Source organism: Pan paniscus, chromosome 16 (assembly GCF_029289425.2).
Source record: "Pan paniscus chromosome 16, NHGRI_mPanPan1-v2.0_pri, whole genome shotgun sequence".
Taxonomy (NCBI): Eukaryota; Metazoa; Chordata; class Mammalia; order Primates; family Hominidae; genus Pan; species Pan paniscus.
In genome coordinates this window covers 36,176,023-36,248,111 of record NC_073265.2, presented here as the reverse complement: position 1 = coordinate 36,248,111, position 72,089 = coordinate 36,176,023, and positions in this window count along the sequence as shown.

Below are 72,089 nucleotides of genomic sequence, written 5' to 3'. Positions count from 1 at the left end.
ATACCACTTTGCAGCAAAAAGGAACAAACTAGACACATGCAACAACCTGGATGCATCGCCAGAGAATTAAAAGGGGGAAAGAAAGCCAATCCTGAAGAGTTCCATATTGTGTAATTCTATTTATAATAACATTTTTTAAATGGCAACATTATAGAAATAAAGAACACATTAATGATTTTGCCTGGGGTTGAAGAAAAGGTGGATGTGGATGAAAGTGGGTGTGGTTACAAAATGCAAGGGGGTCATGCCTGTAATCCCAGCTACTTGGGAAGCTGAAGTGTGAAGATTGCTTGAGGCTGACAGTTCAAAACCAGCCTGAACAACATAGCCAGACCTCGTCTCTAAAAAAATAAAATTAGCCAGGGTAGTGGTGCACTCCTGTAGTCCCAGTTACTTGGGAAGCTGAGGTAGAGGATCACTTGAGCCCAGGAGTTTGAGGCTGCAGTGAGCTATGATTGTGCCACTGCATTCCAGCTTGGGTAACAGAAACCTCATCTCTTAAAAAAAAAAAAAAATGAGGAAAGATTGTGGTGATAGAAGTGTTCTGTATCTTGATTGTATCAATGCGAGGATCCGGGTTGTGATAGTGTAGTATTCTCTATCTTGAGTGTATCAATGCCAGGATCCGGGATGTGATAGTGTAGTATTCTCTATCTTGAGTGTATCAGTGCCAGGATCTGGGTTGTGATAGTGTAGTATTCTCTATCTTGATTGTATCAATGCCAGGATCCGGGTTGTGATAGTGTAGTATTCTCTATCTTGAGTGTACCAATGCCAGGATCCGGGTTGTGATAGTGTAGTATTCTCTATCTTGAGTGTATCAGTGCCAGGATCTGGGTTGTGAAAGTATACTATGGTTTTGCAAGATTCTTTTTTGGGGAAACGGTAAAGTGTACATGGGATTTCTCTGTATTATTTTTTTACAATAGCATGTGCAGCTATGAGTATCTTAAAATAAAAGGTTTAATTTGAAAAAAAGCATGTCCTACTTACATCTGTTGGATTTTTTTAATTAAAGAAAACCTCAAAGTATCCCTAATTTCATCTTCTCAACAGAATAAAATACAGAGCCAAGAGATTACCAAGGATATACTGTGATTGGGTATTGATTATATGAATGAATGCCATAATTATTTACAACTACAAGAGATACATTTGGATATGCAGGATTTCCTATGTTTAAAGATGTTAAAAACATTTATATACTTACAGATATTAAATGTTATAAAAGTTTTTTTTTTGTTTCTGTAGACCCCTTAAGTATCTGGCATTGATATTAGCAGAAGTCTGTTTTTCTTTCAGTTGACATCTTATTAGGAAGCTCTATAGCAGGAACGTGTGGTGATGCCCATATTTGTATAACAAAATAAGTGTAAAAATCTGCATAGGCTGGGCACAGTGGTTCACGCCTGTAATCCCAGCACTTTGGGAGGCCAAGGCGGGTGGATCACCTGAGGTCAGGAGTTTGAGACCAGCCTGATCAATATGGTGAAACCCTGTCTCTACTAAAGATACAAAAATTAGCTGGGCGAGGTGGTGGGTTCCTGTAATCCCAGCTACTCAGGAGGCTGAGGCAGGAGGATTGCTTGAACCCAGGAGGTGGAGGTTGCAGTGAGCCGACGTCATGCTACTGCACTCCAGGTGCAGAGCAAGGTGACAGAGTAAGACTCTGTAAAAAAAAAATGCATAAAACAAGAATGTAGATAATCATGATTAAGACAATATTTACAAATAAGAATGTTTTTTATAAGTTGGGACAAAGAAAAAATAAGTAGGTTTTTAAAAGAATATATTTATTTGATCCTTTTATAAGAATAGCCCTTTTTCTTTTCAACATCTGACTGTACTTTTAAATTAAAAATAGTGCCCATCTGTGTTTCGGCCTTGCAAAATGCTAAGGGACATTTTTTGTGAAAGCCTGGAATGGATTTACTACATCATTTGCTACTGGCAGCACTGAGAGGAAGAGGTAATAAAAATATATCTGTGCAGCAGTTCTGGTGGATATAATTCTGGGAATCTCCCAGCTGGAAAAAACTGGTACTTTGTATCTTGGACTACATGTGAAAAGAAACATTGTGAAAATCATGTAATTAGACTGAAGGCTATGGCAGAGTCATAGATATGTGTGCATATGTGTGCGTGCTGAAAATGTAGCTTGTGTTGTTCCATACATTTCCAAAGAAAAGCAAAGATCTCAGTTCTTATATCTGTTCTCAGGCTCTTCATGCACTTTCTTGCAGTCTCTGTGTATGCTTAGCACAAGAGAGGGATGGAGTCAAAATGTCACCAGAAGCAAAAGAACCGTGTCAATGTTTTCATCATCCACTAGGGGAAAAGGGAAGTTTTGCATTCATTCTACTGAAGGAAAATACTCCACTCCCCAATCACACATATATTTCTATATGTCAATGCACTGAAATACTGCAAAAAGGGGGACAGGGCCAAGATGGCTGGCTAGAAGCAGTGGTAAACAGAGGCTTTCATTAAAAAGAACCATAATACCCTGTGAATCCTGCACCAGCTACCAAGGTATCCAGGTTCTCTCATCAGAACTGACTACTTGGCTGGCATGATCCACAGAGAGGAAGGAAGAGCAGTGTGGTGTGGCGGCCCACCTGAGAACCACATGGGGCAGGGGATCCCCAAACCCCCACCCAAGGGAGGCGGTGAGTGAGCATGCTACCCAGCACAGGAAACTGTTTTTTCCATGGAACTATGCAACCCACGGATCAGAAGATCCTACTTGCAAACCCACGCCACCAGGGCCTAGGGTCCCAACTCTGGAGCAGGGCAGATTCTCAACAGCCCCTCAGCTAGAATTACTTAAATCTGTGGAGCTCCTGGGAGGAGGGGAGACTAACACTACAGCTGTAGCTACCTGCTGTCTAAGCCTTTTGAGCTCTTGTGGGAGGGGCAGCAGCCAGCACTGGGACTCATAACTGCCTAACACACTAAGCTCCCTGGGCGAGGGAAGGGCAGCATCCATCTCTGTATCGCCAGACTGTGCTTTTTCCCTGCTGGAGCCAGGGAGGCTGGACAGCTTGGTCTCAAGAGGTGTCTCCTACAGCCCAAAACTCTGGCTGTGGCAGACTGCAGCCAGAGCTCCTCTTCAGGCCTGACCCTGACTCATCCTTCCTCACCGGGTGGGGCCTCCCTGCAGGAACTCCAACAACTCCAGTCAGAGCCTCAGGGGCAGAAAGCTGATCTCTGTGGGCCTGAGACCCTAGGGGGAGGGGTGGCCACAGTCTCTGTGAACCAGCAGACTTAGCCTTTCCTCCTGGTAGTAATGAGGAACCCGGGCAGCCCAGATGAGTGGGCCTCCCCAACTGACGCACACCTTCTCTACCAAGAGACAAAGTGCTTCGTTAAATGGGTCCTGTTCTCCACGCACCCAACCTGGTGAGACCCTCCAACAGGGGTTTTTAGACACCTTATACAGGAGCAATCCTACCTGCATCAGATTGGTGCCCCTTGAGGTCAGAGATACTGGAAGAAGGAGCAGGCACCCATCTTTGCTGTCCTCCAGCCTCCTTGAATGACACCTCCAGGCACCCAGGCATGGGAGTGAACCAGATGAATAGGGCCTGAAGTGGACCCCCAGCAAACTGCAGCAGCCCTACAGAAGAGGGACCTGACTATTGAAAGAAAAACAAACAAAACAGAAAGCAACAACAACAGCATCAACAGCAACAAAAAGCCCCCACCAAAACCCCATCCAAGGGTCAGCAGCCTCAAAGATTGCAACTAGACAAACTCATGAAGATGAGAAAGAATTGAAAAAAGCTGAAAACCCAAAAGACCAGAGTGCCTCTTCTCCAAATGGTCACAATGCCTCCCCGGCAAGGGCACAGAACTAGATGGAGGATGAGATGGATGAATTGGTAGATGTAGACTTCAGAAGATGGGTAATAAAAAACTATTGAGCTAAAGAAGCCTGTTGTAACCCAGTGCAAAGAAGCTAAGAACCTTGATAAAATGTTAGAGAAGCAGCAAACTAGAATAAGCAGTTTAGAGAGGAACATAAATGACCTGATGGAGCTGAAAAACATGGCACGAGGACTTCATGAAGCATATACAATACCAATAGCAGAATCAACCAAGCAGAAGAAAGGATATCAGAGTTTGAAGGCCACCCTGTTGAAATAAGGCATGCAGACAAGATTAGAGAAAAATGAATAAAAAGAAATGAACAAAGCCTCCAAGAAATATGGGACTATGTAAAAAGATCAAACCTACGATTCATTGGAGTACCTGAAGGAGATGGGGAGAAGGGAAACAAACTGGAAAACACACTTCAGGATATTTCCCAGGAGGACTTCCCCCAACCTAGCAAGACGGGCCAACATGCAAATTCAGAAAATACAGAGAAAACCACTAAGATACTCCACAAGATGATCAACCCCAAGACACATAATCATCAGATTCTCCAAAATTGAAATGAAGGAAAAAATGTTAAGGGCAGCCAGAGAGAAGGGCCAGGTAACCTACAAAGGGAAGCCCATCAGACTAACAGCAGACCTTTCAGCAGGAACCCTACAAGCCAGCAGAAATTGGGAACCAATATTCAACATTCTTAAAGAAAAGAATTTTCAACCCAGATTTTCATATCCAGCCAAACTAAGCTTCATAAGCAAGGAGAAATAAAACCCTCTCCAGACAAGTAAATGCTGAGATATTTTGTCACCACCGGGCTTGCCTTGCAAGAGTTCCTGAAGGAAGTGCTAAATATGGAAAGGAAAAAGCAGTACCAGCCATGGCAAAAACACACCAAAATATGAAGACCAATGATACTATGAAGAAACTGCATCAACTAGTATGCAAACTAACTAGATAGCATCATGATTGCAGGATAAAATTTACACATAACAATACTAACCTTAGATGTAAATGGGCTACCTCTATTTACATTTAAATGCCCCAATTAAAAGTGACAGAGTGGCAAATTGGATAGAGCCAAGACCCATCAGTGTGTTTTATTAAGGAGACCCATCTCACCTTCAAAGACACACATAGGCTCAAAATAAAGGGATGGAGGAAACTTTACCAAGCAAATGGAAAGCAAAAAAAAGCAGGGGTTGCAATCCTAGTCTCTGACAAATCAGACTTTAAACCAGCAAACATCAAAAAAGATAAAGAAGGGCATTACGTAATGGTAAAGGGATCAATTCAACAAGGTGAACTAACTATCCTAAATATATATGTACCCAATACAGGAGCACGCAGATTCATAAAACAAGTTCTTAGAGACCTACGAAGAGACTTAGACTCCCACACAATAATAGTGGGAGACTTTAACACCCCACTGTCAATATTAGATCAATGAGACAGAAAATTAACAAGAATATTCAGGACTTGAACTCAGCTCTGGATCAAGTGGACCTAATAGACATCTACAGAACTCTCCACCCCAAATCAAGAGAATATACATTCTTCTCAGTGCCACATGACACTTACTGTAAAATTGACCACATAATTGGATGTAAAACACTCCTCAGAATATGCAAAAGAACAGAAATCATAACAAACAATCTCTCACACCACAGTGCAATCAAATTAGAACTCAGGATTAAAACCAAACAACCACACTCACTCAAAACCAAACAACTGCATACAAGTTGAACAACCTGCTCCTGAATGACTGCTGGGTAAAAAACAAAATTAAGGCAGAAATAATGAAGTGCTTTGAAACCAATGAGAACAAAGAGACAATGTACCAGAATCTCTGGGACACAGCTAAAGCAGTGTTAAGAGGGAAATTTATAGCACTAAATTCTCATGTCAGAAAGCTAGAAAGATCTCAAATTGACACCCTAACATCACAATTAAAAGGGCTAGAGAAGCAAGAGCAAACTGATCCAAAAGCTAACAGAAGACAAGAAATAACTAAGATCAGATCAGAATTGAAGAAGATAGAGACAAAAACACAAAAAACCCCACAAAATAAACCTCCAAAAAACCAATGAATCCAGCAGCTGGCTTTTTGAAAAAATTAGCAAAATAGGTAGACCGCTAGCTATACCAATAAAGAAGAAAAGAGAGAAGAATTAAATAGATGCAATTAAAAAACAAAAAGGGATATTACCATTGACTGCACAGAAATACAAACTACCATCAGAGAATACTATAAACACCTCTATGCAAATAAACTAGAACATCTAGAAGAAATGGATACATTCCTGGACACATTAACCCTCCCAAGACTAAACCAGAAGGAAGTCAAATTTTTGAATAGAAACAGGTTTTGAAATTGAGGCAGTTATCAATAGCCTACCAACCAAAAAAAGCCCAGGACCAGACAGATTCAAGCCAAATTCTAACAGAGGTACAAGGAGGAGGTGGTAACATTCCTTCTGAAACTATTCCAAACAACTGAAAAGGAGGGACTCCGCCTTCACTCATTTTATGAAGCCAGATACCAAAACCTGACAGAGACACAATAAAAAAAAATGTTTGGCCAATATCCCTGATGAACATTTATGTGACAATCATTAATAAAATACTGGCAAACCAAATCCAGCTGCACATCAAAAAACTTATGCATCATGAACAAGTTGGCTTCATCCCTGGGATGCAAGGTTAGTTCAACATACAAAAATCAATAAACAAAATCCATCACATAAACAGAATCAAAGATAAAAACCATATGATTATTTCAATAGATGCCAAAAAGGACTTCGATAAAATTCAACATTCCTTAATGTTAAAAACTCTCAATAAACTAGGTATTGATGGAACATATCTCAAAATAATAAGAGCTATTTATGACAACCCCACAGCCAATATCATATTGAATGGGCAAAGGCTGGAAGCATTCCCTTTGAAAACAAGGATGTTCTCTCTCACCACCCCTATTCAACATAGTATTGGAAGTTCTGGCCAGGGCAATCAGACAAGAGAAAGAAATAGATGGTATTCAGATAGGAAGAGAGGAAGTCAAATTGTCTCTGTTTGCAGATGACATAACTTTTTATTTATAAAACCCCACAACCTCAGCCCCAAAACTCCTTAAACTGATAACCAACTTCAGCAAGGTCTCAGGATACAAAATCAATGTGCAAAAATCACAAGCATTTCTTTACATCAGCAATAGACAAGCAGAGAGCCAAATCACAAATGAACTTCCATTCACAATTGCTACAAAGAAAATAAAATACCTAGGAATATAACTTATAAGGGACATGAAGGACCTCTTCAAGGAGAACTACTTCAAGTGAAAGAATAGATTACTACTTCAAGGAGAACCACTGCCCAAGGAAAGAAGAGAGGACATACACAAGTGGAAAAACATTCCATCCTCTTGGATAGGAGCAATTAATATTATAAAAATGACCATACTGCCCAAAATAATTTATAGATTAAATACTATTCCCATCAAGTTACCATTGACACTCTTCACAGAATTAGAAAAAAACTACTTTAATTTCATAGGGAATCAAAGAAGACCCTGTATAGCCAAGACACTCCTAAGGAAAAAGAACAAAGCTGGAGGCATCACGGTACCTGATTTCACACTATACTACGTGGCTACAGTAACCAAAACAGCATGGTACTCATACCAAAACAGACATATAGACCAATGGAACAGAACAGAGATCTCAGACATGATGCTACACTTCTACAACCACCTGATATTTGACAAACCTGACAAAAACAAGCAATGGGGAAAGGATCTCCTATTCAATAAATGGTGCTGGGAAACTGGCTAGCCATATGCAGAAAACAGAAACTGGACCCCTTCCTTACGCCTTATACAATAATTAACTCAAGATGGATTAAAGATCTAAATGTAAAACTCAAAACCACAGAAACCCTAGAATAAAACCTAGGCAATACCATGCAGGACACAGGCATGGGCAAAGATTTCATGAGGAAAACGCCAAAAGCAATTGCAACAAAAGCCAAAATTGACAAATGAGATCTAATTAAACTAAAGAGCTTCTGCACAGCAAAAGAAACTATCATTAGAGTGAACAGGGAACCTACAGAAAGGGAGAAAATTTTTGTAATCTACCCATCTGACAAAGGTCTAATTTACAAGGAACTTGAACAAACCTACAAGAAAAAAACAACCCCATAAAAAAACGGGCAAAGGATATGAACAGACGCTTCTCAATAGAAGACATTTACAAAGCCAACAAACAAATGAAAAAAAAGTTCAACATCACTGATCATTAGAGAAATACAAATCAAAATCACAATGATATACCATCTCATGCCAGTAAGAATGGCGTTTGTTAAAAAGTCAGGAAACAACAGATGCTGGCGAGGCTGTGGAGAAATAGGAATGCTTTTACACTGTTAGTGGGAATGTAAATTAGTTCAACCATTTTGAAAGACGGTATGGTGATTCCTCAAGGATCTAGAACCAGAAATATCTTTTGACCCAGCAATCCTATTACTGAGTATATACTCAAAGGAATGTAAATCATTCTCCTCTAAATACACATGCACACATATGTTTATTGCAGCACTATTTACAATAGCAAATTCATAGAACCAACCCAAATGCCCATCAGTGATAGACTGGATAAAGAAAATGTGGTACATGTTCACCATGGAATACTACACAGCCATTAAAAGGAATGAGATCATGTCCTTTGCAGGGACATGGATGAAGCTGGAAGCCATCATCCTCAGCAAAGTAACACAGGAACAGAAAACCACACACCACATGTTCTCACTCATAAGTGGGAGGTGAACAATGAGAACACATGGACACAGTGAGAGGAACAACACACATCAGAGCCTGTTGGGGGCTGGGGGGCGAGGGTAAAGAATTTAGAGCGTCGGTCAATAGGTGCAGCAAACCACCATGACACATGTATGCCTCTGTAACAAACTTGCATGTTTTGCACATGTATCCAGAACTTAAGGTAAATGTTTTTTAAAAAAGAAAAAAAATTGTGAAAAATTATAGAACAATGACATGCAATAGAAATATATTAATTCATTTAAAATACTATAATTTTACATTAACTGTCCAGTATTATTTTATTCTCCTGTCTTTTTATGATTTCTAGCTCAATTTCTCAAAGGCCTTATGAGTTTACAGGTTTAAGTTAAGAATTACCCATTTGTCCATTAAATCTTTGAAAGCTGCATTGTTCAGGTTTCAGCTGAAATAATGTTACATAAAAAAATCCAAAACTTAATTGTTTGCCACAATGAGCATTAATTCCTTCTCATGGATGTGCAAGTAGGCTATAGTTCTTCTAGGCTTGGCTGGGATCAGCTGCAGTCATCTCCTGGATGACATTTGGGTTCAAAACTGCTTCACATGTCTACCTATAATTTTTATTACTTAATCTGCTGTACTTGCTGTTATCTCTTGTATAATATTAAATAGAAGTGGTGATAGCAAGTTATTCTTGCGTGGTTCACTGTCTCAGAGGGATTAAATTCAATTTTTTACCATTAAGTTTAACATATTTTGTGGGAACTCTTTATCAGTATAAGCAAGTTCCTTTCCTCCACAGTTTGCTAAGAGTTTGTATTACAGACGCTGAAATGGTGAAGAGTTTTATGGTATATGTTGAAATGGTTTCATGATTTGTTTTCTGCTGATAATATAGTGAATTGTATTATGTAGTATTATTTCTTGATGTTGGACCAAACTAGCACTCATGGAATAACTCAAATGTTCATATTTTATATATATTATAAAATTCAATTTACTATTATTTGAAGTAGAATTTGTGTTAATAATGGGAGATTAGTCTGAAATTTTTGCTTCTTTTCACGTTATTGTCAGCTTTTGACATCAAATTCATGCTGGCCACATAAAATGGATTGGAAAGTGTTGTCTTTTTTAATGTGTGTATAATATGTTTTTTTAAATGTGTCTATATATATATATATATATATTCTGAAGTTTTAGAAGGTTGACACTATTTAATTTTAAAAACTTCAAAAGAACTTAAAAGGCAGCCATCTGGGCCTTATGCTCTATTTGTAAAAACATTTTATGTGCGATTTTGATTTATTTAATAAAATAGGGTTAGATTTTCTTCTTAAGCCAGTTTTCTGTAGTAAAGTGAATTAGTCCAATTTATTGGCTACATTTCCTGCAAGATTACTTTTATTATTGTTTTCATGTCTTTAGAATCTGCAGGGATTTCCCTTGTGAAAAAATTCTTGATACTCATTATCTGTGATTTCTTCTTTTTATTAGCCTTGCTGTGGATTTATCAATTGTATTGGTCTTCTCAAAGACCAAGCATTTGTTACTGTTTTCCCAATTGTACATTTATCTTTTTTATTAACAGCTTCAGTCATTTTCCTATTTCAATTTATGAATTTTCTTTGAAAATTCAAAAAATTTTGCTGTTATTGAGTAACTTTTTGAGATGGATACTTATATTAATTTCCACACTTTATGTCTTTTATGCATTTTAACTTCTATATTTCTAAGCACTGATTTAGCTGTGTAGCTCAAAGTTTTTCTATTTTTTATGTAACATTTCAATTATCATTCAATTAATATATTTTCTAAGGCTTTTTTGTTATCTTCTTAAGCTATTGTGTTATTTAAAAGTATATGGCTTAAGTTTAATTAGATCCTATTTGTCAATATTTGCTTTTGTTGCTGGATTAGTCAGCGTTCTCTAGAGGGACATAACTAATAGGATAGATGTATATATAAAGGGGTGTTTATTAAGGAGTATTAACTCAAGGGATCACAAGTTGAGGTCTCACAATAGGTCACCTGCAAGCTGAGGAGCAAGAAAGCCAGTCTGAGTCTCAAAACCTCAAAAGTAGGAAAGCCAACAGTGCAGCCATCAGTCTGTGGTTGAAGATCTAAGAGTCCAAAGCTGAAGAATTTGGAGTCCAGTATTCAGGGCAGGGAGCATCCAGCACAGCAGAAAGAGGTGGGTGGAAGACTAAGCCAGTTTAGTCTTTTCATGTTCTTCTGTCTGCCTTTTATTCTGGCCACACTGGCAGCTGATTAAATGGTGCCCACCCAGATTGAGGGTGGGTCTGCCTTTCTCAGTTCACTGACTCAAATGTTAATCTCCTTTGGCAACACCCTCACAGACACACCCAGGAACAATACTTTGCATCCTTCAATCCAATCAAGTTGACGTTCAATATTAACCATCACAAGTCCACCCCTTGTTAACTTGAACCCATACACATCTCCTGAAATCATATATAAACTTCAAATAAAGACAATATTAAGGACATAATTATACCTAACACAATACAGCTATCCTTTATACAACCAGAAATGCACAAGTCCCCAACTCCAATGCTATTACATAAAGTTAACAACACTTAAATGTTGATATGAAGTCAATAAATCTTATGTCACATGATAAAGGAAAAATAAAGGGAGTAAGATGAAGATATTTTCTTAGTACAAGTGTATACATGCACAAACATGTTCTTAACAAAATGAGGAGGAAATACTCATGACAATTACAATCCTCAGTTCTTCAACTGGTCATGTGATAATAGCCACCCATTCTGTATTCCCTTTGCCTTCAGCAAACACCTCAGCAAGTCATGGGTTTTTTACCTGGTAGAGTGACCCAAACCTTCATTCCTGAAGGGTCTAGGCCGTTTGTGGATTGGGCTGTTGTAGTTTCCCATTGACCTTAGTCACAGGGCATGGTAATAATAAGATACGCCCTAAGGGAGCTCCTGTATTCCAAACATACTCTTCCTTACCTCCATTGTGGAGTAGTAGACTGATTTCATCTTGATATTCTGGGTCAGTTACCCAGTCAACACTGTAACTCCCTTCTTACCCTGTTGACTTAGAGGTAAGAGGAGCCCAAAATGGCCAGATGACAATTTTAACTTCCAGTTTATGGAACCATTGTGTCTCCTGGTGGCAGCGTTCTTCCTTCTGGAGCTAAGACCTCTAGGCAAGCAGAACATAATGTCACAGGAACAGGAAGCAAAAGTTTTGCTAGTGGGTCATTAGGGGTGATGGTGAGTGGTGCCACTTCCACTTCCACCCCTTGATTCCTGGACCCATGAATCCTGGCTATGGGAGAAACAGTACCAATATTGGACGCTGATTCAGAGCATACACAGACTTCTGGAGAACTTTTCCCCTGCCCTGCAAAGTATTGTCACCTGTTGGCATTGTAATTGAGACTTCAAAAGGCCATTCCACCATTCTATCAATCCAGCTGCTTCAGGATGATGGGCAACATGGTAAGACCAGTGAATTCCATCAACATGAGCCCATATGCTACACTTCTTTAGCCGTAAAGTGAGTGCCTTGGTCAGAGGCAATGCTATGTGGAATACCATGACAATGGATAAGGCATTCCATGAGTCCATGGCTGGTAGTCTTGGCAGAAGCATTGCATGCAGGATAGGCAAACACATATCCAGAGTAAGTGTCTATGCCAGTGAGGACAAACCACTGCCCTTTCCATGATGGAAGAGGTCCAATATAATCAATCTGTCACCAGGTAGCTGGTTGATAACCCTGAGGAATGGTGCCATATTGAGGGCTCAATGTTGGTCTCTGCTGCTGGCAAATTGGGCACTCAGCAGTGGCCTTAGCCAGGTAAGCCTTGGTGAGTGGAAGCGCATGTGTAACCTCAATCCCTGCCACCATGGACACTTTGTTCATTGGCCCATTGGGCAATGACAGGGATGGCTGGGGAAAGAGGCTCAATGGTGTCCAAGAACAGATCATCCTATCCAATTATTAAAAGTCTCTGCTGAGTACTCACGTGGGATACAAATATCTTCACAGTTTTTGACCACTCTGAGAGGTCCATCCACATATCTCTTCCCCAAATTTCTTTGTCACCAATTTTCCAATCATGCTTCTTTCAAGTCCCTGACCATTTGGCCAAACCATTGATTAGAACTCATGAATCAGCATATAATTGCACGTCTGGCAATTTCTCCTTCCAAGAAAAGTGCACAACAAGGTGCATTGCTTGAAGTTCTACCCACTGGGAAGATTATTCTTTACCACTGTCCTTCAGGGATGTCCTAGAAAGGGGCTGTAGTTCTGCAGCTGTCCAGTTTTGGGTGGTGCCTTCATATCATGCAAAGACATCTGTAAACCAGGCCCTTGTCTTCTTTTCCTCTGTCAACTGATCATAGGGAACACCTCATGAGGCCATTGGTGCAGGCTGGGGAAGAGAAGGCAGGATGGCAGGAGTGGGGACCATGGGCATTTGAGTCACTTACTCATGTAACTTACTTGTGCCCTCAGGACCTGCTAGAGCCCAATCATATATAAACCACTTCCATTTGATGATGAAATGCTGATGTGCACATCACACTTAATGCTAGATATGTCAGAAAGCACCCAGTTCACAATAGGCAATTCAGGTCACATGGTGACTTGATGACCCATAGACAAATGTTCAGTTTCCACCAGAGCCCAATAACAGGCCAAGAGTTGTTTCTTAAAAGGAGAGTAGTTGTCTGCAGAAGATGGCAGGGCCTTGATTCAAAATCCTAGAGACCTCCACTGTGATTCACCTATGGGGGCCTGTCAAAGGCTCCAAACAACATCCCTATCTGTCACTGACACCTCAAGCACCATTGGATCTGTTGGGTCATATGGCCCAAGTGGCAGAGCAGCTCGCACAGCTGGACCTGTTGCAGAGCCTTCTCCTGTTCTGGACCCCACTCAAAACTGGCAGCCTTTCAAGTCATTTGATAAATGGACCGGAGTAAAACAGTTACAGTGGCTTTTGGTGTCATCATCATGAAATTCTTGCCAGTTCCTATGTCCAGAATGGTGTTGCCTAGGTTGTCTCCCAGGGTTCTTATAGTTTTTGGGTTTTACATCTAAATCTTCAATCCACCTTGAGTTGATGTTTATATTAATATATGATTTGAGGAAAGGGGTCCAGTTTCAACTCCTGCATATGGTTAGCCAGTTGTCCCAGCACCATTTATTGAGTAGGGAGTCCTGTTTCCATTGCTTGTTTTTGTCAGCATCATCAAAGATCAGATGGTTGTAAGTGTGTCACCTTATTTCTGGGCTCTCTATTCTGTCCCATTGGTCTATATGTCTTTGTACCAGTACTATGCTGTTTTTGTTACTGTTGCCATGTAGTAGAGTTGAAGTCAGTTAACATGATACCTTAGGCTTTGTTCTTTTTGCTTAGGATTGCCTTGGTTACTCGGGCTCCTTTTTGGTTCCATATAAATTTTAAAATAGTCTTTTTCTAGTTCTGAGAAGAATGTCATTGGTAGTTTGATAGGAATATCATTGAATTTGTCAATTGCTTTGGGCAGTATGGCTGTTTTAATGATAGTGATTTTTCCTATCCATAAGCATGGAATGTTTCTATTAAAACAATTAAAAGTAACGGCAAAATCACAATTACTTTTACACAAACCTAATATATTTGTTTGCATTATCTTTGATTTATTTGAGCAGTGGTTTGTAATTCTCATTGTAGAGATCTTTTACCTCCTTGGTTAGCTGTATTACTAGGTATTTTATTCTTTTTCTGGCAGTTGTGATTGGGATTGCATTTCTAATTTGGCTCTTGGGTTGGCTGTTTTTGGTATATAGAAATGCTAGTAATTTTATACCTCGATTTTGTATCCTAAAACTTTGTTGAAGTTGTTTATCACCTAAAGGAGCTGTTGGGCCAAGACTATGGGGTTTTCTAGATATAAAATCGTATCATCTGCAAACAAAAATAGTTTGACTTCCTCTCTTCCTATTTGGATGCCCTTTATTTCTTTCTCTTGCTGGATTACTCTGGCCAGGACTTCTGATAGTATGCTGAATAGGAGTAGTAAGAGATGACATCCTTGTCTTGTGCTGGATTTCAAGGCTAATTCTTCCAGCTTTTGCTGATTCAGTATGATGTTGGCTGTGGGTTTGTCATAAAAGACTCTTATTATTTTGAGGTATGTTCCTACAGTAACTAGTTTATTGAGAGTTTTTAACATAAAGGGATGTTGTATTTTATCAAAAGCCTTTTCTGCATCTATTGAGATAATTATGTGGTTTTTGTCTTTAGTTCTGTTTATTTGATGAATTATGTTTATTGATTTTCATATGTTGAACTAACCCTGCTTAAACAATTTATAGAGTGGGAAAAAAACACAAGCTATGCATCTGACAAAGGTCTAATATCCAGCATCTATATGAAACGTAAACAAATTTACAAGAAAAAAAAAACAACCAGATTAAAAAATGGGCAAGGGACATGAACAGACACTTTTCAAAAGAAGACATACATGAGGCCAACAAGCATATTAAAAAAAGCTCAACATCACTGATCATCAGAGAAATGTAAGTCAAAACCACAATGAGATACCATCTCACACCAGTCAGAATGGCTACTATTAAACTGTCAAAAAATAACAGACATTCTTACACATTCTTGGTGGGAATGGAAATTAGTTCAACTATTATGGAAAGCAGTGTGGCAACTCCTCAAAGAGCTGAAAACAGAACTGCCATTTCACTCAGCAATCTCATTACTAGGTATATATCCAAAGGAATGTAAGTCATCTTGCTATAAAGACACATGCACATGTTGATTGCAGTACTAATCACAATAGCACAGATATGGAATCAACCTAAGTAGCCATCAATGGAAGATTGGATAAAGAAAATGTGGTACATATACACCATGGAATACTATGCAGCCATAAAAAAGAATGAGAGCATGTTCTTTGCAGGAACATGGATAGAGCTGAAAGCCATTACCCTTAGCAAACTAATGCAGAAACAGAAAACCAAATACCACATGTTCTCATTTATAAGTGGGAGCTTAATGATGAAAATACATGGACACAAAGAAGGCAAGGACAGGCAACTGTGGCCTACTTGAGGGCAGAGGGTGGAAGGAGGGAGAACATTAGGAAAGATAAATATTGTGTATTAGGCTTAGTACCTGGGTGATGAAGCAATCTGTACAAAAAACCCTCATGACCTAAGTTTACTTATATAACAAACCTGCACATGTACCCTGGACATAAAATAAAAGTTTAGAAAAAGAATAATTATCTGGCTTCTATGATCACACCACTGTACTCAAGCCTGGAAAATAGATCAAGACTTTGTCTCTAAAAAACCAACCACATGAAAAAACATCCATACATCTGAGGTTTTTCTGGTTACACACACACACACACACACACACACACACACACACACACACCCCTTGAGGTTTTTCTGGAGATATATCTAGATATCTATATCTATATCTGTCTATCTATCTATCTACATATATATGTGTGTGTGTATTTATATGTGTATATATATATACATTTTTTTAAACAAATTTTTAGTTCAATTCTACTTTGGTCAGGAAGCAACATTGAGCATTTTCTTATATTTAAGTACCTGGTTACATTTGGTAAATATTCTATGTGCAAGTGAAAAGAATATGTACTCTGCCTTTGTTGGGTGCAATATTCCATATGTGTCAATTGAATTGAGTTTCATCAACAAATTTTTTCTTTTTATTAAATACTAAAGAATACATGTGAAAATCTTTCCCTATGATTTCGGATTTCCCTATATCTCTTTTAACTACTGAAATTAGGTTATTAGGTACATAAAGACTATAATACCTTTCTGGATAAAGCAACCTCTCATTATTCACTTTTATACTTAATAATGAATATTCTTGTCATACCTAATAAAGTTTTTATGTTAAAGTGTACTGTGACTAATATTAGTACAGCAATATCAGCTTTTATTTGGTTAGTTTTTTCATCCAATATGTTTTTCATTATATTATCTTCCACTTTTCTGTGTTCTTAAATTTATGTAATATAGTTTTAAAATCTAATTTGAGAATTTAATCTACTTATGTATGATTACAGATATATTTGAATTTAAATCTGTCATCATACTATTTTTCATTGCACCATTTTTCCTTTGTTTTTTTTTCCCCTCTTGTTTTCTTTTAGGATTAATAAATTATTAATCCTATTTCTGTATTTCTACACTGTTGACTTTGTAGTTATAAATTTTTAAATTATTTTCACAATGGTTACCCAAGGTATTATAGCATGAATCCTTAACTAATTAAAGATTAAAATAAATTGAACATTTACATCTTTATTGTCAAAGCAAGAAACTTAAAACACTTAAGTCCATTTATCTGTCTACTAAAGTGCTTTGGGGCATATGTTCTAGTCATACACCAATGTTATATTATATTACATTAAATTAAATAATATCATTGTGCAATACAGTCAATATTTATGTTTAGCCACATATATACCATTTTCTTTGTTCAGCATTTATTTTTTAAACTTCCATTGGACATCATTACTCTTTTGCCAAAAGAATTTACTTTGTTCCTTTAGTAAGTCTTCTAGTTAGGAGGGTTCTGCAGGGAATAAATTCTTCCAGTGTTCCTTTTTGCTGTCAATATCTTTGTTGTACATTAATTTTTGTAGAATATTATCACTCCATATAGAATTCTAGTTTGGTAGTGTTTTTCTTCTGGCACTTAGAAGAAATGGCTTTTTATTTTTCTGGCATCCATCATTTTTGTTGGAAAGTAAGCGATGAGTTGATTATTGTTCTTTGAAGTTCATATATATGTATTTTTTCTCTCGGGCTGCTTACAAGATTTTCTTCTCTATATTTAGTTTTCAGCAGGTTGGCTCTTTGCCTAGGTTTGGTTTTCTTTGTACTTTGTTGTTGTTGTTGTTGTTAGGTTGGTGCAAATGTAATTGTGTTTTTGCCATTGGAAGTAATGGCGAAAGTTGCAATTACTTTTGCACCAACCTAATACAATTCATTGAGCTACCTAAAATTCTAAATGTCTGGTTTTTTCCATCAATTTTGGAAAATTCTTGGACAGTATATTTTCATCTGTTGTAATTTTTTTCTATCTTTTTGAAACTTCTACAAGTCTTCTCAATTTTCTGACTGTAACCCACATGTCTTTTTCTGTCTTGTCTTTATTGGTCATACTTTGCTATCTCTGTACTTCAGTCTGAATATATTCTATTGAATTATCATCAATTCACTAATGCTTTTATCTGCTGAATTTCATCTGTTTTTAATCTGATATACTACATTGTCATTTTCATTTATAATAATTTTAGGTTTTAAAATTTATATTTGCTATTCTTTATCAGTATGAGTCCTTTGATACAATTTCCCACTTGTAATTTATTCTAATATATTAATCACAATTAAAGTGCCAATTTGAAACTCTAATATTTAGATGACCTGAAGTTTGTTTCTATGTCTCAACCTCTCCTCCCCCATGATATTTTGTCACATGTTTCTAACAACTGGTATGTGGGTGACATTTTATGAATTGCCATCATTTGTTTATAGGCATTTTAGTGAGCTTTATATGTCATTTGATATATGTTTTTGATGGATACTGTCTTAGTCTGTTTTGTACTGCTACAACAGAATATCTGAAACTGGGTAATTTATAAAGAAAATAAATTTTTTCCCATACTTCTAGAGCCTGGGAAGTTCAATATCAAGGTATTGTCATCTGGAAAGGGCTATCATGCAGTGTCATACCATGGTAGAAAGTGGAGGGGCAAGAAAGCATAAAAGAGAAAGGGATTATGAAAAAGCAAGCGGGAAAGAGGGGGTCAAACTCACTTTTATAACAAATCCACTTTTGTTATAATTAACCTGCTCCAATAGCAATGACATTAGCCCATTGTATTAGAGTTCTCTAGAGGGACAGAAATAATAGGATATATATATATATATATCTTATTATTAATAAACATCTATATACATGTAAAGGAGAGTTTATTAATAATAGGATATATACATATATCCTATTTTATATATATGTAAAGGGGAGTTTATTAAGTATTAACTCACATGATCATAAGGTCCCACAATAAGCTATCTGCAAGCTGGGAAGCAAGGAGAGCAAGTCTGAGTCCCAAAACTGAAGAAATTTGGAGTCTGATGTTCGATGGCAGGATGCATCCAGCATGGGAGAAAGATGTAGGCTGGGAGGCTAGGCCAGTCTAGCCTTTTCACGTTTTTCTGCCTGCTTTATATTCTAGCTCTGCTGGTAGCTGATTAGATGATGCCCACCCAGATTAAGAGTGGATCTGTCTTTCCCAGCCCACTGACTCAAATGTTAATCTCCTTTGGCAACACCCTCACAGACACACCCAAGATCAATACTTTGCATCCTTCAATCCAATCAAGTCGACACTCAGTATTAACCATCATACCCATTTATAATGGTAGAGCCTTCATGACCTAATCACCTTTTATTAGGTATCACTTTCCAACACAAGAACTTTGGGGGACACATTCAAACTATAGCATTCTTTCCCTGGTCACCCAAATTTATGTTCTTTGTATTTATTTAAATGCAAATGACATTTAATCCATCTCAATAATTCCAAAAGTCTTATGTCATTCCAGCATCAACTCAAAAGTTCAAAGTTTAGATTTATCCAATGGGATACGTGTTAGATTGGAGGCATGATTCATCCTGAGGCAAATTCCTCTTCTGCTGTGAGCCTGTGAAATTAACAAGTTAATACTTCTCAAATACAATGGTGTGACAAGCATAGAATAGACATTCCCATTCCAAAGGGAGAAATAGGCAAAACAAAAGGAGTCACAGGTCCCAAGTAAGTCCAAATCCCAATAAGGTGCACAACACTAAAGCCTGAAAGCTGGAAAGTCATCTTTGTTGATTCCCTATCACGCATCCTGGTCACATTTTAATGAGTTTGAAAGTCCCAAGGCCTCAGGAAGTTCTACTGCCATGGCTATGCTGGGCTCAGTCCACACAATAGCTCTCATGAGTTGAAATCCCAGGCCTGCAGCTCTCCCAGGAAGATGCTGCAAGGTAGTAGCTCTACAGTTTTGGGGTCTTGAGAGTGGCCCCACTCCCACAGCTCCATGAGGCATTGCCCTAATTGGGCCTCTATGTGGTGGCTCCAGGCCCCACAGTTTTACTTGTCATTGCACTAGTCAGGGCTTTCTGCAGTGGCTCTGCCCCTGTAACAAGTCTTTACCTGGTTTCTCAAGCTGTTTGTGACATCCTTTGAAATATAGGTGGAAAAAGCCATGCCCCTGCAGCTCTTGCGTTCTGCATTCCTACAGAATTAGCACCACATGGAGACCTCTAATGTTTATAGCTTGTGCCTTCTGAAACAGTGGATTGAGCTGCACCTAGGCCCATTTGAGCCATGGCTGTGGTGGCTGAGAAGTGATGTGCTGGAATGCAGGGAACAAAGACCCAGGTTCTTCTAGGAAATGAGCCTGTGGAAGATTCTCTTGGTGTGGTCCCCTGAATCCATTCTGCTGTTTTAGTGCTCTGGACCTATGATGGGAGAGCCAGTCTTGAAGATCTCTAAAATACCTTTAAGTTTTTCTTCCACTGTGTTGATGAATAACACCTAGCACTCTTTTATTCATGGTAATCTCTTCAGCAAATAGTCGTTTGGCTCCACACGTTGTTTTCTTTCCTGAACACATTATTTTTAATTCTTTACATGGCAAGGGTTCAAAATTTCCAAATCTTTACACTCTGCTTCCCTCTTAATTATAAATTCCATCTTTAATTCATTCTTTGGCTCTCACATGTCACTTATGTGGTTAGAAGTAGCCACTCAGTAGCCTGAATGCCTTACTGTTTAGATATTTCTTCCAGAGATATTCTAGTTCATTACTCTTAATTTCTGCATTCCATAAAGCCATGGGACATGGACATAATTCCACCAAGTTCTTTGCTACTTCATAACAAAGATAGCTTTTACTTCAGTTTCCAATACCTTGTTTCTCATTCCTGCTTGAGACCTCACAGAATGGCCTTTACTGTCCTTATTTCTACCAGCATTTTGGTCATGACCACTTAAGTAATCGCTAAGAAGATTCAGACTTTCCATAGTTCTGAGGTAATCTTCTGAGCTCTCAAAAGAATTGCCCTTAATAATCTGTTCGCAGCAATCTAGGCTTTTTCTAGCTTGGTACTCTAAATTATTTCAACCTCTACCAATCACCAAGTTCCAAAACCACTTTCACATATTCACATATTTGTTAGTAACAGTCCTACTTCTCAGTACCAATTTTCTATCTTTGTGTGTTTTCTGCTGCCATTATAGAATATCTCAGACAGGTAATTTATTTATTTATTTATTATTTATGTATTATTTCAATAGATTTTTAGGGAACAGGTGGTGTTTGCTTACATGGTTTAGTTGTTTGGTGGTGATTTCTAAGATTTTGGTGCACCCATCACCAAAACAGTGTACACTGTACACAATGCACAATGTGTACTCTTTTGTTCCTCCCCTCCACCCTTCCCTTTGAGTCCCCAAAGTCCATTGTATCATTCTTATGCCTTTGCATCCTCATATCGTAGCTCCCACTTAAAAGAGTGTATATACAATGTTTGGTTTTCCACTCAAGTTACTTCACTTAGAATAATAGTTTCCAATCCATCCAGATTTCTGTAAATGCCATTTTTTCATTTCTTTTTATGGTCAAGTAGTATTTCTTTATATGTATATATATTGAAGTATATACATTATGTATATGTATACATATATACATATATATGATAATATATATCATATACATTATGTATATGTATATGCTATATGTGTATATATATATAAAATGAAATACTATTTGGCCATAAAAAGGAATGAAAAAATTGCATTATATATATGGTGTGTGTAGCCCATATATATAATGGCTTTTCAGCCCAAACGCCTATCAGTTAATCAGTGGATAAAGAAATATGGTATGTGTGTGTGTGTGTGTGTGTGTGTGTGTGTGTGTATATATATACACTCCATATTTTCTTTATATGGTGTGTATATATATATGGTGTGTGTATATATACACACACACACACACACACACACCATATTTCTTTATCCACTCATTAATTGATAGGCGTTTGGGCTGAAAAAAATCCATATTTTTGCAGTTGTGAATTGTGCTGCTATAAATATGCATGTGCAAGTGTATTTTTTTGTGTAATGACTTCCTTTCTTCTGCGTAGATACCCAGGAGTGGGATTGCCAGATCCATTGGTACATCTAGTTTCAGTTCTTTAAGGAATCTCCACACTGTTTTCCATGGTGGTTGTACTAGTTTACATTCCCACCAACAGTGTAAAAGTGTTCCCTTTTCACCACATCCATGCCAACATCTATTTTTTGTTTTATTTTTAAATTATGACCATTCTTGCTGGAGTAAGGTGGTATCACATTGTGATTTGGATTTGCATTTTCCTGATAATTAGTGATGTTGAGTATTTTTTTCATATGTTTGTTGCCATTTGTGTATCTTCTTTTGAGAATTATCTATTAGTGTCCTTAGCCCACTTTTTGATGGGATTGCTTTTTCTTACTTGCTTGAGTTCCTTGTAGATTATGTATATTAGTCCTTTGTTGGATGCATAGTTTGTGAAGATTTCCCCCCACTCCGTTTGTTGTCTGGTTGCTCTGCTGATTATTTCTTTTGCTGTGCAGAAGCTTTTTAGTTTAAGAATCATCTGTTTATCTTTGTTTTTGTTGTGTTTGCTTTTGGGTTCTTGGTGATACAGTTTTTGTCAAAGCCAATATCTAGAAGGGGTTTTTATAATGTTATCTGATAGAGTTTTAATGGTTACAGGTCTTGGATTTAAGTCTTTGATCCATCTTGAGTTAATTTTTGTATAATGTGAGAGATGAGGATCCAGTTTCATTTTTCTACATGTGGCTTGTCAATTATCCCAGCACCATTTGCTGAATAGGATATTCTTTGCCCATTTGTTTTTGATTGCTTTGCTGAAGATTGGTTGGCTGCATTTGGCTTCATTTCTGGGTTCTCCATTCTGTTCCATTGGTTTATGTGCCATTTTTATGCCAGTACCATGCTGTTTTGTGACTACAGCCTTATTATAAAGTTGGGTAGTGTGATGCCTCCAGATTTGTTCTTTTTGCTTAGTTTTGCTTTAGCTATGTGGGCTCTTTTTGGTTTCGTATGAATTTTAGGATTGCTTTTTCTAGTTCCGTGAAGAATGATGATGGTATTTTGATGGGAATTGCATTGAATTTATAGATTGCTTTTGGTAGTATGGTCATTTTCACAATATTGATTCTACCCATCCATGATCATGGGATGTGTTTCCATTTGTTTTTGTCACCTATGAATTCTTTCAGCAGCGTTTTGTAGTTTTCCTTCGTGTAGAGGTCTTTCACGTCCTTGATTAGGTATATTCTTAAGTATCTTGTTGTTTTTGCAGCTATTGTAAAAGGGATTAAGTTCTTGATTTGATTCTCAGCTTGGTCACTGTTGGTGTATAGTAGTGCTACTGATTTGGGTACGTTGATTTTGTATCCTGAAACGTTACTAAATTCATTTACCAGTTCTAGGAACTTTTTGGATGAGTTTTATTTTATTTTATTTTATTTTATTTTATTTTATTTTATTTTATTTTATTTTATTTTATTTTATTTTATTTTATTTTGAGACAGAGTTTCACTCTTGTTTTCCAGGCTGGAGTGCAATGGCATGACCTTGGCTCAATGCAACCTCTGCCTCTTGGGTTCAAGTGATTTATCCTGGCTCAGCCTCCCCAGTAGCTGGGATTACAGGTGCCTGCCACCATGCCTGGCTAATTTTTTGTATCTTTAGTAGAGATGGGGTTTCACCATGTTGGCCTGGCTGGTCTCAAACTTCAGACCTCAGGTGATCCACCCACCTTGGCCTCCCAAAGTGCTGGGACTACAAGTGTGAGCCACCGTGCCTGGCCTGGTGAGATTTTTAGGGTTTTCTAGGTATATGATTAAATCATTGGTGAACAGCGACAGTTTGACTTTCTGTTTACCAATCTGGATGCCCTTTATTTCTCTCTCTTGTCTGATTGCTCTGGTTGGACTTCCAATACTATGTTGTATAGAAGTGGTGAAAGTGGGCATCCTTTTCTTCTTCCAGTTCTCAGGGGAAATGCTTTCAACTTTTCCCCATTCAGTATAATGTTGGCTGTGGGTTTGTCATAGATGTCTTTTATGACCTTAAAGTATATTTCTTCTATGCTGATTTTGCTGAGGGTTTTAATCATAAAAGGATTCTGGATTTTGTCAAATGCTCTTTCTGCATCTATTGAGATGATCATGTGATTTTTTATTTTAATTCTTTTTATGAAGTGGATCACACTTATTGACTTGTGTATGTTAATCATCCCTGGTATGAAACCCACTTGATCATGTTGGATTATCTTTTTGATATGCTGCTAGATTTGATTAGCTAGTATTTTGTTGAGGATTTTTGCATCTCTGTTATTCAGGGATGTTGGTCTATAGTTTCTTTTTTGTTATGTCCTTTCCTAATTTTGGTATTATAGTAGGTGTGAAGTGCCATCACATTTTAGTGTGATTTTTGTGATGACCAGTGATGTTAAAAAGCCTATTCATGCGTTTATTTGCCATTAAAAATAAACCTTCTTTGGAGAAATGTCTAAATCCTTCAAAAAAATTTTAAATTATTTGTAGTTTATTGTTGAGTTGTAAAAGCCCTCTACATATTCTTGATATAACTTTCTTATCAGATATATAATTTGCAAATACTTTCTCTTATTCTGTGGTTTACTTTTGTAATTTACTGATAGTATCTTTCAAGTACAACTGTTTTAATTTTGAGAAAAGCCAATTTATCATTTTTTCTCTTTCAATGCTTCTGATTTGTTGCTATATCTAAGAAACAACTGCTTAATTCAAGGCCACAAATATTTAACATTATTTTTTATTTTTAAATTTTTATAATGTAACTATTAGATTTAGGACTTTTGTCCAAATTGAGTTAATTTTATATAAGATGTGAGGTAGGGGTCCAAATTAATTTTTTTACATGTGTCTATTTTGTTGTCCTCAACATTTGTTCAAAAGACTATTCTTGGCACCATAGCCAACAACCAAGTTGCCATAATGTCTGGGATATTTTCTGAACTCCCAATTCTATTTCATTGAGCTTCATGTTAATCTTTAGACTAGCACCAAACAGTCTAATAATAGTAGCTCTAATAATTTTTCAGTAATTTTTAAATAAATTTCCATTTACAAGATTATGTCATCTGCAAATAGAAACAGTTTCAATTCATTATTTCCAATTGGAATGCTTGCCTTTTAATTATTTTTCTTTTCCTTTTTGTTTTTTTTGAGATGGAGTCTTACTCTGTCACCAGGCTAGAGTGCAGTGGTGGGATCTTGGCTCAATGCAACCTCTGCCTCCTGGGTTCAAGCGATTCTACTGCCTCAGCCTCCTGAGTAGCTGGGATTACAGGCACCTGCCACCATGCCCAGATAATTTTTGTATTTTTAGTAGAGACAGTGTTTCACCATGTTGGCCAGGATGGTCTCGATCTCTTGACCTCATGATCTGCCCGCCTCAGCTTCCCAGCACGCTGGGATTACAGGCATGAGCCACTGCGCCTGGCCTTTTCTTTTCTAATTGTCTTCCCTAGGGCCTCTAGCACAAAGTTGAATAGAAGTGGTGAGAGTGAAGATTTTTGTCTCCTCCTGATCATGAGGAGAGATACTTCAGTATTTCACTGCTAAGCATGCTGTTATGGGTTTTTTATTTACTTCCATTTTCTAATTAAGAAAGTTCCCTTTATCTCTAGTTACTTTTTTCCTAATAATGAGTGTTTGATTTTTGTCAAATATTTTTGCTATAGTTTTTGAAATATGTTTTCTTTTGTCTATTATCTATTGAGATGAACATGTGATTTTAGTATTTTATTCCATTAATATAGTGTATTACATTGATTGATCTTTGTATGTTGAAATAAATTTGCTTTCCAGGGATAAATTCCATTTGGTCATGGTATGTTATCCTTTTTATATATTGCTGAATTTGAAATGCTGATATTTGTTTGAAGGTTTTGCATCTATATTCATATTGTTCTATCATTTTCTTTTGGTTTGTAGATGCCTTTGTCTGAATTTATTATTAGGCTATTAATAATTTGATAGAATGAATTGGAAAACCTTCCTTTCTCTTTTACTTTTTATAAGTTTGGGGGGAATGGTGTTTGTTCCTCTTTAAATACTTGATAGAATTCACCAGTGACCACTGGTCTTGGGATTTTGTTTGTGAGAATTCTTTTAATTACTATTTCAATCTTTATACTTGTTATAGGTCTATATTGATTTTCAATTTCTTTTTATGTTAGTTTCAATAGTTTGTGTTGTCTTTTTAGGAACATATGAATTTCATTTAAATTATCTAATTTTTCAGCATGTAATTGTTAATAATATTGTTTCTAAAAGTCAGTAGTAATGCCCACTCTTTCATTTCTGATTTTAGTAATGAAACAATTTCTTATTTTTCTGTTGATCAATCTAGCTTTGGCTTCATCATTTTTGTTCACCTTTCAGTGAACTACCTTTTAGGTTTGCATACTTTCTCTAATGCTTTTATATTCTCGATATGACTTATTTGCATTGAAACTCTTATTGTTTTCTTTCTTTTGCTTACTTGGGGCTTAGTTCGCTTTCTTACTTCTAACTTCCTAAGATGAATGATTATTTAAGATTTTTCTTTTTTTCAAATCTGGGTGTTTGCTGCCATAAATTTTCCTCTAAGTTGTGGTTTAGCTGCATGCTATACGTATTGGTGTGTTGTATTTTTGTTTAATTCATCTCACTATATTTTCTAATTTCCATTGTGACTTACTCTTTGGCCTATTGTTTAGCAGTGTGTTGCTTAACATCCACATTGAATTGCAAATGTACTTCTATTATTGATTTATATTATTTTTAGTGATTGAAGCCATGCTTTCAAAATTTCAATTCTTTTAACTTGATTTAGAGTTGTTTTTGTAGACCAATATATAATTTATCCTACAGAATGTTTCATGTGCACTTAATACGGCTTTATATTATGCTCTTGTTAGTTTTCCACGTTCTATATGGGTCTGTTTGGTCTATTTGGTTTATAGTATTGGTTATGTGATCTATTCTTTTTTGATCTTCTGTCTAGTTGTTCTATACATTATTGAAAGTGAAGCATTAAATTCTGGAACTATTAATTTTTTTGGTCTATTTCTCCCTTCAATTCTTTTTTTTTAAACTTATTTTCCAGGTACATGTGCAAATTTGTTATATGGGTAAATTGCTTGTTGCTGAGGCTTGGTGTATAATGATCCCACCACCAAATTAGTGAGCATAGTACCCACTATGTAGTTATCCAACCCACTCTCACTGCTACCTTCTCTCTTCAAGCAGTCCCCAGTATCTCTTGTGCCATCTTGGTGTCCATGTGTATTCAATGTTTTGCTCCCACATACAAGTGAGATTTGGTATTTGGTTTTCTGTTCCTGCATTAGTTCACTTAGCATAATGGCCTCAGCTGCATCCATGTTGCTGAAAAGTATATAATTTCATGTATTTTTATGGCTATGTAGTATTCCTTGATGTATATGTACTATATTTTCTACATCCAGTCCACCATTGATGGGCACCTTGGTTGATTCCATGTCTTTGCTATTGTGTATACTGCATAAGTCTTTTTGGTAGAATAATTTATTTTACTTTATATATATACCCAATAATGGGATTACTGGATCAAATAGCAGTTCTATTTTAAGTTCTTTAAAAGTCTCCACCCCGCTTTCCACAGTGGGTGAATAATTTACATTCCCACCAGCAGTGTATGTGTTCTCTTATCTCTTCAACCTTGCCAGCATCTGTTGTTATTTGACTTTTTAATAACCACCATTCTGACAAATGTGAGATGGTATCTCATTGTGGTTTCAATTTGCATTTATCTAATGATTAGTTTAGATGGCTTTTAAAAAGTATATTTTTTAGCTGCATGTATGTCTTTTTTTAAGAAGTATCTGTTCATGTCCCTTGCTCAAGTGTCCTTTGCTCATTTTTTAAATGGAGTTATTTATTTTTTGCTTGCTGATTTGTTTAAGTTCATTATAGATTCTGGATATTAGGCCTTTGTCAGATGCATAGTTTGTGAATATTTTCTCCCATTCTGTGGGTTGTCTGTTAACTTTGTTTATAATTTCTTTTGCTGTGCAGAAACTCTTAAATTTTATTAGATCTCACTTGTCAATGTAATTTTTATAACAACTGCTTTTAGGACTTAGTCATCGCTTCTTTGCCAAGGCTGATATCCAGAATGGTATTTTCTAGGTTTTTAAAAAAGATTTTTATTGGTTTATGTCTACATTTAAGTCTTTAATCCATCTTGAGTTAATTTTTGTATACTGTAAAAGATGGAGTCAAGTTTCAATTGTCTGCATATGGCTAGCCATTCTTCCCAGTATCATTTATTGAATAGGGAAGTCTTTCCCCATTGTTTGTTATTGTCAACTTTGTTGAAGATCAGGAAGTTGTAGGTGTGTGACTTTATTTCTGGGTTCTCTATTCCGTTCCTTTGGTTGATGTGTGTTTTTGAACCAGCATCACACCGCTTTGGTTACTCTAGCCTTGTAGTATCATTTGAGGTCAGATAGTGGGATGCCTCCAGGTTGTTCTTTTTACTATGGATTGTTTTGGAGATTTAAGCACTTTTTTGGTTTCATATAAATTTTTAGAATAGTTTTTACTAATTCCATAAAAATTGATGTTGATAACTTGATAGGAATAGCACTGCATCTCTAGATTGCTTTGGGCAGCATGGCCATTTTAACTATATTTATTCTTCCTATCCATGATCATGGACTGTTTCTCCATTTGTTTGTGTCATATCTGATTTCTTTCAGCAGTGTTTTGTAATCTTATGAGATCTTTCACCTCCTTGGTACGCTCTATTCCTAGATACTTTATTCTGTTAGTGCCTACTGTATTTCAATAAATGGAATTGTATTTTTGATTTGGCTCTGAGCTTGGACATTTTGGTGTATAGAAATGCTAATTTTTGTACATTGTACAAAATTTGTACATTTTGTACATTGATTTTGTGTCCTGAAGTCACTTATTAGTTCTAGAAGTCTTCTTGTGGATTGTATGGAAATTTCTAAGTATGGAATTATATAGTCTGTGAAGAGAGATAGTTTGACTTCCTCTTTCCTGATTTCAATGCTTTTATTTCTTTCTGTTGCTTGACTGCTCTGGTTATCACTTCTAGTACTACGTTGAGTAAGTATGGTAAGAATAAGAATTCTTGTCTTGTTCCAGTTCTCAAGAAGAATGCATCTAGTTTTTACTTGTTCAGTATGACATTGGCTATGGGTTTTTCATAGATGGCTCTTATTATTTTGATTCCTAATTTTTTGAGGGTTCTTAATATGAAGCAATGTTGAATTTTATCAAAGGACTTTTTCAGCATCTATTCAGATGATGATGTGGTTTCTGTTTATATGGGAATCACATTTATTGATTTGCACATGTTAACCCACTTTGTATCTCAGCAATAAAGCCTACTTAATCACAGTGAATTAGCTTTTCAATGTGTTCCTGGATTAGGCTTGCTAATATTTTGTTGAGAATTTTTGTGTCTATGTTTATCAGAGATGTTGGCCTGAAGTTTTCTTTTTTTTGTTGTGTCTCTTCTAGGTGTTGGTATCAGCATGATGCTGGCTTTATAGAATGAGTTAGGGAGGAGATATTTCTCCTTGATTTTTTGAAATAATTTTAGAAGGATTGGGACTTGCTATTCATTATGCATCTGGTAGAATTTGGATGTAAATTCATCTTGTGCAGAGTTTTTTTTAAGTTTGTGTGTGTGTGTGTGTGTGTGTGTGTTGGGGGAGGGAGGGGTTGGTAAGCTTTTTATTAGTAATTTAATGTTGGAACTTATTATTGGTTTATTCAGAATTTTAATTTCTTCCTGGTTCAATCATGGGAGGATCTGTGTTTATAGGAACTTATCCATTTCTTCTAGGTTTTCTAGTTTGCATTCATAGTTGTGTTCTCAGTAGTAGTCTCTAAGAGTTGTTTGTATTTCTATGGGATTAGTTGTAATGTCCCCCTTGTTATTTCCGATTGTGTTAATTTAGATCTTCTCTTTTTTAAATTAATGTAGCTAGTGGTTTGTCATTGATATTTAATCTTTCAAATAAACAAGATTTTATTTTGTTGATCTTTTGTATGGATTTTCACATCTCAGTTTCATTCAGTTTAATATGATTTTGATTATTTGTTCTCCTCTTCTGTCTTTGGTGTTTGTTTGCTCTTGTTTTTCTAGTTACTCTAGGTGTGATGTTAGGTTGTTAATTTGAGATCTTTCTAACTTCTTAATATAGGTGTTTAATTCTATAAAGTTTTCTCTTAAAACTGCTTTAGCTGTGTCCCAAAGATTTTGGTATGTTGTGTCTTTATTTTCACTAGTTTCAAATAATGTTTGATTTCTGCCTTAATTTCTTTCTTTACCCAAAAGTCATTCAGAAGCAGGTTGTTTAGCATCCGTGTAATTGTATGGTTTTCATCGATCTTCTTTGTATTTACTTCTATTTTTATTGCTCTGAGGTCTTTGATTGCACCAGTTGTTATAATTTTAATTTTATTATTTTGAATTTATTGAGACTGGCTTTATGGCTACAGTATGTGCCATGTGTATATGTTGTATATTCTATTGTTGTTGGGTGGAGTATTCTGTAGATGTTTATTATGTCCAATTGGTCAAGTGTCAAGTTTAAGTCCAGAATATCTTTCTTAGTTTTCTGCCTCAGTGATCTATCTAATGCTGTTACTGGGGTGTTGAAGTTTCCCAGTATGATTGTGCGGTTGCTCAGATGTCTTCATAGATCTCTAAGAACTTGTTTGATGAATCTTGGTGCTCCAATGTTGAATGAGTATATGTTTAGGATCAAGTCTTTTTGTTTAATTGAGACTTTTATCATTATTTAATGCTCCTCTTTGTCCCTTTTGATTATTGTTGGTTTAAAGTCTGTTTTATCTTACATAAGAATCGTTATGCACACTCTTTTTTGTTTTCTGTTTGCATGATAGACCTTTCTCCATCCCATTATTTTGAACCTATAGGTGTTCTTAATTGTGAGATGGGAAGATAGCAGACGTTGCATCTTGCTTTGATGTCCAGCTTGCCACTCTATGCCTAAATGGGGCATTTAGTTCATTTACACTCAGGGTCAGTTTTGATATGTGAACATTTGATCCTGCCATTGTCCTGTTGGCTGGTTGTTATGTAGACCTGACTGTATGGTTATTTTTTCATGTCAATGGTGTGTATAATTAATTGTGTTTTCATAGTGGCATCTCCCTTCAATTCTGTCAGTTTTTGCTTCATGTATTTTGGGACTCTATTGTTAGGTGCATATTTGTTTAGAGTTGTTATATATTCTTGATGGATTTACTGCTTTATCTTTAGTCTTTATTTCCAGTAACAATTTTTACCCTGAAGTCTATTTTGTCTGATAATAGTTTAGCCATTTTAGCTCTCTGTTGGTAACTTTTTGCATGGAATATCTTTTCCCATCCTTTTACTTTCAGCTTCTTTGTACTTTGAATCTAAAAAGCCTATCCTGATAGACAATACATATTTGAATCTTGGTGTTTTTTAATCCAGTCCGTCATTTTCTGCCTTTGATTTGAATTATTTAATCCATTTATATTTTATGTAATTACTGATAAGGTAGAATTTACACATAGCATTTTGCTACTTGTTTTTTTATATGTATTATACTTTTTTCTACTCTTCTTACTGAGTTCTTTTGTGTTAAGTAGACATTTTCTAGTTTAGCAATTTTATCCCCTCATCATTTCTTTTACTACTTCCTTTGAGTTTTTTTAGTGGTTTTCTTGGAATTTAAAAATAACACTTTAACATATAACAATCTGGTTCAGAGAGTATCAACTTAAATTCAATAATATATAAAATTGTTGCTCCTATGAACTTCATTCTCTGCCACCTACTTCCTTTGGCTGTTATTTTCCATAAATTAAATATTTATCCATTGTATGCTTAACAACATAGACTTATAATTATTGCTTTATCCAGTTATTTTTAAAAAATCAGATATGACAAAAAAGTTAGAAACAAAAAGTACACTTACACTCCCTTTTCCGTTTACCTATATAGTTACCTTTATCAGAGTTCTTTACTTCCTGTATTTCTTTAAAAATTTATTTTTATTGATACAAAATAATTTTACATATTTATGGGGTAAATGAGATTTTTGATACATGCATGCATTGTGTAATGATCAAATAAGGATAAGTATTCATCTTAAACATTTATTATTTCTTTGTATTAGGAATATTTCAAATTTTCTCTTCTCACTATATTGAAATACATGATAAATTATTGTTAACTATAGTCACTCTACTGTTCCATCAAACACTAGAACTTACACTTGCTATCTAACTATATGTTTTTACCTATTAACCAACCTCTGTTTGCAGCCCCCCCAACTCTTCCCAACCTCTAGCAACTATCATTATACCCGCTACCTCCATGAATTCAACTTTTTTGGCTCCCACATATGAGTGAGAACATGTGATATTTGTCTTTCTGTGTTTGGTTTTGCTTAACATAATGATCTCCATTTCCATCCATGTTAACAGGATTTCTTTCTTTTAATGGCTGAATAGTATTTTTTTGTGTATATATATATGTATATATATATATGTATATATATATATATGTATATATATATGTATATATATATATGTATATATACATATATATATATATACCACATTTTCTTTATTTATTCATTCACTGATAGACACTTGGGTTGATTTTATCACTTAGTTGTTGTGATTAGTACTGCAATTAACATGAGGGTATTAACTGCACCCTTTGATGCAATCAAAATCAGTAGATTTCCTTCCCTTTGAATAAATACACAGTAGTGGGATTCCTGGATCATATGGTAGTTGTATATTTAGTTTTCTTGAGAAACCTCTATAGTGTTTTCTATAATGGATTTACTAATTTACATTTCCACCAACAGTGCACAAGAATTCTCTTTTCTTTGCATCTTAGCCAACATTTATTTTGTCTTTTTTATAATAGGTATTCTAACTGGGGTGATATATCTCATTGTGGTTTTGAATTGCTTTTCCCTGATAATTAGTGATGTTGAGAATTTTTAAATATACTTTTTGGCTATTTAAATATCTTCTTTTGATTGATACAGGTCTATTCAGATTCTTTGCTTCCTTTTTAACATGATTATTGCCTAATTACCTTTGTTTCAGTCTGAAGGCTCCATTTATCATTTCTTGTAGGATGAGTATGGTAGCAATAAACTCAGTTTTTTTTTCTTGGAATGTCTTATCTTAATTCCTCCTTTACTTGTTTTTTTAAGACAAGGTCTTGCTCTGACACCCAGGTGGAAGTGCAGTGGCATGATCCTGGCTCACTGCAGCCTTGACCTCCTGGGCTCAAGTGATCCTCCCACCTCATTTAATTTTTTTTTTTTTTTTTTTTTTTTTTTTTTAGAGACAAGATCTTACTATGTTGGCCAGGCTGGTCTTGAACTGCTGGGCTCAAGTAATCCTCCTGCCTTGGCCTCCCGAAGTACTGGGATTACAGGAGTGAGCCACTGCGCCTGGCCCCTCTCCTTTACTTTTAAAGAAAATTTTACCTGATATAGGATTCTTGATGACAGTCTTTTCCTTTCAGCACTTTGAATATATCATCCTATTGCTTCCTGACCCCCAGGGGTTCTGATGAAACATCAGCTTGTTAAGTTTATTTAGAATCACTTGTACATGATGAATGCCTTCTCTCTTGCTGGCTTTAAAAACTTTGGTAATGAGGTGTTTAGGTTTCAGTTTCTTTGAATTTATTTTCCCTTTGCAGTTATTGACCTTTTCCAATGTATTGATTAACATTTTTCATCCGATTTTGGACATTTTCAGTCATTATTTTTCCATATTCATTTGTTCTTCTTCTGTTTTATTCTTTTGGATCTTCCATTGGGTGAATATCAGTATCTTTGATGATGCCTTATGATACTCTGAGGTTCTGTTCATTTGTCTTTACTCTTTTCTTCTTTTACTTCCTTTGACTGTGTAATGAATTAAACTATCTTCTAGGAAATATATTCTTTATTCTAGCTGGTCAAATCTATGTTTCACTTCTATGGTAAATTTTCAATTTTTGTGATTGCATTTTTCAACCCTAGAATTTCCATTTGGTTCTGTTTTATAATCTTAATATCTTTATTACAGCCTTCTTCTAGTTGGTGAGACATTATTTTTATATGTTCCTTTCATTATTTAAATATGTCTCTGTATTAGTCCATTCTCATATTGCTATAAAGAACTACCTGAGACTGGCTAATTTATGAAGAAAAGAGGTTTAATTAACTCAAAGTTACATAGGCTGTATAGGAAGCATGGGTACAGAGGCCTTAGGAAACTTACAATCATGGAGGAAGGTGAAGGGGAAGCAGGCACATCTTAACATTGCAGAGCAGGAGACAGAGAGTGAAGGGGGAAGTGCTACACACTTTTAAACAACCAGATCTCATGAGTACTCACTCACTATCATGAGAGAACAGCAAGGTGGAAATCGACCCCCATGATCCTGTCACCTCCTACCAGGCCCCTCCTGCACCATTAGAGATTACAATTAGATATGAGATTTGGGTGGGGACACAAATTCAAACCATATCAGTTTCCTTTCAGTTTTTCAAACACAACTAAACAAGTTTATTTAAAATATTTGTCAAATAAGTAAATCTTCTGGGCCTTCTCAGTGACAATTTAATTGATTTGGTTATTGTTGTTGTTGTTTACAGGCCATACTTTTGAAGCAGTGTCATAGTCTGGGGTAAATACCTGAGGTTCATTGCCTCATGCCAAGGAAATCAAGGACACAGATACATGTGGAGTGAAGTTAAGAGTAGAGGGTTTAATAGGCAAAAGAAAAAGAGAATAGCTCTCTCTCCTGCAGAGAGAGATAGGAGCTCTTGAATGGGTCTTCCACCCTGCAGTGGAATGCCCAGGATTTTACAGACAGGCTTGAGGAGGCAATGTCTGATTTACATAGGGCCCACAGATTGGTTGGACCAGGTGTGATGCTTACATAGCATGAGGAAGCTGGCCACCCCATCCTAATCTTCTTATTATGCAAATGGGCTTTCCACTTGGCTGACGCCATGTTGTCTGCTCCCTACTGCACAAATGGTTGGCAAGAAAAAGGGAAGATAGAACGACCATGTTGAACATGCCTAGTCTCCAGGTAGCCTTTTCCTATTTGCACAGCTGCCAGCATTCACCCGTGCAAGCTTCCAACTTGCTTGTCTATGTCTGCAGCTTGATTTTACAGACTGCTTTTTGTTAGAAAAGAAATGATTTGGGGGCTGCTTTTCATCAAAAGGAAAACATTACTGAGGACTTCCTTACCCTCAGTATCTGCCTAAATAATTTCTGTCTTTGTCATGTGAAATCTCTGCTTGATTAGCATAGCAGTCTGCTGCTGATGGAACAGAGATTTCTTAGATGCCTGGAATCAATCATTCTTCAAATCTTTGTCAAGTGGCTATGTGTGCATCTAAGTGCATCTCTTGAACTCTCACAGAGTTTACAACACTGCCTTAGCCTTCACTTCCTGCTTGTGAAGAGCATTGGCCAGAGATGAGAATGTAAAGCCTTTTCACATCTTTCTTAAACATTTACATAGCTTTGGGAATGCAAAAATCTTGATATCCAGGGCATTTTAGACTCCCAGAAAATTTTCAGAGCATTTTCAAGTCCTCTATTGACATCTCATTTCCCAGGATTTTAATATTTTGATGACCTTATTGTGTGTTTCAACTATTATCAATTATATCAGGCAGCTGTGATGTTCAACATTTGTCTATAATTGTTTTTTAGGCAAATGCTTTTCCTAGCCCCAGGAAAAGGCTGTTCATATTCTGCAACTTACAGGTCAGTTTAAATAAATATAGCCTTGCAAAAGAAATCTTCCAAAGAACCACCAGATATGTCAAATAATAAAAAGCTCTGAAAGTGAGACTTTGAAGATCAAACCCTTTTCTGCCCCGTCTAGTGACTACTATATTGCTCACTTTCACTGCATTCACAGGTTGTTCATATTCAATGATATCAAAAGCTTTGGAGGTGGGGGATATGGGAATAGGGAAGGTTAAATTGCCACAAGCTGGCCTACAGACATTCAGCTATTTTTCTTGAATAAGTGCTCTCTAGTTTTCTGTAAGCCTTTGGTTAGTTTCCAGAGTTCTGAAAAAGTTTATTCTGATGATATTTTTAAGAATATTCTCATTTCTTTTGTGAAGGAGAATATTTTCTGAGGTCCTTACTCCACCATTTTTATTGATGTCACTTCTAATACACTTCTAATATTATACCATTGCTGAGTTCCTGGACACAGCTCAATGTGTGGTATACATGCATTGTTGCATATTCTTAAATATTTCATTTAAGATTTTTAGATCACATTCTCATGGCTTTCCCATTTTAATTGGAGGTGGAAACTAAATCATAGCTTAAAATAGACATTGTCCTGGTGTCAATACATATCCAGTCTAATTATCTAGAATTGTGGGCAATTAAAATGAATGTTCTGAACAATGGCCATTAGTTCTGTAACAACCACACCTTTAAAAATACAGTCATGAATTGCTTAATGACCGGAATACATTCTGAGAAACGTATTGTGAAGTGATTTTGCCATTGAGTGAAAATAATAGAGTATATTTACACGAACCTAGATGGTATAGCCCAGTATACACATAGATTATATTGTATAGCCTCTTGCTCCTAGGCTACAAATCTGTATAGCATGTTACCATATTGAATACTGTAGGGAATTGTAACGCAATGGTAAATATTTTTTATCTGAACATATCTAAACATGGAAAAGATACAATAAAAACTGTATCTTGTAATCTTATGAAACCCCCATTGTTTATATGTGATTCATCATTGATCAAAATGTCATTTTATAGTGTACTTTTATTAAGGGAACTATGAAGAATGGGTTTCTAGATTTTAGAGACATTTTATTAGATGCTGATATAAATCGTTGGTGATTTTATCACAGCTAATTTTATCACAGCACTCAACTCCTCAAGCCTTTTACTTAGTCAAGATTTTACTGAGCTCTGTAAAGAGTCTGTACGAGTCTACACAAAGCTCACAAGCACCTGTGACCTACCCACTGAGAATACTTAAAAGTACTGAGCAGTACTTCATGTTGGATACAGTTTCTAGATCTGTTTCAAATCTTAATTCTAACTTTTTGAATTATCACATCTTTTTGATACATATGTATCTTTATAATGTGTATAAAATAAAATTAGCTTATTCTACAATTTTATATCACATCATTTGAAAATATACTATGGAATCACATTAGTAAGATTGATGTCCCTGGTATTTATCCATCCATCTACAAGTTGATCTATTCATTGCCTCCCTCTCTCAACAAAATATTGAATGTTGACTGTGTATCACACATTACAGGAGACCCTGCTTATGTAAGAAAAAGTAACAAGCTTTCCTTCTCTGCAAGGAATCCACAGACTATTGAAAAAGAAGGTACATAAGCAAAATCTTGTAATGCTTTGGAATAAGTGCTGTACTTTGGGTGATAATGTAAGTTTGGTTGCACAATGATATGGAAGCAAAATGGAGGGGAAGAGGGACTATTATTTTTGGAAAAGTATAATTTTTATTCTCTAATTTTTTATCTCAATTTCTCTGTGTATCTTCTAAATGTTGTCCTTTTGCAACATCTTAGAACTTGGCTGATTCAGTAATTTCTTATTAACCAACTGTCTTCTGGCTTTATTTTCTCTTCCCTGAAGGTCTGGGATTCATCAAAGTCAGGATTTAATCACACAGGCTCAGGCCAGACATACTGTGAGAACACATTCCATTTGCTACTTGGCTCTGCCAATACACATAAATCTATCCTGTCTTAAGACTGCTTTGTATCAGAGGCAAACATCCACAAAGGAGTCTCTGATCATTCCAATAGGGCCCCTGCTGAAATCACCAGATGCATCTGCTAGTGGGTACTTGGTTCTCATCCAGATCCAGGTTCCTGAAATAAAATTCTCAAAACACAAATCTCTATGCTCATGGAAATTTTAATGCAACCCATCAAATATATTTTCTTTGTGTCTTTATTTATTAACTGCAGTAACTTAGAGAGAATAAAAAAGAAAACCTTTGTCAACTTTTAAAAAATCTTCAATAAAACCAGAAGATGCTGAATTTCCAGATGTCTTGAAGATTTGGAGGCTGGATAGAGCATTGTAAGCCAGGCAATTTCTTAGACTAAGTCTGCAGAGTGAGCAGGTAGGGATGTGACAAGAATTCTAGGGGTTGGAAATCTCCCTTCCTATAATATACTTGATATATTTATGATAATGCTTTAGTTTATTCCTGTGACTAAGAATTGCTCTTACTCACTTTGTGAATTTCTTTTTTAAAATGTTTAAATTGTGTGTATTTGATTTTTTGAATAGGTAATACGTATACATGGTGTAAAATTCAAACATATAAAGTATTTAGAAAACACTCTTCAATCCACCTCTGACCTCAGCCATTCTGCATACTATAGGCAACAGTATTTTCTGTCTCTTGCAGTGGCCATGGTGGTGCACATCTGTAATCCCAGCTACTCCAGAGGCTGAAGTGAGAGAATTCTCTGGGTTCATGGCTTGAGCTCAAAAGCTGGAGACAAGCCTGGGCAATGTAATGAGACGCAGTTTCAAAGAAGAAATAAAGAAAAAAATGCTTTCTGTCTCTTAAATATTTTTCCAAAAAGATTTTATTCATACAAATATATATATATAAAGAGAGAGAGAGAGAGAGTTGCATGCGTTACTTTAATGGATGGAGCTTTGTTTCTCACTTAAAATTTGTCTTGGAGATAATTTCGTATCATTATGAGCTCTCTAATTCTCCTTTAAGGCCAAATAGTTTTTCAACATGAGGATATATTTTCTCCTACTTGCCTGCCCTCTATCGATGAAGGTTTAGGTTATTTCTAAATCTTATATGCAATACCTTAGGTATAACAGAGAGCATATACAATTTCACACTTGTGTGAGTAGATGTGAGGGTGTCTTCTAGTGAAATAGCTGGTTAAAAGAGAACTTTGCGCATTTGCATTTGCTAGATTCTGTGATAGATGATAGATTTTCAACAGCAATATGTGCGGGTGCTTCTTTCCTCGTGCCTTTGCCAGCACTGTGAGCCATCATGCCTACTTTATCTTATACTAAATTCCTGTCTACATTTGGATCTATTACTACATTTTCCATTCCATCTTATTGATGTATCTTTATTTTACATGAGCAAATTCCTCATTAGTTTAATTACTTTATACTTATATTAAGTTTTAATATCTGTATAAGCTAATTATTTCTCAATATTCTTCCCATTTCTTAAGTTCTCTGACTATCCTTGCTTTTTAAGTTTTCCATATTACCTTGACATTGCTTTGCTTATGTGGTTGTTATTAAAATTATTATGAGGTTACATTTAAAGATTATCATATGTAAAGTTTTTATGTTTGCAACATGAAGCCTTCCTATTTAAAAAAACCCTATGTGAATTTCTGTTATATTACTTTCAATCAGAAAAATTTTTAGTTTTATTTGTACATGTCTTGCATATTTCTTAATACACTTATTTCTATATATTTCAACATTTTTTGCTATCAGAAATGGAAAATTATTTACCTTTAAACTGTCATTGCATTATATATGAATGCTATAGATTTCTATCTATAGCGTTGAATGTCATCAAGTTGATACTCACTTACCTTGTAAAATTCTCTTATTTGTTATTGATTTTCAGTTGTAGTTTTTTCATTTTGTGATATAAAATAATATTGTCTGAAATTAGTAGTGATTTTACATCCTCCTCTTTTCCCTGCTTTATAACTATACTAATAACACCTTCAGAACAATGTTAAATAATAGTAATGACAATGGATCATATTGATATGATACCTTATATCATATCATCCTATTTTATATCATAATATAATGTCATTCTATTAAAATTTTTAAAAATCAAGATTGAAAAATAAATATTATGAATTTCTGTCTAATCTGTGGGAACTATTTTCCACTTCAAACTATTAATATGTTTAATTATGTAAGTAGATTTCCATTTTATTTTTTATTATTTTTTAACATCTTTGCATTCCTAGAAAAATTTCACTTGGCCTTATTGTATTTTCCAATGTGTTGCTGGTTTCTGTTTGTTGATATTTCACCTAAGATTTATCATCAATTGTCATAGGGAGATTTGCTACATTATTTTTTATTGCAATATTTGTTGCTGATGCCAGTTTAAAATTTTGTTAACTTCAAATAAAATTTCAGAAGTTTTCCTTTTCTGTGCTTTAGAAAAATTTAAATAGTATTAATTTATCTGGTCTTGAGAGATGTTTTACTCTTCTTAAAATTATCTTAACTTGGTGCTTTTTTGGAAGTAGCTCTTTGATAATTTCTTCATCTTTATGATTCTCTTTTCTGATTTCCTATTTCTTTTAGAGTAAGTTTTGATAAACACAAATATTTCTCTGGGGGGGCCAGATGTCTCTGCTCATAAATTTCATGAAACATTTAAGGCTGAAAATTATCAGCAATGTTAATATGCAAACTCAGAAAATAGGAATGGCATGAACACTTCCCAAATCATTTTATAGAGAGAGATATATTTATTGATTATGTCATTTAGATTACATGTGTACTTAGAGTTTTAAAAAATCACTCATTTGATCTATCATAGAATCAGATTCATGTATTAAAATCTTTTGGCCGGGCGCGGTGGCTTAGGCCTGTAATCCCAGCACGTTGGGAGGCCGAGGCGGGTGGATCACGAGGTCAGGAGATCGAGACTACGGTAAAACCCCGTCTCTACTAAAAATACAAAAAATTAGCCGGGCGCGGTGGCGGGCGCCGGTAGTCCTAGCTACTCCGGAGGCTGAGGCAGGAGAATGGCGTGAACCCGGGAGGCGGAGCTTGCAGTGAGCTGAGATCGCGCCACTGCACTCCAGCCTGGGCGACAGAGCGAGAGACTCCCTCTCAAAAAAAAAAAAATCTTTTGTTAATTTATTTTTTATTATCACTTATTTTTCAGCTCCTATAATCTTAGCTTTATAATTGCTGATGCTACTTTCAAATCTTTGTCTGTTACTTCTTCATAGAATATTTCATCCATAAGGAGTTGAAAGTGCCTGTCTATGATTCATTTAATGCCTTTTACAAGAATTTATTTTATCTGATATAAAGGTCACATTCACTCTTTTTCATTTGTCTGTACTTTACTGGCATTTCTTTGCAAATCGTGTTATTTACAATACTCTTTGCTTTAGATTATGTCTTAAAAACAATGCAAGGAACATTTTTCTTTGTAAGCTGATATGAATGGCTTCTTTTACTGAGTATAAGTCTTTTGCCTTTTTTGGTATAGCATATACGCTTGTTATCTCAAATTATCTTATAATCTGCTTTCTATTTTATATTAGGATGGTGCAAAAGTAATTGCTTTTGCACCATCCTAATAGCTTGTAAAAATCTTTAATGTGGCTATGGTGTTGCTTTGTTTTTTGATGTCTATTTCCTTTGATATGTTTATTTTTGCCGTAGTGGTACTTTTATAACTATACCATTATATAATCCCCCAAGTGATCTACTTCTTCAGACAGTGTATGCTATCACACTATCACACCAAATATCTTGTTTTCCCCTTCAGATTCACTCTCCATCTTTCTATCTCTTCTCTTTGATTGAGAAGTCTGACCCTTAGGAACCATATAAATAAATTCCCATAACCTCTGGCTTCTGATTAGGCTCAGCCAATGATGAATTCTGGCAAGCCATAGGCTAGAGGGAGGAGGGAATATCTGTGCCCTTGACTTACCACCACTGTTCTTTTTATTGGGACCAATTCTATATAACTCTGTACTCCTGAATTCTAGCAATGCTGCTTTCTTCCTTCTTTCTGAGATAGGTATAATAACCCTGGTTCCTGCTTCATTCCCTGCGATTTCCCTAAACCCTCATGTGGTAAAATATCCCTTTGAAAATAATCCTGTCTTAAGTTTTCTTCTTTTAAGAATGCTATCTCTTTTCTGTTGGGACCCTGACTGATATGCCTATTATAAACAATGATAAAATTAGCATATTTCCTTTTCTCTCCTCTCATTTCTCTACAATGTCATCTTCTACTTAATTGTGATTTTTCATAATGTCTACCATCATGCCATTATGAGTATAGACCTATTATTTAAGTAGTCAGTTCTATTAGGTTGGTGCAAAAGTAATTGCGGTTTTGCCATTACTTTTAATAGCAATAATCACAATTTCTTTTGCGCCAATGGAATAACATAAATTCTAATTTCCTGGTAAAAATTAAGAACTCTGCATCTGTAGACTGCTGCTCACTTTTCACCCCCATCCTCACCTTCAAATGTTTGTTAGTTACAGGCTTTCTACATACTCAGAGCATATGTTTACACCTTATTTTAGTAAACTCATCCCCATATTTGTTTTAGCTTGCTATTAAATAAATTCAGTGCTTACTGCTAGATGTTTTACCCTCATTTTATAATTATTTTTTGTTTGGCTGGAATTCCACCTCTAATAGATTTCTTAAATAGTGCTTAGAAGCATTGCCAGATAAAATAAGAGATGCCTGGTTAAAATTTGAACTTCAGAAAAACAATGAGTTGTTGTATTTATTTTATTTTATTTTTTTGGTGTAAGTATGTCCCAAGTATTGCATGGGGCATTTTTATTTGCTAAATCTGGCAACCTTATGTCTGGCATATGGTAAGTACTCAGTAAGTGTTAGCAATTTGTATAATTTGGAGTCTGTGAAAATGACAAGCCTATGGTTTGATGGTGATTATTTAGGTTCAGTTTTTCCTGGAACACGGGATGTATTTTCAGCATGTTATTCAAATTTTCTTTTATTTCTTATATTATTTTCTTGAGTTATATACTTATGTAGTAGAAGATGGGTGCAAATTCTTTGCCACTCCCCACCAAAATCGAGTGGTGGGAAATATTCTCACCTAGAATCTGGGCAGGTTCTCTGTTTTTGACCAATAGAATGGATGGAAGTGAGGCTGTACAATTTCCGAGGCCAGACCTCAAGAGATCTGCAACTTCTGCTTTTACCTCACTTGGAACATTCCCGCTTGGAAGCCAACCACTATGGGCTGGTCAGATGGTTAGACTACCCTGGGATGAAGCCCAAATTAGCCGTGTAGAAAGATAGGCCATGTGTAAGAGCCAAATATATTTGGAACATGTAATTCAGCACAGCCACCAGCTGACTGCGGTTGACAGAACAGAGAGCAAAATAATTACCCAGCCGAACCCTTTCTGATTCCTCCCCCACAAAAACTGAATACATGAAATGGTGCTTGTTTGGAGTCATTGAATTTTAGGGTATTTTGTTAGGCAGCAATGAAGTTATTATATCAGATTTTTAGAAAATTTTGGGTACTCAGTTTTACAAATGTACACTATCCTTTTTCTCTTCTATAACCAGCATTTTCTATATAGGTATTTTAATCATTTATTCATTATAATGGTTTTATTTTGCTCACTTTATTTTTTCATTTCTATAATCATGATCATTATTCCATTTTTAATATTGTCTTTTTGTTTTTTCAAATTTAGCTTAATTTCTATAATGGTTAATATTACGTTTATCTTACACTTCTATTCTGAACATGCCTACTCACTGCTAAGTTCTTTTGCTATTGGCTTCCTGAATTTCTCTACTTTGTACACTTGTGGTTTGTTTCAAAGAAGCAATGGCTTCGTTGATTTAAAAAAAATAAATTATTGTGAAATTTGGCCACAATTTTCATCTTCTTCTATGTTTTCTTCCTTTTCCATGTGGTAGAGTCATGCAAATTTTTCTGCTTTTTTCCTTTTTTGACTAATTATTTAAGTAACAGGTGAGTATTGTTTTACCCCATAATAGCTATTTCCTAGGTGTCTGTTTAAAGAAAGCGTGGCTTGCTGAAATGTCTTTCATTTGAAATGTCTTTCATTTCTCAGAGTTTGGTGTGTGAGTTTGTGTGGCCTTTTCTTTCTGCTGCCTAATGACAACAATAGGTAGTTCTGAGATATTGCTCAATACACCAGTTTCCGTCTTCCTTGAAGTCACTGAGACAGCCTACTTAACGAAAATATAGCTGGTCTGTCTGGCTTTTATTTAGCTCCATTTCCTGTGCTTTGCAAACACTAAACTCATCCCGGAATATTTTAGATCCCAGTATGAGTACATGCCAGTGGGTGTACCTTAAGATGTGTCTTTCACCTGTGAGAAGGTTTCTGGTCTGTCTGTTATCAGCAGCTTCAGTATTTGCTTTCCTCGTCCTCCCGAGAACAGTCCTGCTTGTTCTCTACTGTCTGTGGCACCACTTCCTGCTCAATTATGTTTTGAGGTTGTTATCTGTGTCCATTTTATATAGTTAATGGAGTGTTTCATTTAAAACAATTCCACTTGTTGCTTTTGAGTAATTCAAAGAAGAGAAGTAGACATTGCCAAATTACTATCATTATCTTCACATGGAATATCTCTAAAAACTTTTGAGGTTGTCACATTTCAGTATTTATTTTTATTTAGTGATATATTAAATATATAAATGTGAGCACACAGTGTAATGTAAATGAAGAATTTAAAAATATAATAACAAAATGAAAACCTATTTATCAATCATCAGTATAAGAAAGACAAAAAGAAAAGTGACTAGAACATAGGAACAAGAAGCTCTTCCCTCTCCATCCCCCCATTGTTTTTTCACAGGCTTGCCGTGGACGTTATGTTCTAAGAAATTTTTTGAGATTTTGACTTTTTTCCCACTTGATATAAATTAATATTGCAGGACATATCTTGTGACTTGCATTTTTTGTGCCTTACTATACCTCTGTGAATCACCTGTGATAACATTGCATCTGTAGATCATTCTTTTTCATCATTGCACTGTATTTTATTGTAAGTATATGCAACAATTTACCTATTCTATCATTCAAGGGCATTTGCGTTGTTTCCCATTTTAGCTATTATGAACAGCACTGATATAAATATTCTTTTATATGTTTCCTGTAGTACATAAATATATTTTGCAAGGATTGTACATAGGTATGAAATTATTAAAGATTAGTTTTATCTTCATATTTACAGTAGTTCTCTCTTATATGTGGAGGGTAGATTCCAAGACTTCCAATGGATACCTAAAAACTTGAATAGTACTGAATCCTATAAACTATGTTTTTTTCCTATACATACATATATACATACCTATGATAAAGTTTAATTTATAACTTCGGCATGGTAAGAAAATTAAAAATAACTAACAATAAAATAAAATAATTGTAACAATCTGACAGCATTACTATTCTTGTGCTTTGGGTCCATTATTAAGTAAAGTGAGAGTTACTTGAACACAAGCACTGTGATATGGGAAGAGCTGATCTGATACTTGAGATGGCTACTGAGTGACTAATGGGCAGGTAGAGTATGTGGCATGGATATGCTGGACAACAGGATGATGCATGTCATGCTGTGCAATTCAAAACTTATGAATTATTTATTACTGGAATTTCCCACTTGATATTTTCAAATAATGGTTGACTACAGATAACCATGGAAAACGAAATTGCAGATAAGGAGAGACAACTGTACTAGGCAATTTCAAATTATTTCCTTGAGAGATAGTATTAATATATATTACCTCAGGATGTGGTAGTATGTGAGGGTTCCTGCTGTCCTACAACTTGGACAGCCTGTGTTCTCATCCTAATTTATTTATTTTTCCAAATATATTGGGTATCATGATTTTAGTCCACATTTAGCTGATGTCTAACGATGTTGAGCATTGTTTTTATATATTTTTGTCATTCACATTTCCACTTATCTAAAGTGCATTTTGTACAGTTTCTTCTTTTTGATTTTTTAAATTCTGTGTAAAATTTCTGTATATATTTTGCTACTAATTCATTGTCAATTATGTGATTACTAAAAATTTTCTCCTAGTTTGTAGTTTACCTCTTTAGATTCACTATCATTTATTTCGGTGAAAAGATATTTTTAACTTCAGTATGATAACATTTAGCAGTATTTTTCATTTTGTGATATTTTTTAAAGAAATATTTTCCTACCCCAAGTCTTATAGATATTTTATAATGATTTACAAAAGCTTGTAGTTTCTACTCCCACTACTATTTCAACCATATGATATTGTTGGCTTGATATAGAAATTTCATTACATTTTTTCCTGCAATGAAAACCAATTTTCTTAGCAAAAATTACTGAAGAACCCATATGTCCCATGTAGTCATCAGTAATGTCCTGTTGTATATCAAATTTCCTTACATGTGCAAATCTATTTCTGAGATCTCCATCATGCTTCCTGGTCAATTTGTCTGTCAAGAATTAATATAACACTGGTGTAAAACCTGCTCTTGGAGCGTGACCCACACCTCTTCATCTTTAGGTGTATCTTGCTCATGCTCATAATTAGCTCCTGTTAATATATATTTTAAAATTATGTTGCAAGGGTAATTTTTTTAAAAGACTATTGTAATTGCATCTACTTTATAGGTCAATTTAGGAAAACTGATAATTTTGTGATAATGAGTGAATTCAATCACTGAACATAGACTATAACTCCATTTATTTATCTTTGCTTTAATACCCGTCAACAAAGTTTTATGATTCTTCATAATGTATGTGCTTATCTCTTTTCTGAAATTCATTTTTAACATTTAAATGTTTACAGGGTACACCTGTATACAAAGACTAAGATCAAGAAAGAAAAAAGTCTCCATCATTTCAACAGACCCATTAATATCTTCTTTCAATAATAAAAATATCTTAATTTTTTAATTTTTAATTTTTGTAGGTACATAGTAGTTGTACATATTTATGGAGTAAATGAAATGTTTTGATACAGGCATGCAGTGCATGATAATTACATTATGGAGAATGGGGTATCCATCCCCTCAAGTATTTATTCTTTGTGTTACAAAAAATCCAATTATACTCTTGTAATTATTTTAACATGTATAATTAAGTTAATATTGACTATAGTCACCCGGTTGTGCTATCAAATACTAGGTATTATTCATTCTATTTTTTCCCATTAACCATCTCCACCTTCTCCTAACCCCTTCACTACCCTTCTCATCCTCTAGTAACCGTCCTTCTACTCTGTTGTGTTATCAAATACTAGGTATTATTCATTCTATTTTTTAACCATTTAACCATCTCCACATTCCCTTAACCTCTTCACTATCCTTCCCATTCTCTGATAACCATCCTTCTACTCTCTGTGTCAATGAGACCAATCGTTTTGATTTTTCGAACCCACAAATAAATGAGAACAGGTGATGTTTGTATTTCTGTGCCTAGCTTATTTCACTTAACATAATGATCTCCAGTTCCATTCATATTGTTACAAATGACAGGATCTTGTTATTTTTTTATGGCTGAAGAGTACACCATTGTGCATATGTACCACATTTTCTTTATCAATTTCTGTGTTGATGGACACTTAGGTTGCTTCAAAATCTTGGCTATTGTGAACAGTGCTGTAAAGTGCAGATATCGTTTTGATATACTCACTTCCTTTCTTTTGACTATGTGCCCAGCAGTGGGATTGCTGGATCATATAGTAGCTTGATTTTTAGTGTTTTGAGGAACCTCCAAACTCTTCTCTATAGGGGTTGTACTAATTTACATTACCACCAGCAGTGTATGAGGTCCTCTCCAGGATTTGTTATTGCCTATCTTTTGGATATAATCCATTTTAACTGGGTAAGATAATATCTCATTGTAGTTTTGACTTGCATTTCTCTTGCATCATAATCAATGATGAGCACCTTTTCATATAACTGGATATCCATATGTATCCATATGTTTGCCATTTGTATGCCTTCTTTTGAGAAATGTCTTTTTAAATCATTTGCCCATTTTTAATTGGATTATTAGATTTCTTCCTGATGAGTTGTTTGAACTTCTTATGTATTCTGGCTATTAATTGTTTGCCAGATAAGTGGTTTGCAAATATTTAATCCCAATCTGTGGACTATCTTCTCACTTTGTTGATTGTTTCCTTTGCTCTGCAGAAGCTTTTTAACTTGATAGAATTCCATTTGTCCCTTTTTACTTTGGCTGCCTGTGTTTGTGGGATATTACTCAAGAACTTTTTGCCCAGATCAGTGTCCTGGAGATTTCCCCCAATGTATTCTTGTAGTAGTTTCATAGTCTGAGGTCTTAGATTTAAGTCTTTAGTCCATTTTGATTTGGTTTTTGTATCTGGCAAGAGAAAGCAGTCTAGTTTCATTCTTCTGCATATGGATATCCAGTTTTCCAGCACCACTTATTAAAGAGAGGCTCTCTTTTATCCAGTTTATGTTCTTGACACTTTTTTTGAAAATGAGTTTACTGGAGGTATGTGAACTTGTTTCTGGGTTTTCTATTCAGTTCGATTGGTCTATGTGTCTGTTTTTATGTCAGTATCATGCTGTTTTGGTTACTATAGCTTTGTAGTATAATTTGAAGTCAGGTGATGTGATTCCTTCAGTTTTTTTCTGTTTGCCTAGGATAGCTTTGGCTATTCTGGGTCTTCTGTTGTTTCATGTAAATTTTAGGATAGTTTTTTTCTATTTCTATGAAGAATGTCATTGGTATTTTAATAGGTATTGCATTGCATCTGTAGATTGCTTTGGGTAGTATGAACATTTTAACAGTATTGATTCTTCCAATTTATTAACATAGAATATCTTTCCATTTTTTGTTGTTCTCTTCAATTTCTTTCATTAGTTCTACATAGTTTTATTATAGAAATATTTCACTTCTTTGGTTAAGTTAATTTCTTGGTATTTAATCTTATTGGTAGTTATTGCAAATGGGATCACTTTTAAAATTTCATTTTCAGGTTATTCACTGTGACATATAGAAATGCTACTGATTTGAGTATATTGATTTTGTATCCTGAAACTTTACTTAACTTGCTTATCAGTTCCAATAGATTTTTTTGTGGGGTCCTTAGGTCTTTCTAAATATATGATCACAATTATTAAAACATCTTGACTTCTAACAGGCATATTTACTTTTGCCTATTTCAGTACTTTATTTAATGCAGTCATTTATTAGATACACTTATGTGTCTGACTTCTTTTTCTTATTGTTATGTATGTGCCAATGATTTATATTCCTGCATGTGGCTAGAGATCATTTATTTTCAGTACTGTACGGTATTTTATCATATACATATACCGCAACTAATTTATTAATCTTGTTTGGTAGACATTTGCATAGTTTAAAATTTGGGGCTATTACAAAAATTACTGCCATGAACATTCTAATCTATGGCTTTCAGTAAACAAAATTATACATTTATGTTTTGTGAATTATTATTGTGATGTAGAGGCAACGTTACAGGGTCCTAAAGTATGTGTATTTTCAGATTTACTATATATTCTACACTATTACAAAAGTGATTGAAGTGTGTAGTTGGGATATCATTCTGAATCTTATAGAAATGGTAAAAGTTAAAAACACAAATTTTAAATATCAATACATTGATACTGATTGTATTTAAATCCATAGAATTCAATGCAATATTAGTCTATGATTATAGACAGAGAAAAGAAAGAGAACAGTGATTATCCTACTGCTACTATTAATGTGCATCATTCTGAGGCAATAAGGACTGAAAAAGATGAGATGATGAAGTAGGGGCAAAATCACAATATTGAATTCTGGAAGCCAAATGAAGAAATTGTTTCAAGAAGGAAGGAGTGGCTAAATATTTCATATGGCTCAGATAGAATAAATAAATTGAAGACTTACAATTGACCATTGCATTTGGTAAGGTAGAGTCATTGCGATTTTGACAAGAATTGTCTCAATGGGGTAGGGACAAAGAAAGTCTAAATGGAATGGAAATTAAATGGAGACAGTAGGAGAAAGTGGTCCATTTGAGAACCTTTTTAAATAAAGAAAAAAAGAGACCTTCTATAAGGAAGTTTATTTATAGATAGAGATATTTCAGCATGTTTAAATTAGATTTTGAAAAAATTTTTATATGGAAGAAATTTTGAAGATCCAGAAGATAGAGCATAACTGGAGGAGCAAAGAACTTAAGTAAGCAATAGAGAACAAAAATGGTATCTAGTGCATAAAGGGAGAGGTGGACATTAGATAAAATCAGAAGTGGTTCATATATTTAAACAGGAAGGAAGAAAGTATATGGGCACAAGTACAGGTGTGGGGTGAAAATTTGGTGGGAAGTTGAGGTTATTTGGTTGTGGTTGGTTCTATATTTTACATGACATAAGAAGTGAAACCATCAATCTAGATAGAGTAAGGGGAAAGAACAAAATATTGCATATTTGAGAGGAAAGAAAGGGTGAGCACAGGGAAGGATCTGAGAGATCACATCGTTTCAAAGGAAAGCGTTGATGGAAATAAGAGTATCATTTTTTTTGAAACATGAGATGTTGCCCAACAACTTGGGAGTAAAAGGGTTAGGCGGGAGAGAAGGAAATGGAAAAAATGGAGTACCAAGATTACCACATAAACTATGTGAATCACTTCACCCATCTTGACTCTACAAACTGCAAATAGTTGTACTAGCGAAAAAGTTTTGGCAAACTTTGGGAAGTGATACTACGTGACATTCTCTTAATTGTTTAAGGGAATTGAAGATATTTCTGACATTTTATTTTGGCTCATTGGTTTTCATATATTTATTAGCCACTCTCATTTCTTTTATTGGTTTATGGGAAAATGCCTACTGAGCTCAGACAGCTAAGTGGGATTAACACATGTTAAGTAGGACCATGATGTTGGCCTATATAAAACAAGAGGCAAAGAACTACAACTAATAATTAATGCACTTTTGGTAGAGATCCAGAGTAATCAAGGTGCACCTCAGACACAGTGATCAAAATGCAATGAATTAGGTTGGGAAGAGCTAAGAGAGATAGATTCAGCTATCTTGTCCCAACAGAAAGGTAAAGAGTCAAAGTTTATAAAAAATTAAAGACACTTGAAGAGCAGGGGGATTTGGATTCAGGGTTATTAGCGTTAGAGTAAAAATGTGAAGATAGGCTTGGAGATTCCCTGTGATGTCCTCTAACTGGGGGTAAACAGTTAAGTAAGAGATGGAGGACCAGTAGAAAAAAGGATGGCTCCAAGTTAAGGGTTAGTAATGAGAGGTGAAGCCAGCTGGACTTCCTGGGTGGGGTGGGGACTTGGAGAAGTCTTCTGTCTTACAAGAGGATTGTAAAATGTACCAATCAGCACTCTGTAGCTAGGATTGTAAAACACACCAATCAGCACTCTGTAGCTATCTAGAGGTTTGTAAAATGGACCAATCAGCACTCTGTAACATGGACCAATCAGCACTCTGTAAAATGGACCAGTTGGCAGGACATGGGTGGGGACAAATAAGGGAATAAAAGCTGGCAACTGCAGCCAGCAGCGGCAATCCGGTGGGGTCTCCTTGCACGCTGTAGAAGCTTTGTTCTTTTGTTCTTGCTGCTGCTGCTCACTCTTTGGGTCTGTGCCGTCTTTAAGAACTGTAACACTCACTGCGAGGTCCACAGCTCCATTCTTGAAGTCAGTGAGACCACAAACCCATCGGAAGTAACAAACTCCGGATACAGTAAGAGTTATGCAATTATTGGGGCAGAGGTTGTAGATAGTGATTTTGGATTGAATAAGACCCACTGATGGACTTGTTTGTGCTCAATAAGATTTAAAATAAGCAGATTTAGTATTACGTACACATGGACACAAAGAAGGGAATAATAGACACCAAGGTCTTCTTGAGAATGGAGGCAGGAAGAGGGTGGGAATTGAAAAACTACCTATTGGGTATTATGCTGATCACCTGGGTGACAAAATTATCGGTACCAAACTACTGAGACATGCAATTTACTCATTTAACACACTTGCACATATACCCCTTGAACCTAAAATAAAAGTTGGGAAAAAATTGATTTAGTTTGCAACATCTGAGAATTTTGAGATTTTATATTGAAATCTGTATTTCGAGTTTCTTTTAAAAAGTAGAAAGGTGTAGTAGAATAATCCACTTATTTCTGCATGAGAATAACTAGCTGGAGTTAAGTAGCTGCTGTCATACTGAGGAACAGTGAACTGTCTCGTTTTCTATAGTCCCCACCCAACCGGATTCCTTCATATTTAGGATCCGCATGTCTCCTGTCCCTGATTTATGTAAACACACAGAAATAGGGAAGGATTGGCAGACGCTAGGAGGGAAAAAGACACTCTGTTTTAGATCAATGCTTCTAAACTAATAAGTTTTACCAGAGGGTGTGAAACAAGATGACAAGTCACGGTTTCACATTTTCTGTAAAACTAATTATATACGTGAAGAAAAGAAACTGAAATTGTGACCTTGGCTCAGGGTGTGGACAGAAAAGTAATAGCCTGCCCCATTACTGCCTGCTGTGCATGCAAGTCTGCTAAACAATCCAGAGGGTAGGAGAGAAGGGTATAGAGAGGTGGGAAGGAGATACACAGACAATGGGTTTGCTGATTCACATACCATAAAGATGATAGCTGTACGATAATACAACTGATTCAAAAAGATATTATGTCAAGAAGAGCTGTTTGCACTGAAGATGAAATCTCCTCTTAGCACAGCTTTATCACTAGAATGCTGTTATCCTTTTTGGCTTAGCAAATTGAGTAATGTCTGCCAGTTCTACCTCAGTCTCCTAAAAGTTGCATAGGATGTTACCAACAACGAGCATGCAAATGCAAAACTTCATGTGTCTTAGCACAACCTTAATGAACATAAAAGAATAAATGCAATTGTTAACTGTAAGTATATTTAGGAGATCTTTAAAGGGCAATGTCTCCTACCATTGCTCTAGTTTTGAAGTAGCAGTGAAGTGCATTAGCTTATGATTGGAAGCTCTTTTTTGTAACCTACTTATTTAGGAAATGTTATAAATATGATACAGAAGAATTTCTACAAAACGACTCCATAATGTATTGGTGGTTGTTGGCTTCACTAGACCAATGACCCTGAGCTCTCCTAATTTGTGTTGCTATGTGAATTAGGCCATTTAGTCTTTCGATACCTCACTTTTCTTATCTACAAATGAGTGTTAATATTTTCTCTGGTTTAGCAAATAAAGTTGCCACTAAATTCAAGACTATAATAATGTACATAAAAACTATTTAAATACCGTAAAATACTCCATAAATGAGATGGATAATTTGTGCTTGAATTTTGGTATTATGAATAAATGATTAGCTGTGTTAAAAAATGGAAAATACATTCTAAATATATTTTTTACTTAAAGGCATGATTATATGCAAAAAATTATACATATCTTATATGTATAGTTGGATGATGAATTTAAAAAATATGCAATCTTTTAACCAACACTTCAATCAAGGTATAGAGCATGTCTATCATGTTAGAATATTTGCCATGACTCAGAAATTCCACTTTCACTTATATTCCCAAGAAAAATTAAGCATCTATCCACAAAAAGAGCTGTAAAAGAATTTCTTGCAAGCTTTTTTCATAATAGCCAAGAATTAGAAGCAATCAAATGTTCAACAATAGGATAATATACCAAAAAAATTCATGGCACATTCATATAATAAAATACTGACATCAATACATACTACAACATAAATGAATCCCATAAACATTGAAAGAAGTCAAACTCAAAGAAATGATTCCATATAAGTCTGAGGTTCTAAAAATCAAATGATGATGATACACAACCTTCTACATAATGAGATTAATGCATAGAAATAAATGTTTTGACTCACAGAAAGGAGAAGATATCTGAGCATATCTAATTCTGCTTATTTTCTCCTCTAAACATAAACATCTTCTCTTTTCAAATTCCTGTTAAATTTTATGATCTTGGGTATATTTTTCTGAAGAACACTATTAAAATATCTGAGATTATAAGAGATAAGAAAAATTACATGTTAAATATTAAATGTTTCTTGAAAGAAAACACAAATAATCCCTAGACAAAATGAATAATTCAACTCAGACCCTCCTATCTTCTTGAAGTGTAAACAATATGTAATAAAATCTATTATTTAGTGGCTGCTACATGAATTTTGAATAAAAATAATTTTATAATGATCTTTAGTATGCAACATTCATCATAAATATACCAACAAGGATCTCTTAGGACTGCCATTTCTATATATACCTTTCCATTATAACATGACACAAAGTTTGTCGGAAATTACTTGGCACACTGGGAGTTCTTGATAATTTTGATGGAATATGATGTAATGGTATATATGGACAAAATTATCACTGCTTATTGTTTATTTGATAGATGATTGACTCCTGTGTATCTTTGATGTTCCATTTTATGCTGGCAATTCATAAAGAGTCTCTAACAAAGATGAAAATTCTGATAGGACATTATTAAAAGTGTTTTGAGAGAAGCAGAAGGTGATTGCACTAGCTTCACATTAAAAAGTCACAGTGAAATTGCCTTTGTGCAACTTTGTGGATGGTTTAAGAAGTTACTGATGTTGTGTACCTCACATACAAACACGTTTCGCCTGAGTGACTGAGCTCTGTCTTGTTAAATGAAGATTCGGGAATCTCTCTCCTTACAGGTATGCCAAGGCTTATTTACAGTCCTCTTTTTGAGGAAACAGGCGGCATTGTGCTGCTCATTGTACTGCTGCTTCTCAAGTCATAATCTGCATCTTTCTCTGTTCCCTGTGCTTGTTATTTTTTATTTGTATTATGTTTTTGTTTTTTCTTGCGGGACTTAGCAGAAGTAAAAGTAAATGCTGATGATTGTAGCTGATATAACCACTCTTATTTTACCCTTGGAGACTTCAAAAATAAGAGAAATCTTACACAGATATAAAAGGATTGCTCTGCTGTAGCATTTGAACACCCTCAAAATGTTTCTTTGAAAGGGCAAGCATCTCTAATTGTCTTTATGAAGAATTGGTTCACTGAGGAACTATTTTTACATAGACCCTTCGTAAAAAGCCCTTTTGTAGAATCTGTCCTCAAAATACCTTCAATTATTTTAGACATGTTTATGTGGCTCTTCTCCAGGGCCAAGCTTTCTTTAGAGTGAGCATAAATCTGATTGTAAACCTATAAGTAGCATATTTCTTCTCCATTTGTCTTCAATTCCTCAGCAGTCTTCCTGTAAAGGCCCAGTATTTTGAGGCCAACAGCACATGAATAAAATATCTTCAGGATTGAACCTCTTGCTTTATTTTGAAATTTCTCCTGATATTTTAGTGATCACTTAGAGGTTCATTATCTCACACGTTTTAAAAATCTTGATATTGATAGTTGTGTATTGATTTTATCTCATTCAAAAGACTTTCTGATATCATCCCATAGTGCATCAAATTGAATGCCTGCAGCATTTATATTTTAGATATATTTATGCGTGAATTAAACATGTGTTGACATAATATCTTGTGGGTTGTATTTATTCCTCTCCTGTGTATTTATAGGTTTTGCATCACTGTCATAAGCTTTTTTGCATGAATTTATTCAATAATTTGTATCTCCTACGAGTATGAGTTGGTATCTCATATTTATTTATTCTCTCTAATCAAGTCCTCCTAGAATTTTGTGTTATCACATGACAGCACACTTAAGCAATGATATTGGCACATTGGGAGTAAGCACATAAGGCTTCTTGCAGTAAAAGATCTGAGGGCTTCTGACACTTCAAGCTCTGGGGTATCAAGGATCAATATCTTGTGCCAGGCACTATTCTGATGGCTGCAACTATAGATATGAACTACACAGGCAAAGGTCTTGTCTTTATGGTGTTTATATTATAGAAGTAAGCAATATAAAGTGAAAAAATATGTACTATATCTATAGAGTATAACTAGGGAAAAGAAATAAAGAATGATGAGACAATAGGATAAGTGAGTGCTATTTTAGGTAGGGTCATGAGATGTTTCCCTGAGAAGATGGCTTTTGAAAAGACCAAGAACTGAACTAAGTGTGTGAATGGGCTTTGGAGATATATATGTAAAAGACGAACATTTCAATCAGAGGGAATAATAAATTTAAAAGTGAGAGTTAACAAGAAAATTTGAGAAATGGAGAGAAGACTAGGGTGACTGAAGTGGAATGTTTGAGGTGAGAGAGAGAAGAGTTGGGGTTAGAGAGAGAGGCATGATAAAGACCATGTGACACCTTCCAAAACATGGTGAGAAGTTAAGCTTTTTTAAAAAATGAGTTCGAAAATTATTATAGGGTTTTGAGCAGAGGAATTATATCATTTGACTTATATTTTAAAAGAATTACTTTGGTTTTTATGGAGAGAATTGAAGAGAGGGAGAAAAATGGAAAAGATGGAAGACTGTTTAGAAAATTCAAACAGGAGATCATGGTGACTTGGTCTAGGGAAGCTAGGGTTTGGGTAGTAGAGGTGGTAAGATATTATCAGACTTTGGATATATTTCGAAGACTGAACCAATGGGATTTGATGATGGATAGTTTATTTTTTATTTATGAGAAAAGAAATGTTTATGGAAGTTAAATAACTAGAAGCAAAGAAGTGAAAATTACCTCATTAATAATGCTGATAATATTCTATAATAGTTCTTTGTTTGTGTAGAGATTTCATGGGTGCTCATTTAAAACTTATGATCCAAAACTAATGTAAATATTACGTGTCTTCTTTATATGTGTAAAATACACGTTGAACTTAATATTTTAAAAGTTGAGTATCTGGCCTAAAATTTTCAAGCTAGTATTTAGCATTTGCAAGATGAAGAAGAGTAGAAAGCAGATACGGAACACGAATGGAAGTCTATTACATCTCACCCCTGTTCCTTTCAGTATCTGTTCATCCTTGATTCATACATCAATTACCATATCATTATGGAGTGATGTCAATTTAATTGTATTTCCATTTAAAATAAAAAATGTTAGCTGCCATGTTTATATAATGGGAAAAAATGAAGGAATATAAAACAATAAATTAACATAAATCATAACTGCCCCATTTGCTGGCAATGTAAATTTTACCTGAATAAATCAATGGAATCATCCCTGTATTCTTTTAACAGTCATTCAGTTTTGTCCATAATATCTGCTAACATATCAAGTGAATGGCATTTCTTACCTGTTGGGTGACACAGCATTTCATTCTGGCAAGAGCTAAGTACTTGGTGGTCTTGTCTTTATTAGGTTGTTGCATTTCCCCATTATTAAGACTATTGGGCTAAAAAATAAAATAAAATAAATTCCCTGCATCCAAATGGTGTTCCTTGTGTCCGCTGCATAGCATCAATACAATTGCCCCTGGTAATCATGATCAATCATCCTGACCAGTACAATAGCCTCCTTCTCTGAATGTTGGTTTACCATTATATATAAAAATAAAATCCTCAAGAAATGGTAGTGGCATTCAAATCACTTGAACCATGATAATGTTTGATATTAAAACATTCCTCTCTTAGACCTCAGGATGGCTAAACGCATTGAGCTCAAGGTCATAAGGAAAGGAATTGTAGATTCTGCAACTGAGATAGTAGGGATAATAGAGAGAAAAGGCAATCCTACTTTCTTCTTTTGGTACTTAATATCACATAGAGAAAATGGAACCATATTTTGGTTTTCACTCTAAGAAGTATACTATATTCTTCTTAAAACAGCACCGAAATTCACAGAATTGTCAGTCAGCTGGTGCCATGGGTGAGCCTTCAGTAGTACATTCCCAAGTTCTGTCAAACTAAAGATTCTGAACAATCGAATATGCTAATGAATTAAGACGAATGAATTTTGTGGGCAGAAGCTCATTGCTTTCTTCTTTTCCTTCAAATCTATACTTTTGCTAATATACCTCTATCCAAAGATGTCAAAACCAGTTTTCACTCAATCTTTGTTTATAAAACTTCTAAAATTAAGTGTGCTGTGCTATTTGTTCCAAGAAGTGTTTTGTTTTTACTGCTTAAATTAATGCTGCACATGGCCTGTGGGATTATTAATGACATATAACAACAGCAGATTTGTCTTAAGTCTGTCTCTTTACAACTTAAATAATTTGGCCCAAGTACATTAGCACAAAAGCCACTAAAGCAGGGAGCTTTAGGTCAATTGGTTTAAAATCCTTAGTTATTAAGAAACTAAAGGATTTTTTTCTTTCTTTTGAGCAAAAAGATTAAGGAGGAAAATTGGATCATATATCTAATTCAGCATAGGGATTGCATCTGCAAAGTATTCAGGGCCAAACTAAGCTTCAAAGCATCTTAGAAGTTGAGTTTCTGCTTCCTTTGCTTTTCTCCCCTGGAGTCTGTGGAGATCTTAGTGTTAGTAATGCAGGTTTTGGCTGCAAAGACAATTATGAGAGCCCCTCCTTTTACTTTTGGGCTGATAGAAATCACATTTTTTACATTTTTCTTGAACTTGCTGTCCCTTTGCTGATCATGAATATAAAAAGTGAGAGCATGAAAAACAAGGGTATTTTCCCAAAGTGAGTGGCAGGGTCTTACCACAGTCATCAAATATATAGAGAAATGGTAGTGAAAAGCTTAGGAAACTAACCAACACCAAGCCAGAGTGATATATGAATTGGAAGTAGTCCTATCACAAAAACTTAACATCAGAACATGCTGAGATGAGGAACTATAAGTATTGCTTAGATCTCTGTGTTTTATATGTGTCACAAGGTCAGAAATAAAAACATATTTAAAAATCTTCTCTTCTAAGGTTGCAGGTAAATTACAGGATACCAGTTAAATTTTAATTTCAAATAAATCACAAGTATATATTTAGTATAAACATGTCCAAATTATATTGGGACATGTTTATTATTTTACTTGGGACACTCTTATAGTAAATAATATATTTGTTGTTTATCTGAAATTCATATTAACTTAGTCTCCTGTATTTTTATTGGCAAAACCTGGCAATCCTGTTTCTTTTCTCTAAATTCTCCTAGGAAAATTATTTTTATAATCTAACAAGTGCTTGAGATTTTAATACTCTGATTAGAGTATTGGGTAAGAAGAACTAAAGAATTACTAAAAGAGGATACATTTATTTAGAATAGAAAGAATGTGAAGATTCTCATGGGAGGACAAAACAGATCTGGGGAGTGGCAGCCGGGGTAAGAATATGAGCAGTGGGTAGAGGTAGATTATAATAATGGGTTGAAGTTTCAGAAGAGATAGAAGAGAGTTTGGGAAATAGGTGCCATATTATGAGAGGGATTTAGAATAGAATTGGGCAAAGATGGTTTTTAGAAAGTCTTGCTCCTTGTTATAAAACATAATTCCTCTTTTGGTGTCTCATCAATCGATTTCAAGAAAGATATTACACTTCTAGTTTTTCTGGGATGTGTGTGTGTGTGTTTATTAAGTGTTAGATTTACTTTTTTAAAGTTTTGACGTCTAGCTAGAATTGGCCAATTGATGGCCCAATTTAGGTGACATCAAGTACAATGCACATTGATAATTTTCAGAGCATGGGGATGGTCTTGTCAAAGGCCCAAAATGCTACCAATAAAATTGTAAAACAGCAATTTAATATTGACTGAAGGGTTTGGAGTGGTTTGTGTAGAAAAAAAATCTCATTCTAAATAGTAGCCATAAAACAGACAACTGTAAACTTCTAAATTTAGGAAGTCATTTCAGTGAAAGATCCTTGTTGGGGGTGTGTTATTTCTAGTTCTTACAGACTCACTTGTCAGTTCAATAGTTCTGCTTCAGGGATTCCCATTAAGTTCTTGAGTTACAGGCCCATGTCTGACTGCCCCTAATTATAACTGCAACATGAGCTGTAACTAAAAATGTCATTTAGTTCCCCATTGGCATTTATATCATTGCACTACAGTTTTGAATTTCTGCCTTTGTAAGGACACTTGAAATTTCAAAGCAGATTGTAAACTAAGAAATGACCAAGAGTAGGGCCATTTTTCAGGCTAACAGTGTAAGTCAACTGGTTTTTGAGGGTTTGACAAAAGAAGGATTTGGGAAGACTAAGAATACATTGAGGCCGAGTTTAAAGAGAGGAAAAAGTACCAGTAAAAATACAACAGTCCGGGCACGGTGGCTCATGCCTGTAATCCCAGCACTTTGGGAGGCCAAGGCAGGTGGATCACGAGGTCAGAAGATCAAGACCGCCCTGCCCAAAAGGGTGAAACCCCATGGCTACTAAAAAAAAAAAAAAGCCAGGCATGGTGGCACGTGCCTGTTATCCTAGCTACTCGGGAGGCTGAGGCAGGAGAATTGCTTGAACCCAGGAAGTGGAGGTTGTAGTGAGCCAAGATCGTGCCACTGCACTCCAGCCTGGGTGACAGAGAGAGACTACATCTCAAATAATAATAATAACAATAATAATAAACATTCAAGCACCCACCATTCAAAACTTTTAAAAATATTAACATTCCTGCTTAGATATATTTTCTGTTAAAAATATAAAGTAGATAAAGGTATAATATTGAGCCACCTTTAGTTGCTACCTCTCCAAGGGCTACCACCATCAAGATTTTGGTGTATAGCCTTAAAACCTATGTTTGCTTCTACCTGTAAGTCGTAAATTGGACAAGCATAGGTTGTGGAATTTAATGGTGAAACAATCCCATGTGTCTCCCTTTCCTTTTAACAGATGATCTGGATATTTACTCTTTTCAAGTACTAGACAGAAATTTGGGTAGTCTATGGCATTTCTAGCAGCCCTTGGTTAAAACAGAGTTACATGGTTATTTAATGCACTGAGTATTGTCTTAATTTGGTAATTAAATTTTCCAGTCTTGTAGAATCATTCCAGTCCTACGTAATAGTCAAAACTCCAAACCTGATTTAGTGTTGAAACTTCTTCCCATTCCTAGCCTGGTTCAGGTGCATAAGGAAAGCTTGAGGTTGGAAAAGCAGATATATGGTTTGTTTTCTCTCTGCCTTGAGTTTCTACAGGGCTTTCCTTGGCTTCTTAACCTTGATTCTGTGTCCTGCAGGGTGGAAGGAAGTTGAGTAGGGAGAAGGTGTAAGGAGACAGGCAAAGTTCTGACTTAACAGATAAAGGTCTGTATCAGTTAATGTCCTGGCAGGGAACATGTGCAAACGGAGTGATGGCCAAGAGTGTAGTGAAAGGAGTGTTTTCTAAGGGAAAGTGAAACATCCTCAGTGAAGTTGTAAAGCCACTACCATCCCTGAGATCACACCCAACAGCTTTGACCTTAAGTGGAGAAATACAGGCACTGCCAATCTGCAGCCCAGCTGTGAGAATGCCAGGGGAATAAATTAACCAGGTTCTTTTACTCTACCCTCCAAGATCTTCCACTGCCTAAAACCAGCCAGCATCTAGGGGTTTGATGCAATCCTTACAGGTAAGCCTTCAGGAGTGTAGACAGGGGCAGGCTTATACAGCTAAATCTTTCTCTTTTGGGTACTTTGATGGGTCTTCAAGTAGTTTGCCGTTTCTCTCCCCTACGCTACTTAACTTGTAGGGTACTCCCATCTGCATTTCCCAGATTAGGGAGAATGTATCCTGATTGCAGTTTTTTGCTGTCCCTGTCTTAAGCTTCCCAATTCTAACTATGTCTATTCCTCCAGTGATGCACTTTCTTCCACCTCGCCTACATCTGGCCCAAGGAAATCACTGATACATGCTTGGCCCTAAAACATAATGAGAGTGTATATCAAAATGGTGTAGCACTTTGCCTTCAACCTACTTTCAGATCAGGAGGTCCACTCATATCCATCCTTTTATGATTTTCCAGATTAGATTCAGAAACTCATCCCAGACTTTTGGGACATGTAGTAGGTTTTCTGAATGAAATATTTCACTAAGTACAGAGAGAATCAATTTATCACATACTGTTCTGTTTTTGCCTTATGGTTTCTGTTCCATTTTTATTATCTTTGAATATTTAAAACATTCTTAGTCTAAATGTCACTTTTAGAATAATCTTGTAATTCTCATTTGGAATTATCTTGTATTTCACAAGTGGCAGTTTGTGATTTTTGATAACGTCACTGACATTTTTTTATGGGAGTGCCCAAGTTATAGAAGTGACTTTACGGAGATGACTTAATATTTTGCCTCTGTTAGGACTCATGTGTTTTATTGATTATAGGCTATTTTTATGTTTGGTACTTGTCATGAGATCCATTATCATAACAACTGTGTGTTTTGGCCCTCACATGGGTGTAGCATAGGCGCCAGGTTCAATGGCCTTGTTTATTTCTACCCATGGCTCCAGAAAGGTGGCAGCCTCCTTGTTGCTTTTATGAGTTAGTACATAGATTTTTATGTAGAGTAATTTTGAGATATCCTGGCTTTGTGTACAGTAGGCCCTTAGCTTGAACACCTCTTGCATACAGAGGATAAAACTGTAAGTCCTGGATGTTGTCTTCTGAAACATTAGTAAACCACTTTGAGTTATTAGATGTTTTATTCTTGGTTTCAAGCTGTAATATTTATAATATTTTGTCATTTTTAAAATCTGGCATTCCTGTATATTTAGATTATATATGTCAGAGGTGACATATCTGCTTACTCTGCTTTATTAACTCAAGGTAAGTAATTTTAGTTTAAAAGGGGTTTTTTTTGGTAACAAATTGGGCATTTTCATTTCTGTATAATTTTGCTCCTGTTATTTCAGTAGTGCAATATAGGCCACATAACATCATAATTTCTAACAGTTTAATCCATTAAGTAAGGCCTCCAAAATTTAGAAAGATACTACAAATGCATTTCTAGGATGAAAATTTTTATTTGCAAGTTAGTATGAAATCAATCACAAAAAGTCATGTTTCTAGATATATTCTACAAATACAATTACATTCTACTCTAAATGGTGATTAGAAATTTTTTCTATTATACATAATAAAAATTAAAAATAAGGAAAGGCATTCCAGCTTGCGTTTTGTTTTAATGTTAAGAATAATAACTTAGTTCTCACAATAAATTGTTAGATACAATGAAAGATTCATGTGCAATATTTATGGTCTTTTATTTTTTACTTATTCGATTATGTAATTTCAAGCACATGAGGCATTATTCTTAAAAATAGATAAGCAGAAAAGTCTTCCAGAAATTTAAAAAGGAAAATAACAAAAAGTGATACATTGGAAAACTACTTGTGAATCACCATCTAATATTTCAAAGTTCAAATTACAGCCATGTACCACATAATGACATTTTGGTCAATGATAGACGATGTATATGATGGTGGTTCCATAAGATTTTAATACCGTATTTTTACTGTAACCTCTCTATGCTTAATACACAAATACTATTGTGTTACAATTGCCTATAGTATTCAGTATAGTAATATGCTGTACAGGTTTGTAGCCTAGGAACTATATAGGCTGTGGTACATAGTCTAGGTGTGTAGTAGGCTACACCATCTAAGTTTATGTAAGGACATTCTATGATGTTTGCACAATGACAAAATCGCCTAGTAAAGCATTCCCCATTACATATCCCTGTCGTTATATGACACACAATTATTATTACTGGGTTTGAGAAAATAAATGGACAAACAGGAACTCTAATGGAACTATAGAAATACAAATGAGTAGAAAATTTGTTCATTAATATTACAAATCCTATTACTGATTTTAAATGCTTCTTTTTATAAAACTAACATTAATGCAGAATGAAGACTGGGTTGCTACACAGTAGACTTGAAAATGGAATATTACACTAATTCTGGTCTGAAGCCTTTGGGTAAGATCTTGTAAGTCATTATGTAGAAATAAACCAGATAGTCATGATGTTGAACATAAGGATTTACATCATTTTCCCATCCATGTCTTGATTAACATCTCAGTTTTGGAGATAGCTTAATAAAATATCAATGGGAATTAGTTTGTTATAGGGAAGTAATATAAGAGTGAACTACTTACAAGATATTGGAAAATAGCTTCAATTATGAAATGTGATATTTTTCTCTGCCTAAAAGTCACATCACAGGAAGCTTTACTTTGCAAAATAATATTAATATGTAACAACAATAAACATTTTTCCTTCAGAATTTTCTGCTTTATGTTTATAGCAACAGTTTCTTGAAATCAAAGGTAATATCTGATCATTAATATCCCATGTTAGAATAATAGTCAAATAATTATAATTGCACCAGTTAATTCTCTAGTATATGCTATTTTTCTGAGAGATGAAGGAAAATTTTGTTTTTAGAGCATGTGTCTGCAGACGTTGATAGATGATTCTGAGGGTAAAGAAGGTAGAAATGTCATGGTGCAGATTTTCTTCTAGCTTAGAAAGCAAACCTCTGGGTTAGAGGAAAATAAGTAAGGACGATCAAGTTTAGATCTTATTTTGTCACCTCTTACTCTATCTTCAAACTATGTTAGTTTGAATTATTTCATAAAACCACAGTAAAATCAGACTTTTTAGATTTGCCTTCTGGGTTTTATGATTTACCTGACATATTTTTAGTACTCTGCTTAGTTGATCTCTCATCATTCTCTTTTAATAAAGTTGAAACAACCCTTAACCTTGGTTTCAGTGACTCCACACTGTCTTGAGTTTCATTTTCTCACTCACTTGAAATTCTCGTTCTCTGTCTTTAATTTTCAATTTCACTGTTAATTTAAGACTCAACCTAAAACAACAAAGAGGTATTACTTTTTTCCAATATAATTTGCAACTCTATTAGACTACAGGAGAAAAAGATGATTATTGCAATAGACGAAAAAGAATTCAATGAAGTGCAATAATATTTGTAATGAAAATATTCAGAAAATTAGGAACACAGGTAATACTCCTTAACTTTATACAAGCCCAACACATATGTCTCTTAAGCTGATAAATTCGATGGTCAAAAAATTAACAAAGATATAGAGCAGCACTCTCCAATAAAAATATATGTAAACCTCATATGTAAGTTGAATCAATAATTTAAATTACTCATATATAATTCAAAATATTTAAAAAGCAAAAATAGATAAAGTCAAACAATACACTTCTGAATAATTCATGGTTCAAAGAAAAAATCATAAGAAAAATATAAAATACTTTAAAATGAGTGATAATATGAATGAATAACAAAGCAACATGTCTGTTGGATATAGCTGGATGAGTCAATAAAGGAAAATTTATGGGATTATGTATACCTTGCTGTATGTATGTCTCATCTCAACAGCAACAATAAAATGTAAAAATAATAGATGAGTCCTGTTTCAATTAGAAAAGAGTCAAGAGTATGTATATAAAACACCAGTGAAAATGTGCAAAGAACGAGAGTCAAGAGATATAACATCCAAATGTAATGCTCATTCTTAATTCGATTCCAAAAAATAATTGTGAGTATATTGTGGAAATTTGAATAGACTTAATTACAGCTTATATTAGAAATATTTTAATTTTGTTATGTGTGATACTGGTGTATTATAATCTAGGAAGATAAACTTATTTTTTGTAGATACATGATGAAGTGAAAATTTGTAATTTACTTTGAAATGATTTAGGAAATGCACATATGTGTATATATGTGTGTGTGTGTGTGTGTGTAGAAGAAAGATAGAATGCAAAGAGAGGAGAAAGAAAAACTTAGCACATTGTTAATAATTATTAAATATGGGGTTCAATGATACTATTCTTTCCACTTATTTGAAATTTTTTCTAATTTTATTTATATGTTTTATAATATTTCTACATTATAAATTATTATAAATAAATACAATTAGAACATACTTCATTTATTACATATTGTACAATTAAAAATATAAAATATTTTAATAAAAAATTTAAGGCAAAGAAGAAAAAAAGGAATATTAGATAATGTGGGAATTTACAAATTCTTTAAATCAGTCGCTGTTTTTCCATTTATTCAGCTCCACTGATGATCCGTCCTGGTTTGAGATAATTTAGGTTCAGTAAATATTCTCAGATATTTCTCTAGTTTGTGGTTTACTTGAGCCAAAACTACCAGATGGGCTCTGTGGTGAGCTTCAGCCTCATGGAAAAGCTATGAAACACTGCTGACCTTGACTTTGGTCTGATCCTTGGACACCTGCACATGATGCTGCACATCATCAGGTTCCAGCTTAGATCGCTTACTATGTGAGACAGTAGTGCATGCAGCTGGACTCAGTATTGACATGGCTCTCTGGATTTTACTAAGACTTTTTCAGTCCATTGGAAACTAATTTTATATAATAGAAAAAACAAACAGCTTGCTCAAAAACTTTTTGAACAAATTCAGTGGAAATCTAAAAACTGACAAGCTTAGCTCTGTTCCAAAGGAGTATGCAAAAAAAATAGTTTCTAGCTAATGCAATAATATACTAAAAGGAAATAAAGTAGACAGACTAGGAAGAAAGAAAGAAAACTTTCATTGTTCAGACAACATAATCATCTATGTAGAGAGCCTGAAAGAATAAACAAAACCAATTCTGGAATCAATAAACAATTACAGCAGAATTGCAGGATACACAGTTAATGTAGAAAAGTCAATTGGTTTCCTATGTATCAGAAAGAAATACATGGCATTTGAAATTAAAAATATAATAGTATTTACATCAACACCTTCCCAAGTGAAAACTTAGGTGTTAATCTAATAAAATATGGACAAGATTTATATGAGAAAAACTATAAAAACACTGATTAAAGAAATCAAAGAAGAACTAATGTGAATATATTCCATATTCAATATAATTTTATCTTAATTTACACAATCCCAATCAAAATCTCAGCAAGTTATTTTGTGAATACTGTGATTTCTTTTTTCCTTTTTCTTTTTCTTTTTTTTTTAGACTAGGTGTCTCTCTCTTGCCCAGGCTGGAGTGCAGTGGTGTGATCATGGCTCAATATAGTCTTGAGCTCTTGACTGAAACAATCCTTTCACCTCAACCTCCTGAATAGCCAAGATTGCAGGCAAGCACCACTATGCCCAGATAATTTTTAAATTTTCTGTAGAAATGAGGTCTCATTATGTTGTCCAGGTTATTCTCAAACTCCTGGGTTCAAGCAATCCTCCCACCTCAGCCTCCTAGTATGCTGGGATTATAGGTGTGAGACACTGCACTCCGCCGATACTGTGTATATTGAAAAGCTGGATTCTAAAGATTATGCACAGAGGCAAAAGATCCAGAATAGCCAATGCAGTATTAAAGAAAAACAAAGTTGAAGGACTGAGAATATCTGACTTCATGACTAAAAAGCTACAGTAATCAAGACAGGCTGATATTGGCAAAAGAACAGACAGATCAGTGGAAGAGAATAGAGAACTTAGAAATAAACTTAAATAAAAATTATATGGAGAGGTAATAGATCCAGAAGAGCCAATGCAACATCAAAGAAGAAAAAAGTTGAAGGACTGACACTATCCAACTTCAAGACTAGCTATAAAGCTACAGTAATCAAGACAGTGTTGTATTGGCAAAAGAATAGAAAAACAGATCAATGGAAGAGAACAGAGAGCTCAGAAATAAACTTAAATAAATATAATCAACTAATCTTTAACAAAGGAGCAGAGACAATACAATTGAAAAAACAATAGTCTTTTCAAATAATGGGTGCTGGAACAATTAAACATCCACGTACAAAAAACAGAACAAAACAAAACAAAAAACAAAATATGAATCTAGATGCAGACAATACCCCCTTTACAAAAATTAATGCAAACTGTATCACAGACCTAAATGTAAAATGCTAAACTATAAAACTCCTAGAAGATGACATAAGAGAAAAACTAGACGACCTGGGGCTTGGTGAAGATTTTTGCAGTTGCAATGCCAAAGGAGCAATCCATGAAAGAACGAATTGATAAATTGGACCTCTTTAAGACTAAAAATTTCTACTCTGTGGAAGACATTGTCAAGACAATGAAAAAACAAGCCACAGATTAAGAAAATATTTGCAAAAGACATACCAGTAAAAGACTTATTACAAATATACAAATAACTCCACAATAAGAACACAAATAAATCAATTAAAAATGAGTTAAAGACCTTAACAGACAATTCACTTGAGAAGAGATAGGGATAGATAATAACAATATAGCTGTATTCACAATAAACATTTGAAAAAATGCTGGACATCATATGTCATCAGGGAGATGCAAATTAAAAGAACAATGAGATACCACTACATACCTATTAGAGTAGTCAAAAGAAAAAAAAAAAAAGGCCGGGCGCAGCCTGTAATCCCAGCACTTTGGGAGGCCGAAGCGGGCGGATCTCGAGCTCAGGAGATCGAGACCATCTTGGCCAACATGGTGAAACCCCGTCTTTACTAAAAATACAAAAATTAGCTGAGTGTGGTGGCACGCACCTGTAATCTCAGCTACTCAGAAGGCTGAGGCAGGAGAATCGCTTGAACCCGGAAGGTGGAGATTGTATTGAGCCGAGATCGCACCACTGCACTCCAGCCTGGCAACAGAGTGAGACTGCCTCTCAAGAAAAAAGAAAAAGTCAAATACTGACAACACCATATCCTGGTGAGAATGTGGAGCAATGGGAAGTCTTGTTCATTGCTGTTTGGAATGCAAAATGGTACCACTATTTTGGAAGACATTTTTGCAGTTCCTTATAAAACTACACATACTCTTACCATATGATATAGCATTTGTGCACCTTGACATGTACCCAAGAAGTGAAAACTTACGTCCATACAAAAACCTGTACATGGATATTTATAGCAGCTTTATTCATAATTTCCAAAACTTGGAAGGAACCAAGGTGTCCTTTAGTAGGTAAGTAGATAGATAAATTGTGATGTCTCCAGACAATAGAATATTATACATCCCCCAAAATAAGTGAGGTACCAAGCAATGAAAACACATGGAGGAAATGTAAATGCATATTACTAAGATAAAGAAGCCAATCTGGAAAAGCTACATACTGCATGATTTCAATGATACAACATTTTGTAAAAGGCAAAATTATGCAGGCAGTAAAAAGATGAGTTCTTGCCAAAGGTTGAGGAGAGGGAGGAATAAATAGGCAGAGTACCAAGGATTTTTATAGCACTGAAATTATTCTGTATTGTACTGTAATGGTGGATCTATGTCATTATACAATTTTCCAAGCACATAGAATGTGCAACACTGAGTAAACTCAAATACAAACTATGGCTTATGGGTGACAATTACATGTAAATGTAGGTTCATTAATTGTAACAATTGTACCATTCTGGTGGGGAATGTTGGTAACGGGGGAGGCTGTGCATATGTAGGGCCAGAGGGTATATAGGAAATCTCTGTACCTGCCACTCACTCAATTTTGCTGTGAATCTAAACGTTATCTAAAAAATAAAGTCTATTAAAAATTAAGTCCATCTTAGAAAGTAACAATCTAAACCACTAGCTAGACTAACCAAGAAGAGAGAAGATCCAAATAAACATGATCAGAATTTTAAAAGGAGACATTACAACTGACACAGATCAAATACAAAAGATTATCAGAGACTTCTATGAACACCTGTATACTCACAAACTAGAAAACCTCGAGGAAAATGGATAAATTCCTGGAAACAGCCTCCCAAGATTGAACCAAGAAGAAATAGAAATTCTAAACAGACCAATAATGAGTGGTGAGATTGAATCACTAATAAAAGATTTCCCAACAACAACAAAAAAGTCAAAGATCAGATGGATTCACGGGCAAATTCTGCCAAACATACAAAGATGCTGGTACCAATCCTACTAAAAGTGTTCCAAAAAATTGAAGAGGAGGGAATCCTCCCTAACTCATTCTATAAAGTCAGTATGATCCTGATACTAAAGACAGACAAGGACAGAACAACAATAACAAAAAATGCAGAACAATAGCCCTGATGAACGCAGATGCAAAAATCTTTAACATAATACTAGCAGACCAAATCCAATAGCACATCAAAAAGATAATACACCATGGTCAAGTGGATTTTATTCCAGTGATATAAGGATAGTTCAACATATACAAATCAATAAATGTGACTCATCACATATACCGAATTAAAAACAAAAACCTCATGATCATCTCAGTAGATGCAGAAAAAGCATTTGATAAAATTAAATGTTTATTCAGGATAAAACCCCTAAACAAACTAGGCATTGAATAAACATACCTCAAAATAATAAAGGCCATATACAACAAACCCACAGCTAGCATCACACTGAATGGGGAAAAGGTGAAATCAATTCCCAAAGAACTGAAAAAAGACAAACAAGACCACTTTCACCACTCCTATTTAACATATTACTAAAATTCCTAGCCAAAGCAATTAGGTGAAGGAAAAGAAAAAAGAAAAAGATAAAGAAAAGAAGAGAGAAAGGAAGAAAGGGAGGGAGGGAGGAAGGAAAGAAGGAAGGAGGGAGGGAAGGAAGGAAGGAATGAAAGAAAGGAAGGAAGATCATCCAACTTGGAAAAGAGAAAGCAAAATTATCTCGGTTTGCTCACAATATGATTATATACCTAGAAAACCCTAAAGACTCCTTCAGAAAGCTCTTAGATTTGATAAATGAATTATTTAAGGTTTCAGAATACAAAATCAACGTACAAAAGCAGTGACATTTCTATACAACAATAACAATCAAGTGGAGAACCAAATCAGGAACTCAATCCTATATATAATAGCTATAAAAAATAAAATAAAATAAAATACCTAATAGTATATTTAACCAAGGAGGTGAAAGATCTGTACAGGAAAAACTACAGAACACTGATGAAAGGAACTGTAGATAACACAAATGGAAAAACATTCTATGCTCATGGATCAGAAGAATTAATATTGTTAAAATGACCATAATACACAAAGCAATCTACAGAGTCAATACAATCCCTATCAAAATATCAAAGTCATTTTTTCACAGAATTAGAAAAAAATCCTGAAATTCATATGGAACCAAAAAAGACCCTGAATAGCCAAAGCAATTTGTAGTAAAAAGAATAAAGCTGGGGGCATCACATTACCTGACCTCAAATTATACTGCAAGCTATATAACCAATACATGTACATGGTACAAGGCACGTGGTACTTGAGTAGAAATAGACACTTAGATCAATGGAAAAGAATAGAGAATCCAGAAATAAAGTTAAATATCTACTTCCAACTGACCTTTGACAAAGGCAACAGAAACAAACCGAGGAAAGGACAACCTATTCAATAAATGGTGCCTGGAAAACTGGATTTCTGTATGCAGAACAATAAAACTGCACCCTCATTTCTCACCATGTACAAAAATTAACTCAAGATGGACTAAAGACTTAAATGTAAGTCCTAAAACTGTGAAAATATTAGAAGAAAACCTAAGAGAATATCTTCCTGTCTTCCGGACATTGGTGTAGGCAAAGAATTCATGACTAAGACCCCAAAAGCACAAGCATCGAAAGCAAAAATAGACAAATTGGACTTAGTTAAATTAAAGAGCTTCTGCACAACAAAAGAAATAATCAGTGAACAGACAATCTGCAAAATGAGAGACAATATTTGCAAAGCATAAGTCTTACAGGGGATTGATATCCATAATTTACAAGGAAGTCAAACAGATCAACAACAATAACAAAACAAAAATAGCCTCATTAAAAAGTTGGTGAATGACATGAATAGATATTTTTCAAAAGATGACATACAAATGGCCAACAAGCATATGAAAAAATGCTTAACATCACTAATCATTAGAGAAATGCAAATGAAAACCACCATGAGATATCATCTTACACCATCAGAATAGCTATTATTAAAAGACAAAAAATAACAGATGTTAGCAAGGATGCAGAAAAAAGGGAATGCTTATACACTGTTGGTGGGAATGTAAACTAGTACAACCTCTATGGAAAACAGTATCTAGATTTCTCAAAAAGCTAAAAATAAAACTACCATTTGATCTAGCAATTCCATTACTATCTTCTCAAAGGAAAATAAATTATTATATCAAAAAGATACCTGCACTTGTATGTTTATAGCAGCACTATTCATAATTGAAAAGTCATGGAATCAACCTAAGTGTCCATCAATTGATGATTGGATAAATAAACGTTAAGCAGAACATTAATTTTTCTTAAATCAGGCTTTCACTTAGATTGTCAATGTGTGTTCATTTTCTTCCAACTCCATCCGAGGCTCATTCTTGCCAGTAGATCAAAGGACAGTTAATTAAAAGAAATCGTCTTTTCCTTCATGGGCTTGTTTATCATGCCAGTTTCAAATTCTGAAAATAGAAAAGATTTCTTCAAGTTTAACTTAACTTTTAAATAAACTAGCTGGACTTCTAGAATCACACCCAAAATATCTTTGGACGTCTTTTCTCTTTCTTGAAAATGAGCTTGGATTATTGCTCTTTAATTATCAGTTTAAGAAT